The sequence below is a fragment of the Schistocerca gregaria genome, chromosome 2 (assembly GCF_023897955.1).
Source record: "Schistocerca gregaria isolate iqSchGreg1 chromosome 2, iqSchGreg1.2, whole genome shotgun sequence".
In the NCBI taxonomy this organism is placed as follows: Eukaryota; Metazoa; Arthropoda; class Insecta; order Orthoptera; family Acrididae; genus Schistocerca; species Schistocerca gregaria.
In genome coordinates, this window is record NC_064921.1 from 657,207,778 (window position 1) to 657,279,866 (window position 72,089).

The 72,089-nt window shown below is 43.1% G+C and overlaps 1 protein-coding gene across 1 annotated transcript; it reads right to left on the reverse strand.

The window, feature by feature from the left end:
• Positions 1-14,245: 14,245 nt before the first annotated feature.
• On the reverse strand, positions 14,246-50,550 carry LOC126334695 (C-type lectin domain family 10 member A-like). Its single transcript, XM_049997195.1, has 5 exons — positions 50,267-50,550; positions 44,215-44,389; positions 35,941-36,286; positions 27,490-27,753; positions 14,246-14,573 (listed from the first exon to the last, which is right to left on the reverse strand). The coding sequence occupies exons 2-5, from the start codon at positions 44,341-44,343 to the stop codon at positions 14,410-14,412; spliced, it is 903 nt and encodes a 300-aa protein (XP_049853152.1). The 5' UTR covers positions 44,344-44,389; positions 50,267-50,550; the 3' UTR covers positions 14,246-14,409.
• Between the last annotated feature and the right edge of the window lie 21,539 nt (positions 50,551-72,089).

Here is a 72,089-nt window from a genome sequence, read left to right on the forward strand (position 1 = left end):
TGTAGTAGTGTGACAGATTGTTTTTGTTTATGTGTAAAAGTAACACATTTCACTGCTCAGTCTCCTCCCAGATAGTCAGAAACACCACAGTAAATTTAGAAGAGAAATTTATGCCGTATATGACAACATTTAAGAAATTAACATGAAAGGAATCCAACAGAGATCTTTCAATATTCACAAGCCATCGCTGGAAGATCAGAGGGATTAATATATCATGCTAACAGCCTGAAAGTCGCCGCTAAGATAACTTGTTCCAATTCCAAGATTTCCAACGTCAATTTTAAAAAAAGTCTCAAAATTAATATTAGATGTTGGGCAATATATCAATAAATCAATTAATGTTCCAGAAACGGTTTGTTAGAGAAGACGGAGAGATTATACCATTTCAGCGTGACCTTGAAACGTAACTTCGTGCGTAGGGTATCTTGGATTTGACAAATGAATGAGCGAGGTACATCTTGACAACGGCCGGCCGAACAAGAGAGGTATCGGTAAACCAGGATGCAACGTCCCAACGTACTTTTGAGGAGTAACAACTTACCTTTCTATGCGTTGTCGGACGTTTAGTTGTAGCCCATCGAAATCGAAAAGGTTCCTTAATCTGTATCGCACTACACAAAAACAGAAAATACTGTTTGATAGTGGGATATCTGGCAAATCATGATTTTGCGTAGTTTTGAATTATATTGGGTAAAAAAGGTCGGTGGTCCGTTGTTTTTAACTAACTAGTTCAAATGGCTCTAAGCACTTCGGGACTTAACATCTGAGGTCATTAGTCCCATAGACTTAGAACTACTTAAACCTAACTAACCTAATGACATCACACACAACCATATCCGAGGGAGGATTCGAACCTGCGATCGCAGCAGCTGCCCGATTCCGCACAGAAGTTTCTAGAGCCGCTCGGCCACAGTGGCTGGCTGAACTAATTAGTTATTGGCATATTTGGTTCACTTCTGAAGGAAGAAGACTGGCTTGAAATAAGTAACGAACAAACCAATTTAAAATTCTGGGGCGATTCTCTACTGTTACACACCAAAACCACTGAAAATGGTTTTAATTTTGAACGTTATGGAAAATTTAGCTAATTTGGGAACGAAAATTAATCGTCCAATAATGAATTACATTGTATTGGATTATGTTACCTGATGTTAACTATTATTCGTTATACGTTCTACTTACGATGATTCAGAACAACAAACCCTTTATCGTTAAATTTATCCACCAGGACTTCATTTCTAATATTTGTCACATAACAAGAAGCACATCACTTCAATGTTTCAGGGCTCATTCTAATACCACTACAGTAAAAACTAATATCACAGGAGCGAAAACAATCTGGTCACGTGGCGTGTTGGTTAGCGTGTTTGGATAATAATGCCGATGTTCCAGGATTGATACCGCATCAAATTATTTTCTGGTGGAAAGGTCTAGGAGGAGGTCTACTCAGTGTTGTAAGACCAACAGAGAAGTTACTAGAATATAAAGGTAGCGAAGTTAACTCGTAAGTCATTTGGGTAGCGTCACGTCGAAAGGTTTGCACCTGGAACGTAACACGCGACGGTTATTTACAAGCAGCAAAAAGATTAAGAGGTTTTTTAGTTTAGGGAGCAAGATGCTTGACGGCCGGCCGCGATGGGCGAGCGGTTCTAGGCGCTACAGTTTGGAACCGCGCGACCGCTACGGTCGCAGGTTCGAATCCTGCCTCGGGCATGTAACATTACATGAAGTCAAAGCACAAAAAGCACTCCACACATTTATGTATCTTGATAAAAGAAACACACATCTGATAAAATGCAGACAGTTGATATCATCTGCCTACCATCCACGCATACAGGCGTCGGACGTGACTGTAGCAGTCACAGATAAAACGTGACCAGCATAACGAAACTCCGCATTCACAACAATGAAACGTTGTCTGACGTAGATGTCTGACAATATTTGTAACTGTCATCTTGCAACATATAGCCATAGTGTAGTGGATATAAAAATAATTAAACCACTTGGTGCTTTAATTGTGATGACACATTTCCTGGTAAGAAATCTAATATTTCTGCAGGTATGTTCTCTCTTGCGCTATTAAAAATTCGTTAATCCAGGCATCTTTACAAATAAAATCCTGTAGATGGAACAGTTTCTTTGACGGCCTGGAAGTCCAGGCCTGTGCGCCAAAATTGGCAAGTTTCTGCAAAGATGGTGTTCTTGGTGTCGTTAATAATATAGCAAATATTGCTGTCTATTGATGCATTTGTCTGTATCATCAATGAAACTATTGATTGTATGCGTTTTACTTGTTCTGTTGTGGGGCAAATAGATGATTCCTGCTCCACTCGGCTTCGAGTCCGTCCTTCCGTAATTTGATCACCACCTACTCACATAAATTTTGCTTGCCAACATCTGCTTGCACGCTCCACCCCCTTCTCTGTCAGCACTATCATACAGATACTTTCTTCGTTCTCTCTATCCGTAAAATTACTGATATTAACAGGAAGTTGTTGTGACTTTCCACGAAGGAGTTTTCCTCGCTTGGTTTTCGTGGTCTTTTTTTTTCTCACGCAGTTGTAGGTAATAACAGTGGCTACTTTGAACTGGAACATGACTGTACCTACACATCTAAAGCCGCGTTATCAGTTCGACTAGCCGAGTAATGAAATACCTCGACAATTATTACTAATGTTTACATTTTGTTTCAGTCCAGTTTCACTTACCTTACATTACATTTTATGCTGTTTGAGACGATCTGTTCATTTGAGGCACAGACATGTAACAAATGCAGCATCCAACGTGCACCACAGTGATCCTCAGACAATGCATAAATGGGAAAATTAGGCCTGAACAGTAAATATAGATGTAAGAAACGTTGGTGTGTGTAAGCTTCGGTAGAAAGTCTTGTTAAAACTTTAGGACAGACAGGCCATGTCGGATGTGTGAAACTATTCACTAATATATCGTCGCAGCCTGCGATGATCATGGTCAGAGATGACACACTGGCAATTACGTAGTAAACTGAAGGGCTCCGAATTTATAGGGATATTATGAACTGTGTAGGGGACACTACCGAACCTCGCATACGCAGCGCATAATGGCTCTCATAAATTCTAAGTTGCTTGAGTTTTTACTGAACTGCGAGTGTGTCAACTTTGAAGACGTCTCACCCAGACGGCGACGGAACTCTACCGTTTCATGCATCGATCACGGCTTCTCAGTCCACAGTTTTAACAGGAGGAAACACGGATGGCGTACACTTTCATTATATTACCAAGGAGGGCGTAGTGGCTGGCTGACGGGAAAAATGAGAAGTGGACATTGCTTTCAAGATCAGAGGACGAAGCGAATTCCGAGAACAGAGGAGGTAATGCATAAAAGCATTCTGTTAGAAGCTGAAGCAGAGAGTCGGAATATTTCAAGACGATCTTTCCATTGTATCAAAAATCAAAAACGTTAATTTCAGGCCCCAAATTTTTTCATTAGACATAAGAACAGTAACCTGATATATGACAAGGAAATCATTGTAGGAAGAGGGAAAGAATAGCTCTCAGAAATCTTGAGTCGTCCAGTCCCAGGTTAGACGTGACCTGGAGACCCTACGGAGGAAGGGGAAAGTGATGAAGAATGGGAAGTGACTGAGAAGCTGATGAAAATACGGTATAGTTGTATTTCTAAACACTTGCTGTTGATGTGGTAGACGTCCCTCGTGTGACTGGTAATTAGCTTTTTTGCAAATGTCAGTGAAGTATGGGTGTATCAAAAAGAATCATCTGATTTTAAAAAATCATAACTACTATGTTATTTGAGATACGTGTGTGAACGACATACTGCTGGAAAGAGCAAAATGTCGAGTTTTACACGGTTCCCGCTAGGTAGTAGCTGTGTGCGCGCACTTCAGTACAAGTACAGATGGTGTTGGGAGAACAGAAAGCGTTTTGTGTTCTATGTTTTGTGCAGTGCGGGTCAGTAATAACTATTCAGCATGACTTTCGTACTAGGTATGGTGTGGATCCTCCTCCAGCACAGAGCATTAGACGATAGTACGAACAATTCCGGGGAACAGGTTATTCGTGTAAAGGTACATCGCCGGGCCGTGCCCGGCCATAACTTGACAACAGTCCGCAGAGATCCGTTCGCCGTGCTGCTCGACAGGTCAACATGCCCCGCGATGTCTATTTGGCGTGTGTTGCGTCGACGTTTACACGTGAAACCATACAAAATTCAGCTACTGCAAGTTGTTCGTGAAGCTGAAAAACGACAACGTGTGGAGTTCTAGAAATTTCGACTTGGCGAGATGGAGGATGACAGTTTTCTTCGACGCTTAGTGTTTAGTGACAAGGCAACATTCCATTTAAATGGAGAGTTGAACCGTCATAATGTGAGAATATGTGGTACGGATCAATCACAGTAAGTTGCACAACATGAGAAGGACTGTCCAAAATGTAGTGTGTTTTGAACAGTGTCACGGGAATAAGTGTATGGTCCACTTTTCTTTGACGAGAACACTTTTATTGGAAGCACATATCTCGGTATGCTTGAGATGTATCTTTTTTCACCGTTGGAGACCGACTCAAAGGATTTCATTTACCAGCAGCATGGGCACCGCCACACTGGCATCTGGAGGTGCGGGAATTTTTAATTCAAAGGATTACTGAACGATGAATCGGTGGCACTGGACCAAGTGAGTCAGCCTTGCATTACCGGTCTCCAAGGTCGGCGGACCTGACTGTATGTGATTTTTTCTTGTGGGGTTTATAAAAGACTATGTTTGTGTGCGTCCGCTACCAGCAACAATGAACGAACTGAGACATCACATAACAGCAGCTGTGGAAACTGCAACTCAAAACATGCTCGCTGCATCGTGGGAACAATTTTAATACATCATTGACATATGCCGTGCATCTCAAGGGGGCGTACTGAACACCTGTGAAAAGCTATAAAAAAACCTTTTAGAGTTTCCCGTTCATCAAAAAACAAAATTCATTGCACATGATTGTTAGTTTGAGAAATGTACACGTGCCAAATCGGACGATTCTTTTTGATACACCCTATAATTTCAACTCGGCGAGAAAAACAGTTCCATGTAACTGGAGAGTTGTTCATTTTGTTGTGGAGCTGCAGCAGTATCGGCTTGGATGCTTAACTCGTCCCCGGTTCGAGTTGTTACTGGGGTGAGAGCACGATTTCCAGACAGGTTCACCGCGCCGTGTGTTGCTAACCTTTTGCCAGCGCCGCGCCACTGTCCTGTGCGGCACCACAGCTGCTGTGACTACGTCGTCCTCGTTGCGCGGGATTAGTGTCGGAGTCATTCGGCTGAGCGGCCCACATCTGCTGCCGGATTAGACGCTAAGCTCTCACCACGCGCTCCGACGACGGGCGGATGCAGACGCGCTGCAGAGCGTAAACAATACGTTACGTCTGTCCACCTGTGTTTGTTGTTGCTCTGATAGCTGTCGAAATAATAAAGACCTCAACAAACATGCTTAACGTGGTGTGGGAATGGATTCGGCCAGTTGCAAAAAGGAAGTGTATAGTCAGTGACTGCTGTTTCTCACCAACGTGGATCAGGGAGCAAGTTACCTTCAATTTTATTTGCGCTAAAAGACCATATCCGATAATTTACACGCTGTGTGGAAGGGCGTTTCAAAGAGGTGTCAGTTCAAATGCAGGTTTTCGAAGTAACACGTGTACATAACTTGAATCACGAATGATCGTTGCAACCAGCCCAAGTTGGAAGGAAAGTGGTTAGCAGGGAATACATAGGAAATAAAGAAGAGAATGGAGAAGAGAAAATGGTTCAACGAGGCGTGCCAGAAGGCTACAGAAAAGAAAAGGAGAATCAAGGGGAAGTGGCTGGCTGACAGAGAGAATGAGTAGTAAAGGGAACATTTTTTCAAGATCGGGAGACAAAGTGGATCCTGAGAACAGAGAATTTATCTAACTACTTATTAAAACAAAATGAAGTAGAGAGCGAACCAAGAATTCAAAGCACTTTTTTCATTGCGTCAAAAATTGGAAGCGTGAATTTCTGTGTCCAACCATTTTCATTAGAGATAAGAATGACAATTTGATAATAACGAAGGAGAAAGCTGTAGAAATATGAATGAAATGATAACCTTCAGACACAACGGACGAAAGGGAACATGAAGAAGAGTGGGAAGTGACTGAAGAGTATGTGAAGATTGCAATCAATAGTCTTCTAAACAACAAAGCCCCAAGGGGAGAATTAATGAGACAGGGAGGTGAGGGCTGGTGCTAGGAAATGTAGAAACTGATCCTGTTCATATGGAAGAATGGCATTTCCAGGAGAATAGAAATTGACCTTAATATGCCGGATTAACAAGAAAAGAAGTAAAATAGACTGTGGTAATTACGGAGTTACCACCTTGCAGAATGTAATTAACAAGGTACTGTTTATCATTAACCTCATAAAAATACAACCATTCATAGAGAACAACTTGCAGTAATACCAAGTTGGCTTTCTAACAAACCGAACGACAACAGATCACATTTTTATTTAAGATAATTGTGTGAAGAGCAGTGTTGGTCAAATTTCTACGTACTTACGACAGCATCCATAGCAATAGCCCATAAAATTCACTGCGTGACCTTAGAATCGATGAAAGGGTAGTGATAATGGTGCAGACTTGTATGGATGGGTTTAGGGCGGAAGGTAGTTTCAGAGAGGTCACTTCAGAAACATTAGAGATTGATGCAGGCCTCAGACAATGGCATATTTTCTGTTCAGTGTCGTCTTAGAGAATTTACTAAGGGAAAGTAAGCAACCGGATTGGGCTGCAGTACTGATGGCTGGTAGTTTGTATGGTCTCGCGTACGCAAATGATATAGTACGACTAAATGAATCATACAGTGAGTGGAAAGAAATTTTCCACAGAAATATATGCTCAGAAAGTTGGTCTAAATGTGAATCAAGACAAAACGGAATTCATGCAAGTAGGAAGAAGGCAAGAGCAGGAAGAATTTCGTTACGTTGAGGACATAAGGTTCAAGAGAGTTCGCCATTTCAAATGGTTGGGATCTTGGCTTACCATTTACAATGACATAGATATGGGCATAAAGGAAATAATAGTCTTGGGAATTAAATGCATGTATTCCTTCATGGAGACGCTAAGCTCAAAATCAGTATCAGCGAACACTGACATGAGAATCGAAAACACAGTGATCAGAAGTTGTGTACGGTCAAAATCCTGAAGCGTGACTAAAGGAGGAAAGGGAAGACTATCATTATTTTGAAAGAAGAGTAATGAGGGATACATGGGAACCGATCTTAGATAAAGGAGAAAAGAGATGCAGGAAGAACGACAATATCTTTTGCTTCATGTAACAACCAACAACTCTACAGGAACTGAAGAGCAAAAGAACCCAATGGGCGGCTATGTAGCCTCTACACCAGAAACAAGAAAGGTGAAGAAGGCACTTGAAGGAAAACCAAAGACAAGACACCCCATACGACGAGCAAGGCAGCGCTGAATGGATAATCTGGTAATAAAAGACGTGCCACTCCTTGGGACAGGCGACCCCTGGACGAACCGAGCACAAAACTGGGAGGAATTGAGGCAGTTTGTGGAAGCAGCGAGTGGTCTGCAGGACCTGTTATCGCTGAGTATATCACATGGTTTTTCCACGTAATCCATGGCCTCAATTCATCTTTGCACTGTAGTAATGGAACCTGCGAACACCGTAAACTCCTTATTCGCTCCACCAGTGTTAGCTCTGATTTGGTAAGTTCCCTTGGACATCTCAGGTGCATAGACTCTAGCTGATTATGGCTGGAGGATCAGCTATTAGCCGTCATCTCTTTGTTACTTTCTGATAGTCGTCTTAAACTTTATTAGCTGGCCATGGCTCACACCCGCTCTTCGAGGTGATCTCAGTTTGTCAGAGGGTCGATGATGATCCTTAGGAATAGCTCGTACTAGACAGATAAATCAGAACACACTCTTAGAGACACTCCTCTGGTCCTGACTTCACTTGTGTCTTTCTAGGTGTTCGGTCGTTCCTAACGCTGCTGTATGCAACGCCCGTTTATACCGATCGTTGGGATGCCACTTTCACCAACTGCTCAAATTAAATGATGACACTGACATCTGCAAAGGGAGAGAAAAGAAGCGGCGAAGACAAAATGATGAGTGGCAGGAAGTAGGTTTGAGTACGTAATTTAGGGAAACGAAACCCGCTGTGTCTCTTTAAGAATAATCATCTGAAGAACCATCATACGATTCGTCTTAACCGATGCAAGGAATCCAAGGCAAAACTTGGAGCGGGATTTCCGGACGAGTACTTGAACGTGACTCCTCCTGATCGCCAGCCTAGGGCCTTAATCACTTTATAACCACTGTTAGTAAATGCGGAAACATTCGATCAATAATTAGTGTTTTTATCACTATCTCTGCTGATCCAAAAATCTCCCATTTTACATCACAAGTAAACTGGGGTAACAACGAAAACCAAAATCATGATATCAACTTAGGGACGTTTTAACCTATTAATCATCACCGTTAAAATCAGCGTGCCATTTTGCTGCTCACAGGTTTATATCAAAATTTGGCAACGTGTATCATTTCTCTTACGCAATCCTGCATCAGGCATTAAATTTTTCGTACACAATCATCGATACATTCAGTAGACGAGTATAAGCACAATTTTCTTTTTAGCCTGTGGAAAGTTGATCATAAGCGTTACACCAATCTGCGTTCAGTCACGCTAAAGGCTCTCGGCAGAATACATTTCTTTAATTTCAGTCAATGATCACATAAAAATTGTCATCAGATTAGTGATTTCGCTTCATAGCGTCAATCTTCAAAAGATGGTGATTATGGACCGACAAAAATAAAAGAAAGGAACTCAATATGAGCGTAGTAAGCTTCGAATCATTGGAGCATATCACCGTAGATATGGTCTGTTGTACAGGCACACTGCCTGACAACAATGCATTATACAAAAACGGGTTCAGAATTGGCCGTCGTTTAGCTCTGAATCTGCATTATTTTCCCGTTCGTTGCGTTACGTTAATAGCATCGATACTGCTTTACCTCACTCTCCTGTGTGACTCATGGAGAACGTCTAAAAATTAACACATACAACGAATTATTTGTATATTTTTTAATTAAGGGTCCAAATTAATTGACTGTGAGTGATATAAGTCGTTGGTTTCAAATAGAAATATAGGAAGATGTAGAAAAAATTAAAGCATTCAGGATCCTTAATATGATGTGGACGTGAGCAGAAAAATAGAAAATTATATCGAAATAATAACTGTCACCACACACGATAATTTACATCATAATGGGTCTGTCTATCATGTTTTGAACGCAGTCACCGTTGATTATTTGTAACAAGCTCCAAATGTCGATTACTCGTTTTCGTTATGGATATCAAGCATTTTATTTGTGTGAGTACGATATCACGCAACTTGGTGGTAATACGAGTATACTGTTACGTGTATATATATTCCACACTGCTCGGTGGGGCATTAAATGCCTCTCACAAATAGGCGCTTAGATGATTTGAGTACCGTTGTTTGATAATGTTCAAGGGGATAAAATCAGCTAATTGAAAATAATAAAGCTGTTTGTTCCAAATATTAACTGAGCTTAATGCAATAAGATAACATAGTTAAAGGATATCATGTATGTTTCGTTCACTAAACACCTGCTTCCAAAAGGGAAAATATTTCCTGATTCTATGAAACTGCTCATCTATCATCATATGTCTTACGACAAGTGTATGATTCTGTATACAGTTGCCACTGAACTTTTCACAGGGTTCAAATACTGGCAGAAGTTTCTTGTTTGTTTCCGCCCCCCAGACTAACCATCATTGCACTAGATCTATAAGGATTAAGGCTGAGAGGAAGCTGAATAAAATCAGTGTCCACAAGATGAGGAACTTTAACTGGGCTGGTCCTGGGTTCAGGTAGAACAGCCAACAAACGACATACGAAAAAGATATTCATTTTATCCCAATAGGAAAGGGTTCCCTAATGACAAATCACTATAAACTCTTTGGTAGGATACTGTCATGAGAATGAAGAAGATTTTGTAGTCCGTTCAGACACAACCTGGATATATCATTTTGAAGACTGCTTCAGTTTTGAGTGCTTTATATATAAGCAAGAATGGTTTCGCAATATTTTAGCTTCATCATCAGGTGCAATTATATCAAGCCATTCACTGATCGAAAGAAGACAATGGGACGACCCAGCGTTCATAGTCAGAAAATTTGCCACTATGAACGCTGGATCAACATGACCTGATATTATTACACCGATTGAGGCAGCTAAAATGCTGCGAAACCGGTCGTGTTTGTAAGCAAAGTACTTAGAGCTGAAGCGCTCTTAACCACAAAATTAAATACCCTAAGAAAGTTTAGAGATATGGCGATAACGAATGCGTTGTTGTGTCCAGAAATCATTAACTTGACACTAACATGAACAGCTGTGATGTAAAGCTTTACGTACGTACAAAGAATTCTTTCGCATTTTCTGACGTTCATAAATCTACAGTTTGAAAAATTTAAAGGAAGTTACCAGTCTTTGCATTACTTTGAAATATTATGAAGATATGACCTGATATTCTTCAAGATTTTCAGATAGTACTTAAGCCATGTATACTATAAAAATTTGTGTTTGTGTGTGTGTGTGTGTGTGTGTGTGTGTATGTGTGTGTGTTCCACATCACCACCTAAACCAGCAGACTTATTTCAACTAACTTGATACACTTATCTCTCACTGTCAGACAAGAATTGCTGTCATGGTAAGAACCACCTACTTATCATAGTTCAGAAGATATGACGTCATAAACAATGAGATGCGTGAAGAGCTTCCGCATCATGCACGTCGTTAAATTTATTACTTCTGTGCTAATAAATGCATCCGCAATAAATGTCGCTGGCTGTATCCACTTATATTGTCAAATGCACCTAGAAAATTACATCACGGTACCATGATGGAAATGTGACGTCATAAACACTGAGATGCGTGAAAACCTTCCTCGTTGTTAATGCCGTTTCAATCTGTTGCTTGTTTGTGACACATTTCGCAGTCAGTATCCGTAAGCCGCTAAATGTACCTACACAAATACGTCATCATCATCATCATTTAAGACTGATTATGCCTTTCAGCGTTCAGTCTGGAGGATACCTCCCTTACAAAATTCCGCCAAGATACTCTATTCAGTGCTAACATTGGTGCCTCTTCTGATGTTAAACCTATTACTTCAAAATCATTCTTAACCGAATCCAGGTACCTTGTCCTTGGTCTGCCCCGACTCCTACTACCCTCTACTGCCGAACCCATGAGTCCCTTGGGTATCCTTGCTTCTCCCATGTGTGTAACATGACCCCACCATCTAAGCCTGTTCATCCTGACTGCTACTTCTATAGAGTTCATTCCCAGTTTTTCTTTGATTTCCTCATTGTGGACACCCTCCTGCCATTGTTCCCATCTACTAGTACCTGCAATCATCCTAGCTACTTTCATATCCATAACTTCAACCTTGTTGATAAGGTAACCTGAATCCACCCAGATTTCGCTCCCATACAACAAAGTTAGTCGAAAGATTGAACGGTGCACAGATAATTTAGTCTTGGTACTGACTTCCTTCTTGCAGAAGAGAGTAGATCGTAGATGAGCGCTCACTGCATTAGCTTTGCTACACCTCGCTTCCAGTTCTTTCACTATGTTGCCATCCTGTGAGAATATGCATCCTAAGTACTTGAAACTGTCCACCTGTTCCAACTTTGTTCCTCCTATTTGGCACTCAATCCGTTTATATTTCTTTCCCACTGATATTACTTTCGTTTTGGAGATGCTAATCTTCATACCATAGTCCTTACATTTCTGATCTAGCTCTGAAATATTACTTTACAAACTTTCAATCGAATCTGCCATCACAACTAAGTCATCCTCATATGCAAGACTACTTATTTTGTGTTCACATATCTTGATCTCACCCAGCCAGTCTATTGTTTTCAACATATGATCCATAAATAATATGAACAACAGTGTAGACAGGTTGCAGCCTTGTCTTACCCCTGAAACTACTCTAAATCATAAACTCAATTTACCGTCAACTCTAACTGCTGCCTGACTATCCATGTAAAGATCTTTAATTGCTTGCAAAAGTTTGCCTCCTATTCCGTAATCTTGTAGAACAGACAATAACTTCCTCCTAGGGACCCGGTCAAATGCCTTTTCTAGATTTATAAAGCATAGATACAGTTCCCCGTTCCACTCATAACGCTTCTCCATTATTTGCCAAATACGTGGTGAACATTAATAAAACCGACGAAAAGCTGTTGCCAATCCCAGACTGGAAATGGAGGGAAAAGGTTCCTATGAACAAGTGCGCGGAAGATCATCTTTGTCACGGCAGATGGTGCTGACGAATGACAGTTCCCCTGACCACATGCTGTGTGTTCCTTGAGTGTTAGAGACTGTGTGAGTGACACAGAATACCGTAAACAACAGAACGGTGCGGTATTCATGTAACAAGCGGAGATGATGTTTCTGTACGGCAAAGCACATGGAAACGATCGACAGGTTGAAATGGTTCAAATGGCTCTGAGCACTATGGGACTCAACATCTGAAGTCATCAGTGCCCTAAAACTTAGAACTACTTAAACCTAACTAACCTAACGACATCACACACATCCATGTCCGAGTCAGGATTCGAACCTGCGACCGTAGCAGTCGCGCAGCTCCAGATTGAAACGCCTAGAACCACTCGGCCACCGCGGCCGGCGATCGACAGGCAGCACAGCTATATCAAAACAGGTATCCTCGTAGACACCACTACACCACACAAAATTGCAAGCCCTTTTTGGGCGTTTGTGTGGTAATGGGAATTTCAGAGAGACGTACGTGCAGGGAGGCGGCGGACTGTGCGTTCAGCAAATTCGGAGTTGTGGATGCTGCTGTATGTTGAGACGAATCCTAGTACAAGCTCCAGACAAGTAGTCTCCCAACATAGTGTAAGCTAAAGTAAGATTTCCTGTATCCTGCATGACAACCGCTGCTATTCGCATCACCTGAAATTCCATGGAGGCCACTTTGAACATCTGTTGGGACGTGGACGCAATGCAGCTCTGTACTGTGGTCCGAGACGATTTGTTGTCATTGGACACATGTTCATACGACCTTTTTCCTCCAGTCCCAGTCAGGAATCCGTCCCTGCAGATTGTCGCTTTCATTAATGTTCACCCTGTGTATCGTTGAAAGACGCTTATGTCAAGAGATACGGCGTCATAAACAAAGAGATGTGCGAGAAATTGCCGCATCATGCATGAAGTTTTAATACGTTTATTCTTTACGACTAAGATACCCCTAAAATCGAGTCAGCTCAAGGAAATCGCTGACACCTGTCAGCGCTTTTGACAATTTTCGACTGCGAAGCGCAAATGGATGTAGGCGAAAACACTAGACGTCTCTAAAAGTATGAAGTGACATTGCCACAGAGATGTTTACAATATCACACTGTGCATATTCGAAGCAGCTGCTCTTATACATCAGTACATTATGCGTATATCTTTGATCGACCGATTCATAGTTTCAAAGGTGTTCTCAAGAATACATGAAAATTATATTACGCTATTAAGGCGGTTCATTCTTTTTCCATTACTAATAGAAAATTGGCAAAATGAATATCCGGGAAACGCAGGGTTTGTCGGTTAGTTACGGATGCATGATCTGGAAAAAGTGTTAGGTTTCTGACAATATTGTCTATTCATTAATATACAATCTGGGCAACGTGGGTCTCAATCAGCTCCTCTGAGGCACACCTTAAGTCAACTGTAGATAACTCTCCATCCAAGGCAACGTGCCGTGATCTCTCTATAAAGAACTCCTCGATCCAGTAGCAAAATTCGCTTGTGACCCATACGATCTCACTTTAGATACTGAGTACAGTTATAGGTTAAGTGCTTTTCGGAAGTCAAGGACTATAAATATTGTTTCCATGTAACTGGTGTGTTTCGTACAATCAGTGTTTTCGGATCTGTGCTGGTGTCTTGGAAGAGGTGAATCTGTTATGGTTGAACACACAATATGTTAAAAAATTACAGCTGTTGGTTATCAACTATATTGGACGATAGTTTTGCGGATGACTTCTTTCAGTTGCTTCTCAAGGCCGCAGATAATATTTGTGTCCCTCATCTTTGCAACGGTGCAGTGACGAAATGAATTACTCAAGACAGGAAGACATCATGACAGTGGAGATAATGATGGAACACCACAGGTATCTAGAAAAATATATTGACAGAATAAATATGGCAGATACGTTATTGCATTTCAAGCTATTGCAGGTAGCTGCGATTTTGTTCCAAAAAATTTTACACACGTCGCAGTCGTTTCAGCAGATTGCACAGGAAGCAGTTTCGAGTATGGGGGCAGCGGCGCTCAGCTAGTAGGAGTCGTGTTCGCAGACGTAGGGCAGCGGCGTGGAGCAGGGCACGTCGTTGAAGGCGCCGTCGCGGCTCACCGTCACGCAGTTCTCGCCCAGGTGGTGCGCGTTGTCCGGCTGGCCCGGCATCCAGCGCACGTAGCCCGTGTCCTCCAGCAGACCGCCTGCGGGCACACAAGCGTCACTCCTAAAAGCTCGACGCACTGGCCGCATAGTCACAATGAAGACATCTAGCGCAATGTATCCCACAGGGATCGATATTAGGTCCCAAAATCTAATCTGTTCTACTGTGCGTTCAACAGGTATCACTTATTCGACGTGATACCAGCTATCGATAAAGCCAATACTCATCTGTGTAAATAAAGTCGGTATAGAATATACGGAGCGATTCACATTGACTTTTAAAATCCCCAACCGCTGTAGATGACTCTGAGACAAGTTATTTCATATGAGACAATGGGCCACAAATGTCGGGAGATACCATAAAAGTTGATCATAACTATCTAATGCGACTTCACCAGATGGCACACGCAGCGGTCGGGCTTGTCGATCCTATCCTCTCCTGTAGGGGCAGTGCTGCATATCGCTTCGCTAGGGTACTCTATTATCGTTCTATCATTATCCGATGTGATACGGTAGTGGTCGCGGTAGCGGTAATGCAAGACTGCGATGAATCGTTTTACATTTACGAAAACAGAGTTCCTGAGCGGAGCGGTGTGTAGCGGTGGCCCCTGCCACTGAGAGTAGGATCGACGAGCCCAACCGTTGCACGTGCATCCGTTTACGTCATCCGGTGACGTCACATCATGTTTTGGGGTATTTCCCGACATTTGCGAAACCCCCGGGGTCTTATCTTAAATTACTTGTCCCAGCACCGTCTATGTACCTTCGGTTTTTTTTTAAAAGTTAATAAGAATCACCCTTTATGACGAAAGCTTAGTCCGACTAAAACCAGAATTGCCCAGATCAGTCATTCTAGGATCATTAGCCTGAAATTACGAGAATCCTGGCCATCTCTAATCCTAACTGGGACAAACATGAAAGCTTCCCCTCAGGAAGGAGTCCTGGGGCAGAGTTACAAAAATCTACCATAGGCTGCTGTATACTATCATACGTAAGGTAGTACCCACGTTACCTTTACGTTAGGTGTGTTGCATAAGTATCTGGCGTAATCTCATAACGATCGCTTTCTTTACTTATGCAATCAGTATATTTATAGAATGCCCTAAAAATTGGAAGCGGTGAACTGTCTTGAAACTGAGTGAGGATATATTAAGGGTCAGGTAACATATGGAACATTTTTGTTCTTCATTACCCTTCTGTGTGGTACTTGCAAATAAACAGTATTTAGAGCAAAACTGAAACTGTCAATGTTTAATTTCGATTTTATTCGACAATTTTTGGTCTGTAACATGAAATATAACGAGAAGCATACAAACTTATCGTATAGCACTGGAAATCGCGGTTTCCTAAGCAAAACGGAAAAAAATAGCAAAACAAAAATACCGGGTGATCAAAAGGTCAGTATAAATTTCAAAACTTAATATACCACGGAATAATGTACATAGAGAGGTAAAAATTGACACACATGCCTGGAATGACATGGTGTTTTATTAGAACCTAAAAAAACAACAAAGTATTGCTAGGCGCGTGAAAGATCTCTTGCGCGCGTCGTTTGGTGATGATCGTGTGCTCAGCCGCTACTTTCGTCATGCTTGCCTCCCAGGTCCCCAGACCTCAGTCCGTGCGATTATTGGCTTTGGGGTTACCTGAAGTCACAAGTGTATTGTGATCGACCGACATCTCTAGGGATGCTGAAAGACAACATCCGACGCCAGTGCCTCACCATAACTCCGGACATGCTTTACAGTGCTGTTCACAACATTATTCCTCGACTACAGCTATTGTTGGGGAATGATGGGGTACATATTGAGCATTTCCTGTAAGGAACGCCATCTTTGCTTTGTCTTACTTTGTTATGCTAATTATTGCTATTCTGATCAGCTGAAGCACCATCTGTCGGACATTTTTTGAACGTTTGCATTTTTTTTTGTTCTAATAAAAACCCATGTCATTCCAAGCATGTGTGTCAATTTGTACCTCTGTATCTACATTATTTCGTGATTTATTCAGTATTCAAAGTTATACTGACTTTTCGATCACCCAGTATGTCAACCAGCGCTTCAATACATCATCAAAGTTACATAACACATGTTACTCTTATTCGTAACCAAATTTCACATTTATCAATACTAAGCAAACTCTTGTCTTTGATCATGATAAAGAACCTTCTACCTAGTGCGAAATTATACACACACACACACACACACACACACATATATATATATATATATATATATATATATATATATATATATATATATATATATATATATATATATATATAGTTGCAGTTCTTGGGTGTCTGTCCATTGTGTATTTTATATCCATAGAGACTATAAATTGAGTTTTATAAGCAACGACGTTTGGTCGATCGCCCAACTTCTGTACTTTTATGTAACCAAAGCAGTTACTTTTGATGCCAGTACAATTTGCCTGCACAAATTTATATACAGGGTGAGTCACCTAACATTACCGCTGGATAAATTTCGTAAACCACATCAATTTCTGACGAATCGATTCCATAGACCGAACGTGAGGAGAGGGGCTAGTGTAATTGGTTAATACAAACTATAAAAAAATGCACGGAAGTATGTTTTTTAACACAAACCTACGTTTTTTTTAATGGAACCCCGTTAGTTTTGTTAGCACATCTGAACATATAAACAAATACGTAATCAGTGCCGTTTGTTGCATTGTAAAATGTTAATTACATCCAGAAATATTGTAACCTAAAGTTGACGCTTGAGTACCACTCCTCCACTGTTCGATCGTGATGGGCCATGGGTACAGAAGAGACTGGAACAGCACATTACATCCACATGCTAACACCATTTTATTGGTCTTTTTCACTGACGCACATGTACGTTACCATGACAGTGGATAAAAATCTGGACCTGGCCCCGGAGACTCCACTCATACAATGTGGCAAGGGTATGATGTCGCCAGTACCTGTGTTAAGCTTTTCGTAAAAAAAAAAAAAAAAAAAAAAAAAAAAAAAAAAAAAAAAAAAAAAAAAGCAACAAGGTGTTGTTTTCGTAAATGAAAAAAGACGGCAACAAGGTGTTGGCGTCGGGAAAAGGCTGTTTGGATGGCAGACACGAGGGACACGATATCATCAGTGGTAGAGCGACCCTGGCAGAAACCACCCTGGCATGGAGCCAGTAGACCACGTGACTCCAGGACCCGAACCAACCCAACTGCTGACACACCATACATTCTAGCAGCTTGGTGAGACTGATGGGCCGATAGCTATCCACATCAAGCGAGGTTTTTTCCAGGTTTGAGCACTGGTGTGATGCTGCTCTTCCACCATTGCAATGGAAAGACGCTATCACACCTGATCTGGTTGAAGATGACGAGGAGATGTCGCTTCTAGTCAGACGAGAGATGTTTAATCATCTGACTGTGGATTCGATCTGGCCCAGGAGGTGTGTGGGGGCAATGTGCAAGGGCACTGAGGAGCTCCCACTCTGTAAAAGGGGCGTTATAGGTTTCACTGTATCGTGTAGTGAACAAGAGAACTTTCCCTTCCTTCCATCCGCCATTTGACAGTGCGAAAGGCTGGGGTGGGGTGGGGGGTAACTCTCCGGTGCAGAGGATCGAGCATAGTGCTCGGCAATCGCTTTTGCGTCGGTAGACAACATTAGTAGATGGTAACGCCAGTGACACCTGTTAGGGTCTGGCACCCAAAAACACGTCCGATCTTCATCCAGACTTAGGAAGATGACGTATGGCATCCTATGGTCAAGACAAACCTCTCCAAACACTCCTGTTTTCGTGTTTTTATAAGCTGGCGAGCGCGGACACGGAGCCGTTTGAAGGGTATTAGGTGCTCTAAGGAAGGGTGCCGCTTATGCCGCTGTAGAGCTCGCCGACGCTCCTTAATTGCCTCAGCGACTTTCGGCGACCGCCAAGGTACTGACTTTCGCTGGGGGCATCCAAAATAACGAGGGATCGCGTTTTGCGCCGCAGAAACTTTCGTTGTAGTGACCTGCTCAACCATAACATCGTTTGCACCGTGTGGGGGAGATTCAACGGTGACAGCAGAGGTGAACGCTTCGCAGTCTGCCTTGTTGAAAGGCGACCTGGGTAGGCGTCTGTGTGCATGACGCTGGGGGAGCGACAGGAAGATGGGGAAGTGGTCCCTACCACACAAGTCGTCATGTACGTTCCCGTGGACAGGTGGGAGAAGTCCTGGGCTGCAGACCGACAAATCAACGGCCGAGTAAGTGCCGTGAGCCACACTGAAATGTATAGGGTGCCAAGTATTTAAGAGGCAGTGGTCGAACTGAGTAAAGTTTCGACATCCCTGCCTCTGCCAGTAAGCACAATGCCACCCCAGAAGGGGTTATGGGCGTTAAAATCTCCCAAAAGCAGGAAAGGTTTAGGGAGTTGAAGAATCAGTGCAGCCAATACGTTCAGGGGTACTGCACCATCTGGAGGAAGATATATATTGCAGATAGTTATTTCATGTGTCATCTGTACACTGACAGCCACAGATTCAAGAGGAGTCTGAAGGGACACTACATGCCAAGTTCAGGACATAGACACATACTCCACCTGACACTCTATTATATTCGCTAGGGTCCACATTGCCAGGAACCATGTTTCCTGGAGGTCAGTGCAGAAAGCAGGTCTAAAGATTACCAACTACCAAAGCTCAGTCAGGTGGTGAAAATAACCGCAGCAACTCCACTGCAGGATGACGTTATCGTGAGGTAGGGAAGGCCTCAAACGCTCAATGAAGCAGTTTACGCCTGCAGGTCATCTGCTGCCACCGACTGAGTACCGGTGCGATCGAAATCTGTTGTGTCTGAGGGCACAGAGAGATCTAGGTGTTCAGTGGTTGCCAGAACCTCGACTTCATCCTCAGATGCAGAGCTTTGTAGGGAGCATTGGTATGGGTGCCACCAAAAGGTCTGGATTCTTGGAGGTCTTCTTCCTTTGGGTTTTCTCTCACTGCTTCTTTAGTTTTATTGGCTGGGAGGGCTCCTGAGACAGCCTCAGAGACTGAGGAGGACAACGAAGCCCTATGACCTGCTAGGTGTCGTTGCTTCAGCCACTGGCAGGTGTCTACCACTGGTAGTAAACTGGGAACGGCTTCTCTGGCTGAGAAGTGGGGACTGATGTCCCTGATAGTTTGAGATGGGGGGGGGGGGGGGGCGAGTTGCTCCCAAGGTAGGTAGTGCAGGACCCACAGGGAGGGAAGTGCTCTCCACCATCAAGGGGCTGGTAGAGTCTGATGGCTCTGAGAGCCAACTGCACATGGCAGAATAGAAGGTGCTGGAACCATTGTCGTAGCGGCGGCGTAAGTGGTCATATGCTGTGAAGTCCTGCAGTCTGGAAAGCAAGGTGAATGAAGCTCTCTGCAGTTAACACAGGTGGGAGAGGGGGTACATGGAGTATTGGGATGTGAAGAACGTCTGCAATCGCGAAGTGTGACACTGGTAGTACTGGGGGAACATATATGCCCAAACTTCCAGCACTGCATCAGAAGAGGGATATCTGCTTTCACATCACAGTAGTAAACCGTCACCTTGACCTTTTTGGGTAATAGATCACCCTCGAAGGCCAAGATGAATGCACCAGTGGCAACCTGATTATCTCTCGGACCCTGATGGACATGACAGACACAATGGACTCCTCGTCACTCTATGCTGGCTCATCATCAGACAAAAAAGAATGTCCATGTGTAATATAATACCCTGGACCATATTTAAGCTCGTATGGGGTGTGATGGTAACAGAAAGATCCTCCAGCTTGTGACAAGCAAGTAATGCCCGTGACTGGGCAGAGGATGCAGTTTGGACAAACCCTCCACCTCCCACAACTTTTCCTCTAAATGCTCCACAAAGAACTGAGGCTTCATGAAAGATTCCCCATCAACTCTTGCACATATGAGGAACCAGGGTAAATAAACTTCACTGCCATCCTGGTGTTCCTCCCATGGTGTGGGCACGGAGGGGATTGATTTGGGATTGTATTTATTAGCATTGAAATTAGACCTTGACCAGTTAGAGACTGCTGGGGGTGGGGGGCACCAGCAAGAGATGTCGTACTACGCATCATGGCGTGTCATCCTCCATGATGCCAACCAGTCCGACCAGGAACCCTCCCCACAGGCGACACCCAGCCACAGCAAAGGCCACCTGGCAGGATGGCCACTGCCGGGAATCCGGATGCCCCAGGGTGACGGGCATCTATTCCTTTGGGTGAGGGGAGTTAACGGCACAGGCATCAGCAGAGCGATCCCTGTGTAGTCGGGGGGCTACAACCATCAGGGTGCATGGCGGCCACACCACAACAGACTGGCTACCGTGCTGGATATAAGGGCAAACAAGGAAACAAGTCCATTATCATCGTCAGTGCAGAAAAAGATACTGCTCAGTGGACGGAGGAAAACGCATCCAGGAGCTGGAGAAGGAGCGGACGTGCAGATCCACGTCGACGAAGGATGTGAGAGATCTCAGTGCATGATGGACGCGATGCACCATTTAAGGCGCCCTCCCCAATTGGCTCGCTGTTCGGGAAAATTTTTAAGAACAGAGGTCAAACTCCGCAGCGGACCATCACATAAAGGCCGAAAGTGTGAGACTCCTTTTAGTCAGTCGCCTCTTACAACGGGCAGCAATACCTCGGGCCTATTCTAAACCCCGAACCCGCAGGAGGGGGGGGGGGGGAGGGGGACAATTACAACGGAAAGATTCTTCTTATATTAGGAAACAAGATAGCAGCATACAACGACAAAGTATCGAGAGTTATTAACACATTAAAATAATGTATATTTTCAGGTAGTCCTCATTCCCATCTCATTTATTATACGTTGGATTCGCCCTTGTTTACGACAGTACTAGAACGCTTTTACGCAGTGCTCTCCATCTATGGTATCACACTTTTATTACTTTGGTAGTAAGAAAAATGTTACAAAATAAAAAAGGAGCTAACTAGAAACGTTTGGAGTATTCTCAGTCCTAAATACAAGAAAGGACACAAATAGTTGTGGAATTTGATCGAAAGAACTTATGAAGTAATTCCTCAGCAATACGTCAAAGCGATTTCTTCATTCGTTACTCTCGCTTGAAAGTGGAATGATATTGACGTTCAGGGAAAGTACACATTCTAATGACAGAATCATAACTGAATGACAAATCGTATCGCCATTACCCATGCTAATGGCTGCTCTTCTGTGGTGCTTGCAAGTGCTTACGCAACTACGTAATGGCCATTTTAAACATAGCAAGCTAATGCGGGCAGTCCCTACCTCGCTCTGTCCCTGTTCTCAGTCGTATTCCCAAGAACTAGACAGCAAGAGGCGCAATCAGCAGAGAGTGATCTCTCCTCGAACTCTGCCTGAGGTGGATTCTCCACTTATAGGTCGTCAACGATATAAACTTAAGTAATATAACCGATTTATTGTATTTTCCGTCATCTAGACTGGGTCGGTTTGTGAACTATCTCATAAACTCAGAAGTTAAATAGTAGTTAGCGTTGGGCTGTCTCAAGAAGGAAGCACCATCATTTCTGCTTTTAATTCGATTATTGTTTATCCTCCTTTAACGACTGGAGAAAGAATTTATCAGTTCTTATAAGAAGAGCTACCACTCAGGAGTTGGACTGAATCTCCAGTCCACAGCTCAACGCACACAGAAATGAGAGCTGCTATCAGCACTGCTGCAAAACGCAGAGAATTTTATGAGCATTTACCTTTTATATGGCCTACTTCTCCAACTACAGTTTTTGACAGCACTATATCTTTTAGTTCGAAAGCTACTGAAATGTATGCGAACAAATGAGCGCTACAACAGAAACGTTCTGGGCTGTTGAGTCATCTGTTGTAGGGACTACTTCCTGAGATGGGATGTAACCCCTGTGTTCTTTTCTTATCGAATGAAGCTCTTAGCAAGCATTTTGACAGTGTCCTACAGCAGATGACGTGCGGTATAGTTTAATTACATATCTGTACATTCTCTAGAGTTACCTAAAATAGAAAACTGCTAACAGAAACGGAAAAAATCGTTATGGCTCCAGGATTAATCAGAGAACTGACTGCAAATGGAAGAGATCGATACCTTCCGCAACAAGACAAACCTACCAGTGACAAACTAAAGTATAAAAGAGAGGCGGATACAAATCAATGAAGAGAAAAGTTACAGAAAAGAGCACCAACAGCTACAAGAGTAGACTTCTAACTGGAGTGCGCGTGGATAAGCAGGAATACATGACGAAAACGAAACGCGTATTACTAAAATATAATATCGAACTACTAACATCCGGTTCAAATGTTACGAATGAATATGAAAAATACGGTAAAAATATGAAAAACCTATTTTAACATACACTGAAACAAAAATTAATCCAGGGAAATCAGTCAACACCAACTTTTGGAGTCAGACCAAAATAAATGAAGACAGTATCCCCTGGAGAAGTCGTATCAACTTCACGGATGCTCCTGCATACTGTACTCTAAACGTTTGACGCTGCTGTTTATCTGAACGTTACGAACTAAATATTAGAAGCGTTATAAAAGGCTCCAGACAACCTGAACAATAAAAGATATAAACACACCAATAGCAGTACTAATGTTCTTTGGTATCATAAAATTCCGCACTTCAATCCCACATGAGTATAGAACAAAAAAATTTCAAAAGAGCAGTGAGCAGCAAGTCCTGAAATCTCAAATACCTCCATAGAGAAATTGATATAAATCATAAAAGTAATGACAGAGTTAAACTACTTTCAATTTAACAATTCATTTTATTTACAAAAAGGAGGCCCCTCAATGACAAGTCCAATTTCGTATATTAATTAATAACATTTGATCTAGGACTTTTTCCGAAATAAAGGAAGCCAGAAACATAGTATCTTACAGTCATAGATAACGAATGGAAACAAGAGTATCAGTTCTCTTTCGTAAACACAAAGTCACACAATACAAAGATATGTTACATACTTCCAGGAAAAAAAAGGTGCATGCATCGAATCAAACTAATTATTTTTTTGTTTTTTAATCTGATATCTAATAGGTGTACGTAATACAGACCATGCAGAACATCTTCAAACAAAGTAACTATCAAAAAAGGCTAAACGCATCCCATAACGCAGACTCAAAATTGCACTCTGTAATAAATCAACAATATCATCACACATAAAACTAGAAACGTCTTTATAAAACGTGGAATATAAATGTATTAAAACCAAATAGGACAATTCAAGAGTAACAGTGACAGCGGAAGAAGATAATTACATAGTTCCCTGATTTACGAATTAAAATGTATTAATTGAAAATCTAAATACATGGGACTGACTGCTAGACACTTCAATGTTAGATATCAACAACACTGATCACTCAGTGTACCCAGTCCCCATGTGCAGGACATTTAATACAAGAAAATTGTCACCTCATTAGGATAAGAAATAGCATGGAAGACATATCAAAATAACCGAAAACCAGAAGAATATTACAATACTATAAACAACAAAGAAAATACTCTCAGTGACCAGTGAAGAATTCACGGAAGAACAGTATTCCCACAGAATCTCTCTCTCTCCCGCAGAGCAAGAGAGAGAAAGAGAGAGAGAGAGAGAGAGAGAGAGAGAGAGAGATGAACATGGCCATAGTACAACCACTACCAAGTTATTCAACTGTCTTTCCTCTCCAACCAACAGCTGACTCCACTGCTCTCTATAGCTACCATGACACGTCAGTTAACCCAGCAGTAAGAGTGAAGTACAATACACAGCAAAAACGTAGCTTAGTGGGCGTGGGCAGTGAAATGGAAGATTGATGTACATGGTTGATAGAAAGATTGCCACAGAAGTGTGTGTCCAAAATTACTTACTGAGATGCAATGAATACACCTAAAATGTATCAAACATTAGAGTTCCCAAATTTCAGGAAATGTCGTTTTTAACTCCGCGAACTGAGCTGTTTAAGCGTACTAGGTATGGGAATAATTGCAATGGAAACACCTACATTAAGATGCCAAACAAGCTGATGATAGTAAAATTATAAAAATCGACACAGAAGGTGAGAACTTTTTCCTAAAATCATTGTGCCAAACCATATTGGCAAATCACCACCACTATATTGTAGATTGTATGACGCTGAAGCAATGAAAGAAGCGAAAGAAAATTAAGATCAGTAATACAGAGACTAGGATGAACTAAGCTAGTGCTTATGTTCACACACGATAAATATCCTGTTATAACCTTAACATAAAATTTGAACCAATCACCAATTCAGTAAATCATCAGTTCACAGAACAAAATAATATCGAACCTAAATTACTGCAAATAAGGAAGATATTTATTTTCTTAATGATTGATTAAAACGACCTGTTTCTTGCAAATTATGGTGTTACGGCTGGTTTCATTCTTAGAACATTTACCTGTGGCGAGTTATGCTAAAATCACAATGTATATGCTATGGTTGCCGTGTATAATCTTAAAGACCAAATCCAGAAACAGTGATCATTTTGGTCCTTAATATGGTATACGGCAACCAGGCCATTTATATCATGGTTTTAGCACAGCTCAGCAAACGGCAGGTGTTCTAAGAATGAAAACGGTAATAACAAAAACAAATGTTTAATATTACAGCTGAAGTGAATTTCATTAAAATTACTGTTAGTGGTGCTCAACATTATCTAGAAGGTACTAGTATTGTACAGTATTTCCGTCTGTGTTCATCTGTCAATGTTCTTATGATCAATGTTCTTATGATATCTCTAAATGTCCCACAAAAATAAGAAAAAGTGCCCTTTCAGTTTTATATCATAACACAATATTTCAAGAAGACGAATACCAGAACAGATAATACAGAAGAAATCAATTGGAAATGAGGTATGAGGCATACAAAAGTGATTTACGAAACTAATGGTTTTAATTTAGGTGAACACTGCGAAACAGAGACAATGTAAGCTAACATTTACGTAACATCAGAATTGGTGATGATACAGACGAGACGATTTGAAGTAATTGTTTGTCCTGAAAGACCATAACTGACAGTCGAAGCGAAGGTCTCATTAGGATGTGAATGACAGAACATTTTTATCTTGTTCAAAAATTATTTTTACCTCTACCAAACACTGCAAATAGAAACTGACGAGATATCTTCTAATGAAAAACGCAATCTGCTGATATTTGAAAAACTTTAATCAGTTACAATCGCATAATGATGTATTTTACTGGTATCTGATTATTATTTCTAAAGCTACTTATATGAAATATATTCGAGAATAATTATATGTCATTCTGTAATTTATGTTGAGATTTTGGATTGTGGATTATTAAATATTTCGATATTCAAAGTTTCTTCTTAATTTTCGGCGAATCATACTATAACAATCAGCGTGTTACGGATGCATCAGAATATGCCATAACAGACCGATACCGTTGAAGTATGTTTTTAATATCTGATCGTGACGGAATGGAATTCGTAAATTAATTTATAAAACCTTTTCTGACTGTCTTAATGAGAGTAATGCTTTTCTGACTGTATTAATGTCAGTGATGTGGGAAAGCAGCAGGGGCGTGTAGACGAAACATTTGAAACGTGATTTAAAAGATAAGCCGTCAGATGTAGAGGCCTAATGTGTGGGCAGGGACAGAAGCGTCTGTGAAATCCCCATATGAGCAGGGAACTTCTTTATGGGAAACGTCAAGAAGCAATTGGAGACGAAAGATGGAGAAATATACGTTGTGTAGAAAGATTCATTGATGTGTGAATGAAGCGTCAAAGGGTCAAAGGGCCCTCTAAGACCAACAGTTCGGCAACACACTCATTGATCACCTTTATTGAGCATTTTAAAAATGTACCTTTGCAGAGACAAACTTTAAAATACTCCTAAGCGCCTCCAGGCAGCCAGCTGGAATTGTAGGGGTGTCAAGGGGTTCCTGCCTATAGGCGCCTAGGGAATGTTATCTCTGTAAAGGTAATTTTTTAAAGTTCTCTACAAATTTGGACGGTTTTCCCAAGGATGCTGCCGACATGGGAGGTCTTCGAGGGATTCTCTGCCATTTCATTCCCACATGTGTCAATGTTACACCTCTCCATGATCAGGCGACACAAGGGTGCGAAACAGGAGGACCGAATAAGCATAAGCACCCTTAGGGGGCTTCATATCACGCTTACGTTCATCAAATTATTCTGAACTGACGCTGTACCCTGTACACAACACGAAAAGTTGCGGGTCGCGCTGCATGTTAACGGGGGGTGGGGGAGGGGGGGGGATGGAGTAGCTGAGCAACGTCCCTAAAGAGGGGCTGAAATGTCTGCAGAAGTCAGTAGTTTCGAAAGTTCTCAAGAACGTCCTGTTGCTGTTCGCACTGAGAACTTTCGTTTCTGACAGCGGAATATGCGGAAATCAACACCCCAAGGAATGGGGGTTGTTTCAGTGAGACTGTTCACGCCACTCCCTAAGACCTTTTCACGTATATTATGAAAGGCGGTGTGTCTGAATTTTTTCCCTCGGCCACTGATAAGAAAACCACTGATTCAATGCCGCGTGTCGCCGTCCTGACCTCCATCTGACAGGCGTCAAAACAAGGGTCAAATGTGGGTAAGAGGGGGTGTGGCGACTTTCCCATTGTGAGACGTCGGCAGTGGCCGTGGGCAGAATTGTGGTAAATGTTGGTGTCAACGTGACATCATTCACATAAATTTCTGAGCCTTGGCATTTTTTTTTTCTGCGTATATCGACATCTTGATGTTTGAAGCGTCGCGAAGCCATAGGATGACGTCGCATTTTGCACTGCTACAGAGGAAGACTGTCAGCACTTTTGAGCCGAATTTCAAACTTATACGTAGTAAGGGGAGACAATAACGCGGTTTAGGAAAAGTGATCCAGTAATTGCGTTGTAAAGTGTAGATTGTCGAGGTCGTTGGAAAAAGACAGGGGCGCAGTGAGGAAGGATGCCTATAGGAAAGGAAAGACCTAGGACAGCGACTACACTTACCGAGCACCGTCTCAAAGTGGTTCTCCTTTCGCATGTCGTGGACGCCGATGTAAGAGTAGTAGTTGAAATGCGAGTCGAGCAGCTCGGGGCAGCGCCGCATCAGACTGTTCACGACGTTCCACTCCTCATCCGAGTTGAGCACCAGCAGGTGGGCGCCCTCCTTCTCACACTTGCGCCGCGCTTCTTCCCACGGCAGCGCCGCCCGGTGGAAGCGATAGATGCCCACGCCGGGGAACACCTCGTAGTTGGCAGGGACCTGGAAACCTGCGGCACCATGGATAACAGATGGTGACGACAAGGTATTCTAGCAATACGTAAAAGCTACACCAGTAGTCATTTAGCAGCAGTGCGTTAAGTGGAGTATCCTAGCACAAGATGCAGTGTGTACCTGGTACAAGTAAAATAACAATTCCAGTGCCAAACAAAGCAGGTGCTGACAGGTGTGAATATTACCGAAAAATAATAACACTAATTGTTTACAGAAGAGAGGAAAAGCTCGTAGAAGTCGACCTTGGGGTACATCACTTGGTTTCCAGAGAAATGCAGGTACAAGGAAGCTAGTAATGACCCTACGATTTATCATAGAAAATAGGTAAAGGAAAGACAACTCTCCGTTTATAGCATTTTTAGACATACAGAACGCTTTTGGCAATGTAGACTGAAATACACTCTTTCAAATTCTAAAGGTGGCAGGAGTAAAGTAGATGGAGTGAAGGATTGAATGGCTGTTTATGATTTGTACTGAAACTAGACGGCAGTAATAAGAATCGTAGGATATGAAAGGGAAGCAGTGGTTGAGAAGGGAGTGAGACAGTTGTAGCATCTCCCTGATGTTGTCCAATCTGTACACCGAGCAAGCAGTAAGGGCAACGAAAGAAAAATTTGCTGAAAGAGTTAAAATTCAGCGAGAAGAAATAAAAACTTTGAGGTTTCTCGATGACATCGTAATTCTGACAGAGACAGCAAAGCTCTTGGAAGAACAGTTGAACAGAATGAACTGGTGGATAAGACGAACATCAACAAAAGCAAAACAAGGTCAATGGAATGTAATCGAATTAAATCAGGTGATGGTGAGGGAATTCGATTAGAAAGCGACACACTTGAAGTAGTAGATGAGTTTTGCTATATGGACAGCAAAATAACTGATGGTTGTCGAGGTAGTTAGGATATAAAATGTAGACTGTCAATAGCAAGAAAGGCGTTTCTGAAGAAGAGAATTTTTTTTGACATCCTATATAGATTTAAGTGTCAGGAAGTCCTTTATGGGAGTATTTGTATGGATTGTAGCCATGTATGGAAGTGAAACGTGGACGATAAACAGTTTAGACAAGAAGAGAATAGAAGCGTTTGAAATGTGATGTTGAAGAAGTATCCTGAAGATTGTAGGCAGATCAGGGAACTAATGATGTTGTACTGAACAGAATTGTGGAGAAAAGATATTTGTGGCACAACGTGACTAGAAGCAGGAATCGGTTGACAGGAAACATTCTGAGACATCAAGGGATCGCCTATTTAGCACAGGACGGAAATGTGGGGGGCCACGTGACCGGAAGCAGGAATCGGTTGACAGGATACATTCTGAGACATCAAGGGATCGCCTATTTAGCACAGGACGCAAATGTGGGGGGCTTGGGCAAAAATCTTAGAGGGAGACCAAGAGGTGGATTCAGTAAGCAGTTTCAGAAGGATGTAAGTCGCAGTAGTTATTCAGCGATGAAAATGTTTGCACAGCAGAGGACAGGATGGAGAGCTGCATCAAATCGGAAGACCACCACCACAACAACTACAACAACAGGTATAACAGGACGTGCTGAATTCTGTGACAAAACGATGTACAACCTGGTAATATTTAGCAGAGATACTCTCACGTATGAGCCATGAGATTTGATTCCGGTCATAGAAGAACAATGAACGGTTTGGGAGCATCTGTACACAGGGTGTCCCAGGGGAAATGCTTTACATTCAGAAGTATAACAACAACGAGCATTCAAAGCAAAATACTTCGTGTGATCACTTGCCCTATTCCAAATAGTTTTCGAAACGGAACGCATTTAATCTATATTGTTATTTATTTTCTGTATTCCTTAGTACATTGTCCCGTTTAGACATGGGAACATATTCAATAAATAGTAAAAAATACAACATGCGTTTTACAAAGTATCAATTGAGAAATTATGTTTTTTAACATATTCACCTTGAAGGATTAATGTATACGCCATATCACAGCTGTTGTACACTTTACAACATATGTTAGAATATCCCACTCAGCTACAATGCGTTTGAACAATTTTGGGAGAACATCTTGTGTTCCTTGTCTGAGTGCCATTGCACGTTGCGTAATCAGGGCAGTAGCGTTGACGACGTGACCAAGCTGTTAGTCTCCCGTACTTCTGTTTCGTTTGTAAAACTAAAACTTAGAGAGATATTTACTCGTTGATAAAACACTCCAAACATATCTCGCAAGAATAAAGCGACGAAGAAATGGGGCGGGTAAGACACATGGGTCCACCCCACTCGCCCAATGTACGCTAAATGTACGTTAAGTGTATTCCACATCGGAAAACATTCGGAATATGGCACATAGCCATATAAATATTTTGTTGCATACAATGAGATCCGTCATATCCCTCAATATTGACTGCTCGTCCTGGGATGTCCTGTATATTATACAAGGTGTTTCATGTACAATGACCATCCCAAATAACATTTTGTCCAGAAACAAAATAAAAAATGTATGAAACAAATGTGGTTAAACTACAAGAGGAACATTAAGCAGCATGACAGCCTTTCTTGTATCTTTGTTCGTCGCGAAGATATGAACAGCAGTGCGTCTTTTTTAAACGGCAACTTATATTTTCTGGGTGATTCACTTCCTCTCCTCAAGACTTGTTCAAAAACGTATCATAGTCTACCATTGACGCAAATATGTCTTCAGTGTTCCACAGAAGCTCATAGTTCAGATAGCGGGTTAACGTAACTCGTCCAGTTCACAGTAAACAAACGGGTATATAAAGATGTATTTAAGAAGGAATATGACATCTCTTGGTACATATGTAAGCACATACCAATTTTGATCAAATAGATACAAAGCCACATGCGTCTACGAACAGACAGATTTCCCATTTTGACTGATAGTGAGATTAAATTTTATGTTCAATGATCGTAAGACTAGAGAAATGATTCCATGTTCTGTAGAAGTGGCGTTTCTGCTAGTTAAGCAACTGAATTAGAGATAAAATCTTTGCTAAAGACAGAAAAGAACTTCACGTCACCAAATGCGCTAAAATCAGAAAGCCACAACGTACTCTCAATACAAAAATTAAAAGTACACAAAAGCAGTCTAGGAATTTTCAAGTATTTACTACAAAACATTGTAAACGTGAAAAACATCCAACGAATATAAAGAAGTGATTATATTCCCATATTACAAAAGTAAGGCACACGCCTGTTTTCCAACTACTTAATTCTTGCCATCACACGTATAAAGAAACACGGAATAAGAACTGATATCAATTACGAAAGCACTCTAAAGTTAAAGAACAACATGATATCAGGATAGGGAACTGTGTGCAGAACTTAACGACAAGGGTTTTTACAGAGTTCAAATCGGGCCTTAGGGATACGTTAGCAAGGGCAGGAATTCTGAGATACTTTATTAACGAACAGAATAAAATAATGCTACTTCAAAATTCGCAGATTTACTTTCGCGATAACAGTACAGTGCACATGGCACCACAAATTCAGAGGAGGAACAGAAAGTATTTCAGAGTGTCTCAGTACCGTTTCTCATAGGTGACTGAGAAAAGCTCTGTCGATATTCATAGATCCAAACGAAATCAGTGTCCACAATGATCGTAAGGGAAATCAGAAATCAGACAGGCCTAAGTCCAGAGCAACGTAGGTGCAACAATGAAACACAAAAATTTGTTGTAGCAATACTTGCAACACATGTGCGAATTCAAAATAATTAAATATAGAAGCAACTCAGACATTTAGTGTAGAGCATGACGAAGACGACCACGGAAAAGTTGATGTTTGGAGTCATAAGCCGGATCACACCTGTACCTTGCGAGTAGCACTTTTCGAGTAGCTGCTAGCAGTGAACTAAATTGGACGTCACACAGAGAGCTGGTGACACCAAAGATGCTCTCAATGCACTGAGATTGGTTGGCGTAGGGATAGTAGCCTCCAGAACTGAGATCTAATGACATTACAGCCCCGAAAGTACTGTATAATATTTGTTTTATGTAAGTAAAGATTGTAAATGAAAGCCACTAAGATTGCTGCTCACACCTACAGCAGTGTGCGAATAAACTGAGAGAAGACGATTAAACTTTACCTGTGCACATTTATTAGTATATGTATAATGCAGTTGCTAGCTTAATGAATACTAATAAATAATGTGTCCTTTAGCTTTAATAAGCTTCTGAACATATTATGGCATACTTTCGACCAGGTTAGGTGAAATTTTCGTACTACTCTGTCATAAGACCATACTTTTACCACATATACTACTATGCGTTCTATTGTTGAACAGACCATTTTGCCAAGACACCTCACAGTTATGTACCAATTCTGCATGCGATTTATCTCTGGTTTGTTACCAGATCACTGATGCACATTAATGTTGTTTACTTACGTGAACATCTTGACTTGATTGCTTTAGGAGTGTGATAAGGAGCCTGATTATGTTGAAATGTTCCTTCCGCCACCCTCTGCAACGGTATGTAGGAACGGCACAATCCTATGCCTAAGGATTTCGACGTATTTGGCTTAATTCATAATGCCATCAACTGGAACTAGTGCCTCAAGGCTACTTGCAAAGAACGAACCCTAAAACAATATTGTGGGATGGTAAAGTCTGTTCAAGGTGCTCAGATCTCACGAAATCATGAGCGCTTTTCCTGACAACCCTTACTCTGTATCCTTGAACACTAAAATGTTACTCTTCATTGGAAGTTAGACGTTTATAATCACTCGAAGTGCAAGATTTATATATTTAGGAGCATGCCAGCCGTTTTTGGATCTCTGCTGAAGATGGCTAATAGGAAATATGTAAAACCTACAGGAAGATGTGTCATTCATGTGGGTATAAGTGTCCACACACAGCCCTTAGAATTCATCGACTTACAAGAGTGTAATCATGACGTAATTCTCGGATGGGACTTTTTGAAAGCTTTTTAGTCAATTATATATTGTGATTGCTCGAAGACTATGCTAGACGAGATGGACAGGAAGATGCGCATCGGATTGTGTGGAGACAGTGTGCTGAATGAAGTGATCATTCCTGCAGTCAGCACTAGGAAGGTAACTGTCACGTGTCATGCCATTAATCAACCCATGGATCTTGTAGTGGAATGTAAGAGAAGCATACCACTGAAGAATAGCTGCGTCATCGCAGCCTCTGTTGCCTCGTTTAAGAACGGATTCGGTAAACTGTGGATAGTTAACTATCGCCGAGAATTACAGATCCTTCCAAGAAACATGTGCATGGCAAACGTTGAGCCGTTAATTACGGAACAGCTGAGCGTCATAGAAACCTCCCATGCCGAGTCTCTGGGCGAGATATACTCTTCTAGCTCGACTATCACCAGATCTCACTAAGGAACAACAGAAGAAGGTCGTCACCAGTGGTGCTCATCAGCAAGAAGGATGGCAGTTGGCGCTTTTGTGTTGAATAAGGTAACTAGAAAGGACGTTTGCCCTCTTCCCCGAATTGACGATGCACTAGACTGTCTAAAGGGGGCTAAGTTTTTTTCAACCATGGACATGTACTTGGGATACTGGCAAATGGATGTAGGTGAGGCTGATAGTGAGAAAGCTGCATTCATCACCTCTGAGGGCCTATATGAGTTTAAGGTAATGCCATTTGGTTTGTGTAATGCAACAGCAACTTTTAAATGGATGATCTTCTAAGTCACCTGAAGCGGACAATGTGCCTTTGTTATTTAGATGACATTACAATGTTCTCAGAGACATTTAATGAACATATAAAAAGACTGAAGGCTGTTCTTAAGTGTCTCCAACAAGGCGGACTGAAGCTTAGTCCATGAAAGTGCCGTTTTGGAGCAAAAGAAATAAAAATACTTTAGACACCTTGTGACAAACGAAGGTGAGTGGCCAGACCCAGAAAAGGTGAGAACTATAATGGAATTTCCTACTCCTAAAAGTATTAGAAATGTGAGAAGCTTCCTCAGATTATGTTCTTATTAACGTCGTTTTATCAAAGACTTTTGTATCAAAACCAGGCCACTCCAAGAGTTGTTAAAAGCCAATGCTAAATTTATCTGGAGTGGTGCTCAACAAGATTCTTTCGATGTGACGCAAAAAGCTCTTACAACGGACCCTGTACATCGTCTGTATGATGAGAGAGCACCTACAGAACTACACACAGATGCCAGTGGGTATGGGATCGGTGCTGTTCTGGTGCAAATTTCGGATGTAGCCTATGCTTCTAGGTCACTCACAAAAGCCGAGAGAAACTACTCAACTACAGGAAGAGAATGTTTTGCTGTAATCTGGGTCATGTGAAAATTTCGACAGTATCTCTATGGAAGGCCATTCACAGTTGTTACAGACCATCATTCACTTTGTTGGTTGACAGGTCTTAAGGATCCAACAGGACGACACGCCAGGTGGGCACTACGTCTTCAAGAGTATGACGTTACCTAGTGTACAAAAGTGGAAGAAAACACCAATATGCCTACTGTGTCTCAAGAAACCCTGTGCAAGACCATCAAGACTTTGATGAAGGTAGTGACTGTCTCGCTGCACTCCAGGATCTCTCAGTTGAGAGGGAGAAGGACGCCAAGATATCTCAAATTATGTTTTACTTAAATCGGTCAGAGGATGTGAAAGGACCATTTAAGGTGGTTAACGGATTACTTTGCAAGAAAAACTTGGATCCGCTTGGTAAGAGGTGGCACCAGTGATTTCTAAACACATGCGCTTAGATGTTCTACAGAAATTCCATGACACATCTGAGGTCAGACATTTAGGATTTATTAAGACATACGATAGAATCCGCAAGAGATTTTTCTGGAAAGGTTTATTTAGGAGTGTCCATCCCATCACTGTGTGTCGCGCTGTCGTGAATGCCAGAGGAGAAAAGCAGTTCCTCAGAAACCACTTGACAGACTCACAGCAATTCCACCAGCCGAAACGCCTTTCCAGCGTGTTGGAATTGACCTACTCGGACGATTTCCAACGTCTGCTAGTGTCAATAGATGGATTATTGTGTGCACTGATTATCGGACACCCTATGCCATTACAAAAGCCGTGAAAACAGCCGAAGCATTCGAAGTAGCCAAATTCATTGTAGAACACGGTGCCCCATGGTCGTTAATTATGGATCGAGGGAATATTTTTCACTCTAATCTTATGACAGAGATAAACTGTCGGTGCAACTTACTCAACACATGATGACTGCCTACCATCCACAGTCCTAAATAAACCTGGCCAGAAAAATCCCTTGCGGATTCTATCTTATGTCTTAATAAATCCTAAAAGTCTGGCCTCAGGTGTGTCATGGAATTTCTGTAGAACGTCTGAGCGCATGTGCTTAGGAATCAGGGGTGGCCACCTCTTTCCAAACGGATCAAAGTTTTTCTGAAAAGTAATTCATTAACTACCTTAAATGGTCCAATCACAACCTCTGACCGATTTAAAGCAAGCATAATTTGAGATATCTTGGCGTCCTCCTTCTGCTCAGCAGAGAGATCCTGGAGTGCAGGTGGAAGTCAGTCCTTGCCAGACCACACTGCTATCGCCTGGACGGGTTTACATCGATTCTAGGTCGGTGGTCATAATGTTCTGACTGATCAGTGTATGAGCTTATCTCAATTTATTTGCATACTGCTGTAGCTTACGTTTATGAAGTTATGATATTTATTAGCAGGGATTGGTATAAACCGAGTTGGAACATTATCTGACCAAGCGCAGTGCACAATTCTGGCCGGCCGGGGTGGCAGAGCGGTTCTAGGCGCTACAGTCTGGAAGGGCGCGACTGCTACGGTCGCAGGTTCCAATTCTGCCTCGGGCATGGATGATTGTGATGTCGTTAGGTTAGTTAGGTTTAAGTAGTTCTCAGTTCTAGGGGACTGATGACCTCAGAAGTTAAGTCTCATAGTGCTCAGAGCCATTTGAGCCATTTTTTTCACAATTCTGCAACCAAAATCTCTGCAAGCTAATCCATTGTTGTCACAAATGTGTCACATCGAAGGACAAAAAACAGAGCGAGACTAAGTTTCGTGGTATAACTTAATAATTTCGAATTAGTATCTAAAATTGTACGACTATCCATTGAGCATGCCACGATCTTCCTATTATTTCTGGATCCTGAATGTCTTACATGTTACTTTGTGAAACGTCAGGAGCCGACGAGTCTTGAGCAAGCTACAACAAAATACAGGATGCCGTAATACGAGCAGAATATGAAAACTGTAACCTTACCAGTGTCCTGCAGATTGGTGACTTCGATGTCGCCAGCCTGGTCGGCGCAGTACTTTGCCTCGTACTCTTTGCGTTCTTTTTCCACTCTCTCTCTTTCCTTCTCTTCTGCTGTCTTCTCTGCCTCGTCAAACCTTGGCCCCAGATGTGTGAATTCGTAGCTGCCGTAATCCTCGTAATTGAATGTGTACAGCATTTCCCCGGGATCTTCCGTGTTCACCGGAGATGTTGATGACTCAGTAGTCGGTGGTAGCCTCGGTGCCAATGTCGCTGCAGTAGTTGTAGCAGGCGTCGGCGCCAACCTCTTGCGAATTGGTACCGGCACCACTGGATCGTCTGTCAGTGTCAGCTGAAACCGAAGGAACTGTTAAACGTGTTAACTCGTTTCGTGAAGGCTGCTTCGTTAATCATGCAGTAAATTAACAAATTAGCCTCATGTCCACACTGAAGAGCCAAAGAAACATTGGTACACCTGCCTAACATCGTGTGCCCCCCCCCCCCCCCTTCTGTGAGCACGCAGGAGTGCCGCAACATGACGTGGCAGCTACTCGACCAATCTCTGACATAGTGATGGAGAGGCTGTCTATAAATCCGTAACAGTAAGTGGGCTGGAGATATCTTCTGAGCAGCACGTTGCAAGGCGTTCCAGATATGCTCAATAATGTTCATGTCTGGGGAGTTGGGTGGCCAGCGGAAGCGTTTAAACTCAGAAAAGTGATCCTAGAGCCACTCTCTAGGAGTTACGGACGTGTGCGGTGTCGCATTGTCCTGCTGGAATTGCCCAATTTCGTCGGAATGCACAATGTACATGAATGGGTGTAGTTGATCAAGCAGGATGCTTACGTACGTGTGACCTGTCAGAGTCGTATTTAGACGTATCAGGGGTCTCATATCACTCCAACTACACACGCCCCATACCACTACAGAGCGTCCACAAGGTAAAAAAATTCCCCTGCTGACATGGAGAGTGCATGGATTCATGAGGTTGTGTGCACAAGCATACACGTCCATCCGCTCTAAATAATTCGAAACGAGACTCGTACGACCAGGCAACATGTCACCAGTCATGAAAAGTCCAACTACGGTATTGAAGGGCCCAGACGAGGCGTAAAGCTTCGTGTCGTGCACTCATCAAAGATACACCAGTGGCCTTTCAGCTCCGAAAGCTCATATCGATGATGTTTTGTTGAATGGTTCGCACGCTGGCACTTGTTGATGGCGCAGTACCGAAATTTGCAGCATTTTGCGGAAAGGTTGAACTTTTGTCACGTTGAACGATTCTCTTCAGTCATCGTTGGTTCCGTTCTTGCAGGATCTTTTTCCGGCCGCATCGATGTCGGAGATTTGATGTTTTACGGGATTCCTGATATATACGGAACAGTCATGAAATGGTCGTACGGGAAAATACTCACTTCGTCGCTACGACGGAGATTATGTCTCCCATCGCTCGTGCGCCGATTATAACATCACATTCAAATTCATTTAAATCTTGATAACCTGCCATTGTAGCAGCAGTAAACGATCTAACAACTGCGCCAGAAACTGGTCATATAGGCGTTGCCGACAGCAGCGCTATATTCTGCCTGTTTACATATCTCTGTATTTGAATACACATACCTATACCAGTTTCTTTGGCGCTTCACTGTATAAAATACTATTAATGGGAAAAATATAGCGCGGTCCGTTATAACATTTCGATATGCACGGGAAAGTCGCTTGTTGGAAATACAAATAACCTACCACAGTATGATTCCTCTTGCACTTTTCCGTTTAGCCGTCGGTTTATTATTGACTGAATTCTCTGACGGTGCTTGGCAGTATATGACAATAATATTAAAAGGAAACACTGTCGTGATAAACTTCAGATATTCATCAGGACGGTGCTTCCTGTTAATATCGAACGTTTTTTATAGTAGCAACGACCACGTGTGATCGCAACAGCCAGCCGCGTGTGAAACATTCTGGTCCGTGTTGACAATATGCTGCGGATACATGCAAGGAGAATTTGCCGCGTTCTCTCTACGACATTTGTGAAGTAGCGCTGCCAAGAGGAAGTACAATGTTTCCAAACTTACGGTTCCCTTGGTTCTGGTGGTTTGGTAATGAAATTCACGTGCTTTTTACAGCCAATTATGTTTCCTTTACACCAAGGAGATGCCAGAATTTATTATTAATGTCGTGTTCATTACATACATGAATAAGTAAGTTATATAATTCTTCCAACTTTTCTGTTACGATCTAAAAAAAAGTACCATGCGCTCCGTTAATATTGAGTTGCGTAGGAAATGGCGAATATATTTTTAATTCGTTTCAGCATTATCTGGATTTTCGCAAAACACAAGATGGCAACGGCTTGGCTACTACTGCGCGGCCAATGATAACATAACAGTGTGTTCTAAGAAGTTAAGCCATGGAGGAGTGGACCAGTGTTGCAGCGTGTTTTTGTGTGGAGAATGAAGTCATCCTGAATATCTTAGTAAAGGAAGAACTGCGACAGCTGTTACATGATCCGTTATAAAGAATAATTTAATAGCTGTTGCGGTTCTTAATTTGACAAGATGTATTACTTCAGCTCTGGTTGCCCGGATTATAAAATGTTTTGTACACTCAATGTATTATATGAAGGAATAGCTACATTTTTCATCTACAGGAGCCGCTTCAGCTGAGTCATTAATCTGCATAACGCTATACGTATTTATAACAGAATTCAGATAAACAGAACGTTTGAGAGCCAGTGCATAGTACTTCGTCCAAAAGAAAATCTGTTTAGTTAGAAAGTGTTTAGTTGGTAAAAAATGTAAATTTCTATATACTGGTATTAAAATTGAAACGTTATTGTTTTGTGTAATCCTGTGAAAAAATAAGTCATGGTACTAGCAACAGACTGAATATTTGGTGCCAGCAGTCCACCCAAGCTTCGCACGAGCAGCGTAGGTATCTGTAACCGTACGACTTGTCTAACATAGTGGTAATTTTGTTTTCGGGTGGCTGCATAGAGATATGATTAAAACTCACATAAAAACGTTAGATAACTGAATGCCGTTCCTCTGAAATAAAAAAATTAAGCAGCACAGTATAGCGCAGAAGGAAAATGAAAGTAAAACGCACTGAGACACACAGAAATTACTCGTTCAATGAGAATAAGTACACTGAAGTCACCGCGATTTATAGTGGTCCCTTGGATATTAAAAAATGCAGAAGGTTCTTAACAGGGTGTGTGATCACCATTGACGGCAGTCCATCCTCTGCAACGTGCTCCCATGCAAATGATAGGGTTGGTAAGGAGCTGGCCGCACGGGATTAGCTGAGCGGTCTAAGGCGCTGCAGTCATGTCCTCCCTCGAGCATGGGTGTGTGTGTGTGTGTGTGTTTGTCCTTTAGGCAAAGCAGCGTGTAAGTTTAGAGACTGATGACCTTAGCCGTTACGTCCCATAAGATTTCACACAGATTTGAACATTTTTGGTAAAGAGCTCTTGTGGTGGGGCCTTCCACTCCTCAAACAACGCTGTCGACAGCTAGTGGATAGTCGTTTGTGCATGCGGAGGTGTTGTAATACGTCCACCCAACGTTTTCCACATTTGCTCAGTGGTATTTAAGTGGAGGAAATGGACAGGATAGTCCATTTGCTGCGTATCCACTCCTTCCAACAGCTCCGTTCTGGTCGAAGAATGGAACGTTCTGTCACAAAAACTACTTACCAACCTTGTTGCCAGTATGGCAACACGTTGGCGACCGTGCGTTGCCATCTGTGATTATCACAATTATTATGAACAATGTCCCGCCTTTTTTTAACGTTCAGGGGACCAACATAAATCGTGATGAGTTCACTGTAAGTATTATGTTTGAATAAGTCATTTCTGTTCGTCACACTGTGTATTTCATTCAGTTGCCTTGTGCACTAAGCACCAGTTCTTTCTGTGTGTGGTCCACGTTTCGTCGAGCTATGCCCCTTGCAGTGAGATCATGCGAAAGTTACTTACGTCCTTATGTTTGGCACACCAGTATACAGGGTGGCTCATTGATAGTGACCCGGCCAAATATCTCACGAAATAAGCGTCAAACGAAAAAACTACAAAGAACGAAACTCGTGTAGCTTGTAGGGGGAAACCTGATGGCGCTCTGGTTGGGCCGCTACATGGCGCTGCCATGGGTCAAACGGATATCAACTGAGTTTTTTAAAATAGGAACCCCCATTTTTATTACATATTCGTGTAGTACGTAAAGAAATATGAATGTTTTAGTTGGACCACTTTTTTAGCTTTGTGATAGATGGCGCTGTAATAGCCACAAACGTACAAGTGCGTGGTATCACGTAACATTTTTCCAGTGCGGACGGTATTTGCTTCGTGATACATTACCCGTGTAAAAATTGACCGTTTATCAATTGCGGAGAAGGTCGATATCGTGTTGATGTATGGCTATCGTGATCCAAATGCCCAACGGGCGTATGCTATGTACGCTGCTCCGTATCCTGGACGACATCATCCAAGTGTCCGGACTGTTCGCCGGATACTTACGTTATTTAAGGAAACAGGAAGTGTTCAGCCACATGTGAAACGTCAACCACGACCTGCAACAAATGATGATGCCCAAGTAGGTGCTTTAGCTGCTGTCGCGGCTAATCCGCACATCAGTAGCTGACAAATAGCGCGAGAACCGGGAATCTCAAAAACATCGGTGTTGAGAATGCTACAACAACATCGATTGCACCCGTACCATATTTCTATGCACCAGGAATTGCATGGCGACGACTTTGAACGTCGTGTGCAGTTGTGGCACTAGGCACAAGAGAAATTACTGGACGATGAAAGATTTTTTGCACTAGTTCTATTTAGCGACGAAGCGTCATTCAGCAACAGTGGTAACGTAAACCGGCATAATATGCAGTATTGGGCAACGGAAAATCCACGATGGCTGCGATAAGTGGAACATCAGCGACCTTGGCGGATTAATGTACGGTGCGTCATTAAGAGAGGAAGGATAATTGGCCCCTATTTTATCGATGGCAATCTAAATGGTGCAGTGTATGCTGATTTCCTCCGCACTGTTCTACCGATGTTACTACAAGATGTTTCACTGCATGACAGAATGGCGATGTACTTCCAACATGATGGATGTCCGGAACATAGCTCCCGTGCGGTTGAAGCGGTATTAAGTAGCATATTTCGTGACAGGTGTATTGGTCGTCGAAGCACCATACCATGGCCCGCACATTCACCGGATCTGACGTCCCCGGATTTTCTTCTGTAGGGTAAGTTTAAGGATATTTGCTATCGTGATCCATCGACAACGCCTGACAGCATGCGTCAGCGCATTGTCAGTACATGTGCGAACATTACGGAAGGCGAACTACTTGCTGTTGAGAGGAATGTCGTTACGCGTATTGCCAAATGCATTGAGGTTGACGGACATCAGTTTGAGCATTTATTGCAATAATGTGGTGTAACGGCATGCGTTCTCAGAAATGATAAGTTCACAAAGGTACATGTATCACATTGGACCAACCGAAATAAAATGTTCACACGTACCTACGTTCAGTATTTTAATTTAAAAAAAGTACCTGTTACCAACTGTTCGTCTAAAATTGTGAGTCATACATTCGTGGCTATCACAGCGCCATCTATCACAAAAAGAAAAAAAAATGGTCCAACGAAAACATTCGTATTTCTTTACGTACTACACGAATATGTAGTAAAAATAGGGTTTCTATTTTTTAAAAAAATGCAGTTGATATCCGTTTGACCTATGGCACCGCCATCTAGCGGGCCAACCATAGCGCCGTCTGGTTTCCCCCATTCGTTTGACGCTTATTTCGTGAAATATTTGGCCCGGTCACGAACAGTGGAGCACCCTGCACATAGACGAAATTAAGCGACATATTGTCGACCGGTCGCCATGTCATCATCCGCCATTTGGTTGCGGTATAGAGGGGCATGGGATCTCTTCCAGTTTTCGTTGACTTTACAGACGTTAGGGCCGCTACATCTCTTTCAGCTAGAATTGGCACCACGAGGCGGACCAGTCCTCCCACCAAGGAACAATCACAGGCAGTACCGGGAACTGAATCCGAGCCCTCCGCATGAGAATCAGACGAGTTGACCACTCGGCTTTGGAGGTGGAGGAGAGTCAGTTATAGACAAACACCGTCTTGGAAATCAGGATAAAGGCATGGATATTTGTAGGAAAAATAACGTTGTCGGATGGAATTGTCGTGTGAAATGTATATGCCACAGTATGAGATCCAGTGTACCGACGAAGACAGTCCTGTGATATCACATTTTATGTCAGTAATAGAGTATATAATAAGAAATCAACGATCCAGGTAATAGACAGTGGAACTCGGCATAAGGGTAGTGTGGTGGTAAAGTGTGCGTACTTGTCTTTACTGCAGCCAGGAAACAGAAGACTTTGGTGACATGGCTTGTTACGTATGTAAGACACGATTGTGACAATGATACGCGGAAAACAGTTAGCACGTGATGAGAAAGCAAAAATCGGTGCACGCATGTAAACTGGACTCTCTAATCGCCAAGAACTTGAACCGTTGAAGTGCAGTGATTGATAATTTCTTTAGACTGGACACACGGTATTTGCACAACGGAAAATGTCGTCAAAGCAGAAGATTATCTGAGGCATTGAAATGGTTAATTTTGGGCAAAACAAGAGCCATAAACCGTTATTCTTCTCAGTTTGCTGCTGATTCACAGTTGTTAGTAACTGCCAGACGTGTAAGAAAAAATTGTGAAAATACAAATATCTAGCACTCAAGAAACGACTGAATATAAATGGCTAGATTGGAATTTACTGAAAAACATATGTCATGATATGCAGAATCAGATAAAGTGATCCTCAGTAAAGAGAAAAAGTATAATTTCAATATGACTGACGTGGTTCGAGACCCAATAGCAATTAAGAAAGCAGAAATTTTGGTGTAGGAAATGTTATGATTTGGGCCGCCCCCTATGCAAAATGTAACCCTCGCATTGCCTGGCTGAACGATAAAATGAACTTTAACAAGTACACTGCGATGTTAGCGACAGAATTTATTAGAGGACACAGGGGACGAAAGTCTAATGCTTGAGAAGATACTGCATCTGTGTATGGTTCAAATCGCTCTGAGCACTATGGGACTTAACATCTGAGGTCAATAGTCCCCTAGAACTTATAACTAATTAAACCTAACTAACCTAAGGACGTCACACATATCAATGCTCGAGGCAGGATTCGAACCTGCGACCGCAGCGATGGCGCGGATCCAGACTTAAGCATCTAGAACCGTTCGGCCACTCAGGCTGACATCTGTGTATGTTTTTGCTAAAATGGAAAAGTGGTTTGAAGAGAAAGGTATCGATGTCTTTCCCTGACCTGCACGTAAGCCGAATTTAAGCCCCATGGAAAAACTTTGGGGAACACTTGCAAGATGTGTTTATCGAAATGGGAAGCAATTTGAGAGCGTATGTGAGCTGAAAAGAGCAAATACGAGAAGCGTGGGTGACAATGTCACTACAAGAACTGCAAACCCGAACAAAGTTAATGCCGTAGATAATTTTTGAGGTGCTTAGTTATAATAGGGGTTGAACAAAGTACTAAAAATGTCATAACACAATACGACAGTGAGTGCCTAAATACCGGTTCCCACCCTGGAAATGCAATCGCTTTATTTTGTTACTCGTGTTACGAAAGAAACTATGTAGTTCCATCACGACTGTTTTTCTCATATGTATCTACTGTTCTGATAATAAATACGACGTATGAATACATCAGATATCGTACTACTACTGTTGCAGAACCCTTGCCTCGTATGATTTCCAGTATTGTAAACTGCCATAAGACTAGCAGCCGCCATACAGGTTATAATAGTAACAAGCAAGAGCGTCTTGAGGCGGCGTTTCCGTTATTGTTTCTGCTGATTATTGTAGGATGTGAGATCCGCCAGTTCTGCAAAACACCGTTTTCTCTCAGTACTGAAAAATCCTACAACCTTACCTGCAAACACGGTCAACACAAGGAGCTGCAAATCCAAATGATGAATATCTGCTGATTATCTTTGGTTACCATTTCCAAGAACTTAAACAAACTCATTAAGTTCGTAATAGTGTAAAATTCACTCACTATTCTAATTCCTTTTTGTGATGGTAATGACACTTTGTCTAAACGAAGTAATATCCAAAGTGCTACTGTAGCAGGATACGAAGTACATAAAGCCTACTATTTCAGTGTCTAAAGAGTTGTCAAGAATGTTACGGTAGCTTAAAGAATGTTTCACGGCGTGCGTTACCTTCAAGGCCGCGGAAACATCACCGCCGCAAAACGAGGAGCTCTCAAGGCCGACACAGGAGCTCTCGGCTGGAGACAACGCGCTGCACGCCAACAGCAGCGCTGCCAGCAGCTGGCCGGCGAAACACATGGCTCAAGATCTCGACAGCACTTGGCTCACTGCCGTGGCACTGAAACTGGGAGTACGTTACGGTTACTAAAGGTTTCCCCGGTTTGTTAGAAAACAAACTAAACTAATCACTAAACTCAAGTCGTACTTAACACTCAAAGGCACGGAACATCTGCCGGTGTTTACTTCTAATCTGATCATTAAGGAAGTGATGATATAGGAGTTCCAATGTAAAAAAAAAAAAAAAAAAAAAAAAGAAAAAAAAGGAAAGAAAGACGGATCCGATGTAATTATCCGAATGGGACACAAGGAACATCCGCAAGGGAGAAATACACCAGAGGTTGAATATATTACAGTGCTCTGCGTTCGGTGGTAATACACAACGTCCTGTAGTGGCCCACCGCAGCGCTCGGGGACACAGAACGAACTAATAACACCTGAAGATGGACGTATAAGAACCCGAAACTGGTCGTATTTACATAATAGACCCATACAACTCTAGTGGTATTTTCAATCTCTGGTATCCTAATGGGAGAGAAATCGGTAGATGTGAAGTTCATGTATAGACAAACAAATGATTACCGTCTCAGAAAAAATAGATCATTTATTCAGGATAAAGAGCGATACAAATCGAGCAAGTCAATAACGAATGGTTCAAATGGCTTTGAGCACTATGGGGCTTAAAATCTGAGGTCATCAGTCCCTTAGAACTTAGACTACTTAAACCTAACTAACCTAAGAACATCACACACATCCATGCCCGAGGGAGGATTCGAACCTGCGACCGCAGCGGTCGCGAGGTTCCAGACTGAAGCGCTTAGAACCGCTCGGCCACACCGGCCGGCCAAGTCAATAAAGTGTTGGTCCACGTCTGTGTCTTGTTCAAGCAGTTATTCGGTTTGGTATTGTTTGATAGAGTTGTTCCGTGTCGTCCTGACGTGTATCGTGACAAATTATATCCAATTGGCGCATTAGATCGTTACCATTCTGAGCTTGTTGGAGAGTCCCGCCAAAAATACATCAAACATTCTCAGCTGGAGAGAGATGTCGTGACCCTGCTGGCCAGAGCAGGCTTGGCAAGCACGAAGACAATCATTTGAAACACTGGCCCTGTGCAGGCAGGCATTATCTTCCTGGAATATAGTTTGACAAGACGGGCAAGGAAACGGGACGTAAAAGCCTGTTGAAGTACCCCTGTGCTGGTGCCGCGGATGACCACCAAAGGGGTACTGCTATGAAAAGAGATGGAACCCCAGACCACCACTCCTAGCTGTCGGGCAGAATGGCGGACGATTGACAGTTTGGTATCCCACCAATGTCCGTGACGGCTCCAGACACGTCTTCGGCCTGAAATTTTATTGACTGGAGTAGAAATGTCTTCAGCAATGAGCCCCGGTTCGAAGTCAGCCACGATAACTAGCGAAGACGTGTTTGGAGATGCCCCGGACACCAGTTGAACACCAACTTGCCTATCATCCGCCACTCCGCCCGACAATCAGCGGTGATGGTCTGGTGCGCCATTCCATTTCACAGCAAGAACCCTTTGACTGTCTTTCTACTCACAGTTATGTTGCCCTTTGTGGCAAGACATCCCAGGCTTACATTTCAGCAAGATAATGTCGCCCATGCACGGCGAGTGTTTCTACTGATGTCTTCGTGCTTGCCAAACCCTATTTTGACAATCAGGGTCGCCACATCTCTCCGTCACTGACAAGTTTTGGAGCATTATGGGCACGACCCTGAAACCAGCTAGGGATTTTGATGATCTAACACGCCGATTGGACAGAATTTGGCACGGTGTCGCTCAACAAGACGTCTAATAACACTAACAAAAAATGGCGCTCTCAATAACTGCTTGCATAAGGATCAGAGGCTGACCAATGAGTTACTTTTGTTTTTATTGGAGCGTATATTCTGTAATACTTACACTATTACTTCATTTGGGTACACATAGTTATATATGACTTGTTCGTTTGCTGTAGAACGTGTAAGTTGAGTGCCCACTAACTGATGCAGTATTTTTACTTGAGAATGAACTGTAATAAGAAAGACCTAACATTGACAACAGTTACTGCATCTCATTCTGTCACACTCAGTGCGTATGAAGTTCGAAAACAATAATTGTGCATGCAGTGGTTCGCATAGAAAGGAAAGATTAGATTTTTGCTTAGTAATAATTCTGTTACTTGTCAGGTATTACGCATCATTTGGCAGCATACTCACCTGCGATTCATCAAGGAACATCATAAAAAATTATCATTCTAATGGTATTGAGACAGCAACCAGCCACAAATTTATTTAAAGTTCCTTGATTTAAAACGTACCATTACCGGTTTCGAATCATTACAACTCATCGTCAGATGGCTTTCATGCGTTAATTAAAACATATGGTGCGTTTTTTATTGATTAATCGTCCTTAAATATAAATAATACATAATTATAAGCATGCCCCACAGGTGGTTGCGTTACAGATACGCACTGGGATGTGACTTAACTGAAATGTCGGTCTGGAGTATTTGTTTTCATAGTTTTCGTCCAACAAATGATGTTCGTAGATTTCACCACATTCTTACCGTTGCACACATAAATTTTTGTCATTGAGCACTTTAGATTTGTCATAGAATACATTTCTAACACGCATCACATATTTTGATAGATACAAAGATTTTACAAGTACATGAGTGTCAAAGATGCTGTGATATATCGTAACATCGGTATATCATAGCATCTTTGACACTCATGTACTTGTAAATACTTTGTATCTATCAAAACATGTGATCCATGTTAGAAATGTATTATATGACAAATAAATAAAGTGCTCAATGATACAAATTTTTATGTGAAACGATAAGAATGTGGTGAAGGACAACTACCTAACCTAGGACATAACACAATTAGATTGATATACTGTATTCCTTTTGTATGGAGGATTCTGCTGAGGTAAAACATTGATATGGCATTAACACTGAATTAGAAGATCAGTATTGCACATAGAAGAGGGAAAACTGTTGTATCAGACGAAGGATAGATTACATATAATATTTGAGATACTAAGCGTGGTTGTTACGTATAGAATCTGTACTGTACGCACACTGGTGTTTTCCACAAACACATTACGTGGTATAGACCGTGTAAAAGACTACATTGATTGTTGTGATGTTTTGAGATAGTTATAAAACGTAAGACCTCTACTCTGTACTTGTGTTACTAAAAGTATAAAATTGCAGCTCTGACATGAATGTTTTCCGTAAGCAGATCCCGCCACTGTATTTTAACTGTCATCGTTTTCCGTAGATGAATATTCACTTTCTGGTCTGCAGTCTCTTCTCAAGACATAAAACGTCTTTTGCTGGCTCGAAGCATGCTGCTTGGGAATGGTCAGTCTGCAGCTGTATAATGTGGAAGAAAATTTGATAAAATTTTATTTTGTCCGTCTCAGCTGCATGAATATACAACTTACTGCTGCAGCGGTTACCGGTTTCTGCCTGACTCGCCCATTCTCAAACAACACACCTTGTTACTACACTAAGTGGTGCCAAAAGTCGCAAACTCTTTCATATAAGAAAGTAAAACTACGAGAAGCAAGTACGCTCTTTGATATGACTGCCTGTATGTCTACAGCTTCACATGAATGACCCAATCAAACTTGTTTGTGAGGCTCTTGCTCCTGAATAAATCATCGAGTTTTTCTGAAACTGTAATCATTAGTTTGTTTGCACATCTGCATCTATTGTTGCCATCTCGGCGGGCATGTCTCCATTTTTGACGTTTAATGTAGCGTCTGCATGTATGTTTATGATTTCTGCTAATTTCCGCATGTTTTGGTTTTAGAAATTATGACCTTCTTAATTTTCTTTCCTCGTCTGTTAGCAAAAATCTGTATGCCTTTTACTTCTGTTATTGAATTACATTACTTGCTATTTGCTTACAATCGATCTATTATATTATTATATTGCTTAGAATCAGTCTTTCGATCTGGATAGACTATCTGAATATATGGATGCAACCATTAAGTAAACTTCCTTGTTTTAAGTGGCTTGATTTTTCAGCCGTGTGTTTGACTAACGTGGAAGAATCTATCAGTTTATGGTGGATAAAAATATTGAAACTAATGACGAGCGTTTTGATTAATTTCCAAATTTAAAAGTATTCATAGCCACATATGATGAAAAGTCCGAACCAAGCCAGAAGAAATGGTGCAAGCACACTGCGTCGTCTAGCAGTGAGGAACAGTTTAGTGAATTAATTAAAAGTGTACTGCTTTGCTTAGGAGTGCCAGCCCTAGAGGTGTTGAGCGATTGTTCTCTTAATACAGACACAGTGGACAAAGGAGAGGAACAGACTGACGATTGAATCTGTAAAAGGGATTGCAAGGGTTATTTTTAATTTGAGACATTTGAATTGTACAACTTTTTCAATTATTTGTGTCAATAGAAGGTACTTTTAAAAATGGGTCGGTTCAATGAAAACCACATGTAAGACGTGGGCTCTAAAGTAGTGTATATACGTGTGGTGCGTGCAACAGTTTTACTTTTTGTTTATTTAAAATATGTAAAGTGTCCTCTTTTCATCCTAAAATTTAGAAAGTGTCCTTTCTTTTTGCATTCCAAAATATCGTAACTATCTGCATCACGACTACCGATTTCCATCCCATACGCATAGTTCGTTTTCTATGAGGCAATTTGTACGTTAAGGCAATAGTTTCGATTAGTAACAAGGTGTGTGGTTTGAGATGGACTAGTCCGCTCAAAACGACTGTAGCAATAAATTGTATATTCATGCAACTGTGACGAACAAAATAAGAATTTACAAATTTTCCTCAGTAAAACATAATATTGCCCGCTCTCCCCCCCCCCCCCCCCCCCCCCCCCCCCGCCTCCCCATACACACACACCAATATCGGCATAAACGTTCGCGTGTAATGTTTAGATGGAAATTCCGCATGCATTTTGTACCCCTTAGATATTAGTAATTGATTTGCATTTCGTCACGGTTGCAACACCGTAGTGGCATCGTTATTTGCCTATATTTGATGTAGTAGATAAATGGTAAAAACGTAATGGCTGTGGTTATTTCAGTAGTGACGCGTCGCTGCATATATTTGCATCGTTGAAAGGAGAACATAAAACAGAAGACACATGTATTCTTTCCGAGTACGATAAGTGAATAACTGAAAGCAATAATAATTGTCAATGATAAAATCCGCTATGGCTGTAAATATTATTTATTTCTAAGAAAAAGAAAGTAGTAACCGGTTTCAGGATATACGTCACACTTTCAGGTACATATTAAAATGTGAGTCCACAAGGATGGATAACTAAGATTAAAATGGGTTAAAATATGATAAAATAGTGCATCCCTGGTACCTGACATGCAAGAGAATATCCTAGTCTATATCTGCCAGAAAGCCTCTCACAGATAGCGGTCCGGGATTAGGGGCGTGCCACACAACTTTGGGTTGGGTGTCGTGCTGGTCTGATGGGTGTCATGAGGCACTTTGTTGGAGAGACCACCCATCTTCCATGCGGAGCCATGCGTAGTGCGTCCTCTGCAAGAGACTTCCTAGCAGTCCTAAAATTGAAGACGATATTCTCTCTCAAGTCATGTGCCAGGGATGCTCTATTTTAACTGATTTTAATTTATTTTAACCTTAGTTACGCATTCATACGGACTCATTTTATATGCACCTGAAGATACGACACACGTCCTGGAACTGGGTAGTGCTTTCCTTTTTCAGAAAAAAATAATGTTTACAGCTGTAGCGGATATTACAATTGAGAAAGAATAATAGTGGTGGTTGTCCCGTGAAAAGGAACGAGAAAGCAAAGAGAGTGCGTATGGTGTCGGGGCGACTGCAGAGCTGGTGGAGCACTGCCAACAGAAATACAGGCGGCAGCGTGTAGTGGACTGAACTCTAATGAAAGCAGAGCGGCGCGTAACTTACTGGAAGCTGTGGCTGCAGCGGCCGGTCGTCAGACAGTCGCCGCGGTCGCCGGCACGTGTGTCGGCTGCCGGCACTGGCGCTGCAGGTGCTATTGTTGCGGTGACGGCGAGGGATTAGAGGCGTTGTCATTCGCGGAGCCGCCGCCAGCTGCCTCTGCCGCCTGCAGCCGGATTACGCGCTAAGCTCTTCCCTCGCCGCGACCCCGCCGTGCATCCGGCCGCCGACTGCCGCGCAGTAGAGGCGCGCGCGGCGGACCCCCTCCCGGCCTCGCAAGGACGCAGTGACGCGCGAGCCGACAGGTTTCTGGCTGTCTACCTGGCATTAAAACGCCCCTCTCTTCCGCGAAACACCAGCGACGCTCGTCCGCGTTTCACGTCACTCGACGCTAATTCTTCCAGCTTCCCTTAGCATCTACGTCAGTGGAAAATGTTATCGTACTTGTTTTCCACTGGCTGCCTCTCAAGCATCACGACGTGGGATGAAGACGTTTCTCAGGCCTACGTTCTAAATATTGCACTACGTGTATGGAACAAAGCTGCAGAATTTGAGCCATCTGGAGTGGCCGAGCGGTTCTAGGTGCTACAGTCTTGATGTGTTAGAACTATGGCTATTTCCGCAATTGGTAGACGCTGAACCACAAAACTTTGTCAGAAAGATGGAGAGCCACCACACTAGCATAACTCACAATGAGAATTGTTAAATGACGTTGCACCCGATCGCCACAACGGCCCGAATGATGGGCTTGCTTCACATAACCCCCACGTTCACATATTAATTGACACCATGCGGTTTTTATCTTTAAGGGTTCATGAAGGACTATACATATGGCCGGCCGGTGTGGTCCAGCGGTTCTAGGCGCTTCAGTCCGGAACCCCGCGACCGCTACGGTCACAGGTTCGAGTCCTCCCTCGGACATGGATGTGTGTGATGTCCTCTGGTTAGTTAGGTTTAAGTAGTTCTAAGTTCTGGGGGACTGATGAGCTCAGATGTTAAGTCCCATAGTGCTCAGAGCCATTTTTTGCAGAATTTGAAATAAAAGGCGACCAGTTAGGAACAATCATACACATAATGAGTCGCGTTAAGACGTAACAAAGTGAATATTCAGGTTTTAAGAGTTTGCAGCATTTGTTGCTTTCTAATTACAATTGTAAATAATACATCAAATGAAAGAACAAATCAAACAGTTCCAATGTGAGCACCATTCGCTCACATGGAGTCTATATGCGAGTTCTTCTCAAATCTTTAACGGTGTGTCTGGCGTAAGTGTTGCAACAATGCTGTTGCTAAAGTCGGGTAAATTAGCTGGTAACGGAGGCACATACACATGGTTCAAAAATGGTTCGATTGGCTCTGAGCACTATGGGACTTAACATCTGAGATCATCAGTTCCCTAGAAAGTCTGGTAAATTTGCTGGTAATGGAGGCACATACATATGTTTAAAAATGGTTCAATTGGCTCTGAGCACTATGGGACTTAACATCTGAGATCATCTCTTCCCTAGAAATTCGGGTAAATTAGCTGGTAACGGAGGCACATACATATGGTTCAAAAATGGTTCGATTGGCTCTGAGTACCATGGGACTTAACATCTGAGATCATCAGTTCACTAGAACGTAGAGTTACGTAAACCTAACTAACCTAAGAACATCACACACATCCATGCCCGAGGCGACCATAGCGGTCGCTCGGTTCTGGACTGAAGCACCAAGGAGTGGCCGAGCGGTTCTAGGCGCTACAGTCTGGAACCGCGCCACTTCTACGGTCGCAGGTTCGAATCCTGCCTCGGGCATGGATGTGTCTGATGTCCTTAGGTTAGTTAGGTTTCTACATCTACATCTACATCACTACTCTGCAATTCACATTTAAGTGCTTGGCAGAGGGTTCATCGAACCACAATCATACTATCTCTCTACTATTCCACTCCCGAACAGCGAGCGGGAAAAACGAACACCTAAACCTTTCTGTTCGAGCTCTGATTTCTCTTAATTTTATTTTGATGATCATTCCTACCTATGTAGGTTGGGCTCAACAAAATATTTTCGCATTCGGAAGAGAAAGTTGGTGACTGAAATTTCGTAAAAAGGTCTCGCCGTGACGAAAAACGTCTATGCTTTAATGACTTCCATCCCAACTCGTGTATCATATCTGCCACGTTCTCTCCCCTATAACGTGATAAGACAAAACGAGCTGCCCTTTTTTGCACCCTTTCGATGTCCTCCGTCAATCCCACCTGGTAAGGATCCCACACTACGCAGCAATATTCTAACAGAGGACGAACGAGTGTAGTGTAAGCTGTCTCTTTAGTGGACTTGTTGCATCTTCTAAGTGTCCTGCCAATGAAACGCAACCTTTGGCTCGCCTTCCCGACAATATTATCTATGTGGTCCTTCCAACTGAAGTTGTTCGTAATTTTATCACCCAGGTACTTAGTTGAATTGACAGCCTTGAGAATTGTACTATTTATCGAGTAATCGAATTCCAACGGATTTCTTTTGGAACTCATGTGGATCATCTCACACTTTTCGTTATTTAGCGTCAACTGCCACCTGACACACCATACAGCAATCTTTTCTAAATCGCTTTGCAACTGATACTGGTCTTCGGATGACCTTACTAGACGGTAAATTATAGCATCATCTGCGAACAGTCTAAGAGAACTGCACAGATTGTCACCCAGGTCATTTATATAGATCAGGAACAGTAGAGGTCCCAGGACGCTTCCCTGGGGAACACCTGATATCACATCAGTTTTACTCGATGATTTGCCGTCTATTACTACGAACTGCGGCCTTCCTGACAGGAAATCACGAATCCAGTCGCACAACTGAGACGATACCCCATAGCTCCGCAGCTTGATTAGAAGTCGCTTATATGGAACGGTGTCAAAAGCTTTCCGGAAATCTAGAAATACGGAATCAACTTGAGATCCCCTGTCGATAGCGGCCATTACTTCGTGCGAATAAAGAGCTAGCTGCGTTGCACAAGAGCGATGTTTTCTGAAGCCATGCTGATTACGTGTCAATAGATCGTTCCCTTCGAGGTGATTCATAATGTTTGAATACAGTATATGCTCCAAAACCCTACTGCAAACCGACGTCAATGATTTAGGTCTGTAGTTAAATGGATTACTCCTACTACCCTTCTTGAACACTGGTGCGACCTGCGCAATTTTCCAATCTGTAGGTACAGATCTATCGGTGAGCGAGCGGTTGTATATGAGTGCTAAGTAGGGAGCTATAATATCAGCGTAATCTGAAAGGAACCTAATCGGTATACAATCTGGACCTGAAGACTTGCCCGTATCAAGCGATTTGAGTTGCTTCGCAACCCCTAAGGTATCTACTTCTAAGAAACTCATGCTAGCAGATGTTCGTGTTTCAAATTCTGGAATATTCCATTCGTCTTCCCTGGTGAAGGAATTTCGGAAAACTGCGTTCAATAACTCCGCTTTAGCGGCACAGTCGTCGATAACAGTACCATCGGCACTGCGCAGCGAAGGTATTGACTGCGTCTTGCCGCTTGTGTACTTTACATACGACCAGAATTTCTTCGGATTTTCTACCAAATTTCGAGACAATGTTTCGTTGTGGAACGTATTAAAGGCATCTCGCATCGAAGTACGTGCCAAATTTCGCGCGTCTGTAAATTTTAGCCATCTTCGGGATTTCGCGTTCTTCTGAACTTCGCATGCTTTTTCCGTTGCCTCTGCAACAGCGTTCGGACCTTTTTTGTGTACCACGGGGGATCCGTTCCATCTCTTACCAATTTATGAGGTATGAATATCTCAATTGCTGTTGCTACTATATCTTTGAATTTGAGCCACATCTCGTCTACATTCGCATAGTCAGTTCGGAAGGAATGGAAATTGTCTTTTAGGAAGGCTTCTAGTGGAACTTTATCCGCTTTTTTAAATAAAATTATTTTGCGTTTGTTTCTGATGGATTTGGAAGAAATGGTATTGAGCCTAGCTACAATGACCTTGTGATCACTAATCCCTGTATCAGTCATGATGCTCTTTATCAGCTCTGGATTGTTTGTGGCTGAGAGGTCAAGTGTGTTTTCGCAACCATTTACAATTCGCGTGGGTTCGTGGAGTAACTGCTCGAAATAATTTTCGGAGAAAGCATTTAGGACAATCGCGGAAGACGTTTTCTGCCTACCACCGGTTTTGAACAAGTATTTTTGCCAACATACCGAGGGTAGGTTGAAGTCCCCACCAACTATAACCGTATGAGTGGGGTATTTATTTGTTACGAGATTCAAACTTTCTCTGAACTGTTCCGCAACTGTATCATCGGAGTCTGGGGGTCGGTAGAAGGAGCCAATTATTAACTTAATTCGGCTGTTAAGTATAACCTCCACCCATACCAGTTGGCACGGAGTATCTACTTCGACTTCACTACAAGATAAACCACTACTGACAGACACAAACACTCCACCACCAATTCTGCCTAATCTATCTTTCCTGAACACCGTCTGAGACTTCGTAAAAATTTCTGCAGAACTTATTTCAGGTTTTTTAGCCAGCTTTCTGTACCTATAACGATATCAGCTTCTGTGCTTTCTATTAGCGCTTGAAGCTCAGGGACTTTTCCAGCGCAACTACAACAATTTACAACTATAATTCCGACTGTTCGTTGATCCAAGCACGTCCTGTAATTGCCAAGCACTCTTTGACATTGCAGCCCATCCCGCACTTTCCCGAGGCCTTGTAACCTAAAAAACCGCCCAGTCCACGCCACACAGCCTCCGCTACCCGTGTAGCCACCAGCGGAGTGTAGTGAACTCCTGACCTATTCAGCGGAACCCGAAACCCCACCACCCTATGGCGCAAGTCAAGGAATCTGCAGCCAATACGGTCGCAAAACCGTCTGAGCCTCTGATTCAGACCCTCCACCCGGCTCTGCACCAAAGGTCCGCAGTCGGTTCTGTCAACGATGCTGCAGATGGTGAGCTCTGCCTTCATCTCGTAAGCAAGACCGGCAGCCTTCACCAGCCTTAAGTAGTTCTAAGTTCTAGGGGACTGATGACCACAGCAATTAAGTCCCATTGTGCTCAGAGCTATTTGAACCATTTGAAGCACCTAGAACCGCTCGGCCACAACGGCCGGCAAAAACATTTCGTTTTCAAAGTTTGCGCGTAAACCCTAGCATATAGGCGTAGAGCTTGTAGCAAAATCAAGCGATAATGGCGTAGTTTTAAGTGTTTCCATAAAAATCTCCACATACGTGTAAGTAATTTCTTATGCATGAAATTTCTTATGTATGAAAGGCTCTCATTCGTTCAACACGTTTTTCAGTCACTCTCGTCCTTCCACACACTTCTCTTTCCTCAGAGGTGTACAAAGAAAACTGTTTGAGTTGCTCTTTCATTTGATGTATTATCTATAGTTGTAAGCTTAGTGTAATAAATGCTACAAAGCCTTAAAACGCATTTGTTTACTTAGGAACATCCGAATTGTTCAAGAAGTCGAAACAAGGCTACCGACAATGACAGCAGGCAGAGGGATACGTAATTTGACCTATGTTTAATCACCTTAACTCTCGCAACAACCACGACATTGCAGCAACTATGTTTTTTCATGGACTGATATAATTATTTTAACAGCGTAAGAAAGCTGTTGAAGAGACAAATACAGCAATACAATGAATGTTAATGATGTCGTTAAAACTTTCCAAAAACGCAGCTGAGGCTTGTGCTAAAATTAAAAGTCAAGGCAGTCCGAATCGACTGTTACGGTGTAAACTAGGCCTCTGCCATGCTCGGTCGTAATATGCAACTAGGATATGGGTCTAAGCTGTCAAGATAATATGTATTTCCTCTTGGACATACTTTATGCGGCATAGTTACGGAGTGAGTTACCTCTTTCGTAAATGGACCTATACGCTGCATTCCAGAGTATCACAAGGGGTTTAGATGAACTGTTTCGAGTGTACATATGTTTACGTTAACATCTTTTATGGAAACAAGTAAACCGTCTCAAGCATTAAGACAACGACGGAGTCTGGCTTTAGCACCGTACTTCGTGGTGTTTAAACCACGGTCACATTGCCTTTCAAATGTAACACGCTTTTAGAAAATTTTTTACGAGAAGGTTCAGCTCCAACATTAACAATTGTTGTATCAGTATACTCGCCTTTTCAAGAGCTTCCTACTGCCATTCACAAAATATATAATTCCATTTAAAGATGCATATTTGCTTTAATACTTCAGTTGTTACAGGAGGAAGAACGACAAACAAGAAAATTACAGTGTTAGATCTTACGTGACTCATCCTATATACGGCGTGAGGCACCTACGAGACGCCACCCCAAATTTACCCGTAATAAATAACTATATCAAGATGCGATTTTCCTCAAGTCGTCTCGGACATTATGGCAAATTCCTGACGTTCGTAAGTAATTTTGATCGTTTATGGTCGCCGGATTACGTTACCGACTTCGCTTTTTCCTAACGGAACATTTATTTTCTGTTGCGTTTGAAATAGCTTCCTAAGAGAACTTGAGTGACTAGCGTGTATGTAATCTGAGCGTAGTATCGAGACAACAGAGCCTCAAACCACTGTTCCGCCGATCGGAAAATAGACAAGATATCTTTCGTACTATAACAAATGTAAGTCAAATACGTAACACAGGTATAAGTGCACAAAATGATCTTAGACATTGCTACACGCTACAAAATGATTCTGAGAAATAATATTTCACAATGAGTTTCGTCTGGAGTTAACGGCAGCAAAGGCCCATGTTATAAAACATTACATGCCTTCAGAAGATGTAGATGCTTCCCAATAGAATTCTTGTTTTTATTTTAGACAATAACAGCAATGAAGTCAGCGCCATTAAAAATGTTCCCCTGGAAATTATTAACGGCGGAACATGATTCTTAATGCCTGGTTGCAAGATTGGTGACGTGGTCTGGTGGCAGGGCATTCCATTTCTCGACCAGCGCTGTTGACGACTGCTGGGTGGTCTATGGAGCATGTGGACGTGCTGCAACAAGTCTTCCAACAGAATCTCACACGTGCTCGACGTGATATAAGTCGGGGAACGAGCAGGCTTGTCGATTCGATGCATATTCTTTTGTTCCAGAAGTTCCTCCACCAGCGCTATTAGATGCGGTCGCCCGTTGTCAGCCACAAGAATGAAGTCAGAGCCGAAAGCACTCCTGAAAATGGGGACAATGCACGTCGATGCACCATATATTTACATCTCGCACTGTGCAAGGCTACGTCCAGCATTTCGGCAGACTAAGCTATCATTTTCAGATCCTCGGTATACAGCTTACGAAAACATGCTGTGCTACAAACCGTACGTTTGTTTACGTACCATCATAACGGACTCATAACGAAACGAGACCAGAACATTAAAAAAATATCTCTCTTTTTGCTCATTACATTACGGAGTCATTCAGGTGTGGAACAACAAGAAGTGCCGCATGTGTCATAGTTGACAGAAACAAAGCTCCTTAGAGTCCTACATACCTCCCAAACTGTCAACTGTCTAGATGCAGGTAGCAACGGCATGTTGTATCTTTAAGTTAACTGAGAGTAATAATCTTAATATTAAGTAAAAATGACACTTTATTGAACATGTACCTTAAATATCACTGTCTAAACAAGTTTGTAACTAGAATGAAAAATGCTCCTATCTTCGCACAAAAAAAGATGAATGTGCCTAGTTACGGACATAACAGAAAGGAACTAGTTTTTCGATATATATGGTAGCTTCAAACACATTTAAAACAAAACATCATGTTGTATTCGCTTCGCGATTTTGTAACTGTTACTTTTACTAGCCATGTCATGTAGTTACATTGAGTCAAGTAAAGTAACACGATACATGCTGTCATGACGTATAACATGACACATGCCCTCGTGTCATCCAACATACCACTTCACATGTCACGCCATATGACACAACCTGTCAATACAGATTACGAAGCATGCGTCCCCACTCTGGGTTTCTCATTATAAATGCACCACCACCCTCAGACACTTTTTGCTGTAGATGCATCCTACTCTAGAAGCACATAAATTAGTCTTTTTTTCTTATACCCCTCGCCATACGTATAAAATGAGGTAGGTCTAAGAGAGCTCACTGCGCCGGGGAATTAGGGTTTCGTCCGCAGCTCGTGGTCGTGCGGTGGCGTTCTCGCTTCCCGCGCCCGGGTTCCCGGGTTCGATTCCCGGCGGGGTCAGGGATTTTCTCGGCCTCGTGATGACTGAGTGTTGTGTGATGTCCTTAGATTAGTTAGGTTTAAGTAGTTCTAAGTTCGTGGCCGAGAGGTTCTAGGCGCTACAGTCTGGCACCGCGCCACCACTACGGTCTCAGGTTCGAATCCTGCCTCGGGCATGGATGTATGTGATGTCCTTAGGTTAGTTAGGTTTAAGTAGTTCTAAGTTCTAGGGGACTAATGACCATAGATGTTAAGTCCCATAGTGCTCAGAGCCATTTGAATTAGGGTTAACGCGTGAAAAAGCGCAAAAACGTCAAAATATTTTGATTTAAATTTTTTTGAAGCTGCACGTAAGTCGAAAAGTTATTCCCTTCTCTTACATCCCTAACTCTGCCCATGACATATTCACCTACAATAGAATATTTCTCTTTCTGGTTCCCAGCTTTTACTACACTCCTGGAAATGGAAAAAAGAACACATTGACACCGGTGTGTCAGACCCACCATACTTGCTCCGGACACTGCGACAGGGCTGTACAAGCAATGATCACACGCACGGCACAGCGGACACACCAGGAACCGCGGTGTTGGCCGTCGAATGGCGCTAGCTGCGCAGCATTTGTGCACCGCCGCCGTCAGTGTCAGCCAGTTTGCCGTGGCATACGGAGCTCCATCGCCGTCTTTAACACTGGTAGCATGCCGCGACAGCGTGGACGTGAACCGTATGTGCAGTTGACGGACTTTGAGCGAGGGCGTATAGTGGGCATGCGGGAGGCCGGGTGGACGTGCCGCCGAATTGCTTAACACGTGGGGCGTGAGGTCTCCACAGTACATCGATGTTGTCGCCAGTGGTCGGCGGAAGGTGCACGTGCCCGTCGACCTGGGACCGGACCGCAGCGACGCACGGATGCACGCCAAGACCGTAGGATCCTACGCAGTGCCGTAAGGGACCGCACCGCCACTTCCCAGCAAATTAGGGACACTGTTGCTCCTGGGGTATCGGCGAGGACCATTCGCAACCGTCTCCATGAAGCTGGGCTACGGTCCCGCACACCGTTAGGCCGTCTTCCGCTCACGCCCAAACATCGTGCAGCCCGCCTCCAGTGGTGTCGCGACAGGCGTGAATGGAGGGCCGAATGGAGACGTGTCGTCTTCAGCGATGAGAGTCGCTTCTGCCTTGGTGCCAATGATGGTCGTATGCGTGTTTGGCGCCGTGCAGGTGAGCGCCACAATCAGGACTGCATACGACCGAGGCACACAGGGCCAACACCCGGCATCATGGTGTGGGGAGCGATCTCCTACACTGGCTGTACACCTCTGGTGATCGTCGAGGGGACACTGAATAGTACACGGTACATCCAAACCGTCATCGAACCCATCATTCTACCATTCCTAGACCGGCAAGAGAACTTGCTGTTCCAACAGGACAATGTACGTCCGCATGTATCCCGTGCCACCCAACGTTTTCTAGATGGTGTAAGTCAACTACCCTGGCCAGCAAGATCTCCGGATCTTTCCCCCATTGAGCATGTTTGGGACTGGATGAGGCGTCGTCTCACGCGGTCTGCACGTCCAGCACGAACGCTGGTCCAACTGAGGCGCCAGGTGGAAATGGCATGGCAAGCCGTTCCACAGGACTACATCCAGCATCTCTACAATCGTCTCCATGGGAGAATAGCAGCCTGCATTGCTGCGAAAGTTGGATATACACTGTACTAGTGCCGACATTGTGCATGCTCTGTTGCCTGTGTCTATGTGCCTGTGGTTCTGTCAGTGTGATCATGTGATGTATCTGACCCCAGGAATGTGTCAATAAAGTTTCTCCTTCCTGGGACAATGAATTCACGGTGTTCTTATTTCAATTTTCAGGAGTGTATACCACAATTTTGACGTTAGACCGCCATAGCTTGGTAACCGACGTATATTGTTGTTGACTCGGGCGACAACTGAACCGGTACAGAATTTTTTCATTGTCTTTCGAACCATGTTGCTTAAACCGTGGCAACGGATAAGTCGTGTTGAAAGCAAAGGAGTGACCATCAATCGCATGTACTTGCCTACCTTCTTACAGCATTTGCACCGAGTTGCATAAGTCCGAAACAAATAATTGGCATATGCTAAAAAAATTAAAAAGCGTGGTCTTTACCCCTATAATCCGAATCAAGCTAGATTTTTGAAAGCCAGTTTTCAATTTTATCGTAAAAATGAATTTTTTTAAAAAATATTTGATTTATTTTAAATCGTTTCCATGCACGCAATTCACTTAAGAACGAATTTTACGTGGTATACTTACCTCGACTTTAAACCATGTAGCTCCACAACCGATAGAAATTATTGGTTAGAAACAGTTTTGACTTTGCCCATTTATATACCTTCTTGCAAAATTTGAACCGATTCTCACGAGTTTAATCTACAGAAGTGGCGTCCTTCAAATTCCTCCCAGGAAAACGTGTTTTTTGCTATTTAAATCCAAACAAAGAAAGATTTTTCGAACGGTCAAAATGAATCTTCAGTCTCGCTGCATTTCGAAGTTATTTAAGGGTAATCGCTTTCACACGTAAAATTCGAGAGGTGCACTTATAAATGTTGACATTAACTGAGGATTAATTTCAGCTCATATAAAATCTTTTCAAAGAGAATTAATCGATTCGAGCAATTTTTCATGGCGCCAGCTCCGGTTCATCGTTCAAACCTTGCAATATACTGCAAAACAGAGTACGACGGATGTTGGAACGATTATACAAATGGGCGCTTGTCCTGGCTAAGCTAAAAACTTTTATCCCCCTTGTTCCCATCTCAAACCGCAACCGAGAACCAAGACCCCGGTGTTTCCAGACGAATTTTTTACACCACATTCGTGCTGTAACGACATGCTTCAGCAACTTCATTAGATTGGGAAGCATAAGTATGGTGATGTAAAGATTACGCGCCATCAGCGTGCTATCATATGCATATGCATTTCTCATAGAATGTGCAGTCTAAATTGTTTCTTATTCGATCACCGATTATTCCTACTGACCGCTGCGACCTGTTTAATTCCGAAGTGCTGCATTTTAACACGGTCAACCATCACCCAACTTATCGCTCTCCTACAGCGATCCCTGCACCTAGTTTCATAACAACGGGAAAACTAATGTGAAGTGCGAGGAATTATCTACAGTGGGAGTCTGCTCAAAAAATACCGTTATTGAAAACTAAGCAAAATCGTTTTCTCTACCGCTGCAGCCTTTGTGATTTTCGCACATCAGATCAATGTTATCTAGAATTTCATCCTTATTCTGCCTACATTTCTTAAGAGTAATATCACGTACCCCTAATAAAAACTGAGTACATACTTTGAGTGCGCAGAGCCATATATACCGAGCGAGGAGGCGCAGTGCTTACCACACTGGACTCGCATTCGCGAAGACGACGGTTCAATCCCGCGTCCGGACATCCTGATTTAGGTTTTCCGTGATTTCCCTAAAACGCTCCAGGCAAATGCCGGGATGGTTCCTTTAAAAGGGCACGGCCGACTTCCTTTCCCGTCCTTCCCTAATCCAAAGAGACTGATGACCTCGCTGTCTGGTCTCCTCCCCCCAAAACAACAACAGAGCTATATATATCGTTCTCCAAAACCAAACGCAATGCGCTGCACAACTCTGAGTAGACCTGTTGTCGATAATGGTAATCAACCAAAAAAAAAAAAAAAAGAGTAATAACTTCGAATCTTGTTCCAAGAGAGAAGAATTACATGAGTATGGAAAACGTTATATTTTGATGGTTCTAATAAAATTAGCAACACATTTTTGAAATACTTCATTTAATCTTTAATTTGTGGTAAGTTCCTATGGGACCAAACAGTCATCGGTCCCTAGGCTTACACACTACGAAATCTAACTTAAAATAACTTACGTTAAGGACAACACAAACACCCGTGGCAGAGGAAGGAAGTGCGAACCGTGGCAAGGCGCTTCTGGTAGTTTTTTTTAATAAGAGTGGTATAATGGAATTTCAGCAACGGGCTTGCCGCAGTGGATACAGCGTTTCCCGTTAAATCACCGAACTTAAGCGCTGTCGGGCGTGGCCGGCACTTGGATGGGTAACCATCGGGACCGCCATGCGCTGTTGCCATTTTTCGGGGTGCACTCAGCCTCGTCATGCCAATTGAGGAGCTACTCGACCGAATTGTAGCGGCTTCGGTCAAAGAAAACCATCAAAACGACCGGGAGAGCGGTGTGCTGACCACACGCCCCTCCCATCCGCATCCTCAGCTGAGGATGACACGACGGTCGGATGGTCCCGATGGGCCGATGGCCTGGAGACGCAGTGCTTATCACGAAAATTCAGTTGACCTTAGTCAAATCATCATGTAATATAAGCTGCACATGGGAGAAAAAATTAGTTATGATAACGAAACAATAATAAAAAGAAGAAAGGAGGAAAACCGTAATCATAGCCGAAAAATCACCACCAAGCTCTCATGATGGGTATAAAAATTTTTTGTTTAGTGTTTTTTTATATTTGTCTAGTGTTTTAGGACCCAAGTGTCCTTCCTCAGTGGAGAGGGGGGGGGGGGGGGAGGGAGGAAGTTCAGGTAACCTTAATGCAGTACATGATCTCGGCCTATTTTAGATTCTCTGTAAGTGTAAAAGTTTTTATATAGAATCTAAAAGCAAGAAGACAACGAATCAGATTATATTATAAGTAGCAAACTAAGAAAAATTCCAATATGATTTCAAAGATACTTCGTCTACACTCATTTTACAGTACAACTGGAACGATACTGAGTCAAACCACTAAACAAAATTAACAGGCAAACTAAGAAAGAACAAACCGAAGCGAGTCATATAGGGAACATACATAACAAGGAAAACACCTAACATCAGACAAACGAAATTAACCAACACCTTGCCGACGGACAACAAGGTTCAACGCGTTGGCGAAGAGGTCTAGATCTCGAACACTCGCAAGCATCTCTAGCAGGCCGTGATCATGTACTGCATGAAGTTCATGTGATCGTTCCCCTCGCCTTCTACAACAAATGAACGAAACATCCCAACAACCACATAACGGTCTGGGCTTTCGAGCGTGGAAAAAAGGAAGAATCTGGCGGCAATATGATGTTCGTAGTGTATGAAGACTAAGAAGATCGAGTAAGGAAGGCCCACTGCCTCCTAATCCAAGACCAATTTGCCATATGACCTCCACAAGTAAAGCGATGTCTTATCGTATCTGTAGACGTACAAAGACTACATAAATTCAAGTCGCTAAGCCTAATACGGAAAAGTCGCTCGTTCGTTGGAATCAAGTTATTTACTGTCTCGTACGCTACGCTCATCGGTAATACCGGAAGACTGATATTGTACCAAACTGTCGCCCAGTTCGTTTTCTGCAATCCTTTTTCAATGAGGTTCGAGTAAGGGACTGTTTTCCAACACGTCTGTAGGAATTTCATGGTGAGGACGGGTCTCCATAAAATGTCAGCCCCTAAATAGCTCTCCGCAAGATAGTCACGAATGTGTTTCAACTTATAATGAAAGCGACCAACATCAATATGGGGTTCAAGACTAGCAGGACGGACACATAGAAATAAATGAGGCACGATGTGTGAGTTTCTTGAGTTATCATCAAAACATTACGTCGCAGATATAGCGTCTGCGTCTTCCTTCGTATGTCAGCCAGGCCCATCCACCCAGAGGAAAAAAAAAAAAAGTTCAAATGTGTGTGAAATCTTATGGGACTTATCTGCTAAGGTCAACAGTCCCTAAGCTTACACACTACTTAACCTAAATTATCCTAAGGACAAAAACACACACACCCACGCCCGAGGGAGAACTCGAACATCCGCCTGGATCAGCCGCACAGTCCATGACTGCAGCGCCTTAGACCGCTCGGCTAACACCCAGAGGAACGAGGCTTCGTGACTACCTCATACTGTAAGCGAAATATATGTCTTTTCCATAAGAAACAACCATACATTTGCTGTCGTTTGTTCGCCATCATCGAGGAAAGCGGTTAAAATTGGGCCATGTAAGAAGCTTCGCATAAAACGTATGCATCCACTATTCGGACGCTCTGGAGTAGTGTAATGTTCATATTCTAATAACGCTCCCTGAATTCTTCCCGTAACAGACTTCCACTTGAGAGTCACCATTTTGAGTGGACAACATCAATGATGATACCGTGAGATGTACGCCGATCCACCATGGAACAACTGCGTCATCAAAATCTCGCAAAATAAGAAGCTTACCCATAACTTAATTAAGTAATGCACCTGAACTCGGACGATAATCATCGATTAGAGCCTTCAGTGACGGTATCTCCGCAGAAATGCTGAGTAGAACCATCACATCACCCGTGTGTGCACGAACAGCTATAGTCCTTCCAGAAAGCGTCTAACGTTTTAGCTGGGATGCTAGCATCCGATGTAACTGCTCCAGAGACAACACAAACGAAGTCATTGACAGCAGGCTTCCTTGAGGCACTTCTCGACTGATATTTACCCGGGGCGTCGGTTGGCTATTAACAACCACCGAAGTCGAAACACCCGTAAACAAATTTGAGAACACTAGCCGTGTGTCAACAGTGAAACCAACTGCCTCCAGAACCCGAAGCAAAAATCGTTATTAACACGATAAAGTGCCTTTTCGGAGTGTAGGAAATCAAGGGCACGGGGGACGGACGTAACAGCAGCAACCAAAACCGCGTCACGACACTTCACGATAGGAATAAGAATGGTACTACCAGGCTTGCAGCTTTGATGTTTGGCAGCATCAGAGATCCACTATTAACTGCCATAGCCACAGTCTTATAATCTGAGTATAAGAAAGTAATTGGGCGAAAGCTATCAGGGGAAGCCGGTCCAGTGCATTTCGGGCTTAAAATGATTTTTCCCACTTTGAACGTGGACGGCACTACTCTACCCTGTAAAACTTCATTCAAAAGAGACGTAAAGGTAGCACCCAGCAGCGGCCAAAAACGCACGTAAAATGCCTTGGGAAGTCCATACAGACCCGGAGACTTTTTAGAAGGTGGTCCCACAATAAATTTGTAAACTCCCTCAGGCTGGAATGCAGCTAAGAGCGTTTCGTTTTGTTGAGGTGTAATTGTCGCATACGAGATGCTGACTAGTGGATCGTAAAGCATTGCACCGGACTCATCGATGTCTTGGATGTCCACATAGTATTCGTGTAAGACATTGTAGCGTCTCCTGGCCAGTCGTCATAAAAAGAGTGTGATAGAATTTTTTCCGTGTGTGTAAGACCAGTTAACATGTATCGATATAGTGCCACGCACACGGCGAATAAATAATTGAAACACGAATAAACACGACCAAGTGAAGCAATAAAGCAAGAATGTGTATCATTTCACGAATGTACTATGTGTGTATGTAGAAAATTCATAATTATTTGACGTTTAATGCATTTTTTAAATATGGATCCATAACAATTATTATCACTGAAAATCTTGTTAAATGAATTAGTGATTATGATCTGTGCCTCAGATAAAAAGGACAATTCAGTACATGTATAAATAGTAAAGAGCATTGTAATAATATCTTTGTTCTCTTTGGGGTTCGTTACGAGTAAAACTCGCGTGTTAAGCAAACGTATATGCTAGCCGTGAGTCTTTTGTTCATGAAGCTTGAGATTTGCCATTAGGTGAGTTGTTGTAAAAAGGTGTGTAAAATTAATGCATTTTTGTTTGAAAATATAGAGTTTGAGCAAATATTTTTTTAAATAATTTGTAAAGTTGCTAGCCATTCGTCCCGTAAGTAATTTAGACATTTTCAGCATTTAATTTAGCGGAAGCCGCTGTACCAACCTGCGAGGAAAAACGGCCGCAGACGCGGCACATAAAAAAATATTTATTTCAGGCATCGCAGTCACCTCACCGGTAAAGCGAGGTAACAATAATATTTAACATTTTCTTACAGCTTCCAGCAGTGCCGGCAGGCTATATCATATTATTCAGTGCATTGTACAGTTTGATTTGGAAGGTACTGTGCGACATGTTCTATGCGGCCGCAAAAAATATAACAAATAACTGTGTTATGACATTATCATTTTCAAATTTCATGGCAAGGTCTGCTCTGTGAAACCAAAGCAATATTTTATATTTTTTCCCTGAGATTAAGAGAAAGCGGGCAAGCCGCGCGCCTATTCTAATTAACAGTATTCAAAAATCCACTGCATAACGTGTGCTGTAACGATCATTTGAATTTCATTAATGACTTTTCTGAATACGAAGCAAGGCAGTGAGTTCAGATACAGTTCTCTTTCTTTCTTGATTACGTTACAGTAGCAAGTGAATGTTCCCTACATGTTTATCCAGAGCAGATGTGGAAAAGCAATAATTTGATCCACGGTGTGCCACATTTACGATAAAAGTGTTTATTCCCTCTCCCACTCCATGTCTGAACTTAACATATGTGTGCTAGTGTAATTCAGACAGCCAAAATGAAATATTTATTCAACACTGTTCGAAGTTACTTGCTTTTATGAAGAAAGAATTACTAGGTAAAGACAGTGTAATAACATTGAATCAAAACCATAGCTACTTGTTACAAATAATTTTGTGTACTGCCATCAGCTCTCAGTTTCAGTTTTATATCAGTCTGAATATTGCAAATCCAAACTTTAATTTCGTAAAGCAAAGTTACTAGTTACCATGTACCAACTTACTTGCTGCTACACATACATAATCATATCTAAATAAATAAAACCACCAGCCGAATAAAATTAACTCCAGTAGTAAAAAAATGAGAGGTGGAGTTAGGGAGACGGAATAACACGCACTGTATCAGCTTGCTCCGATACGATACGTCAATTCTTACGTCACCAATTATCGTGGCTTGGATCATTTTTCAACCCTTCCATTTCTATTGTTCTCAACGTCAACAATTTTGCCTTTACACGCCTAACATCCGCTATTCGCAGAGGGGCGTGGAATAGTAATATTCGTAAGTTCTCCGAAAGTCTCGCGCATTGGCAGTACAGAAAAGTATCAAAGTTTGCCTGAGCCTCTGTTTTACCAGCTGTGTCCACCAATCAAGGATGGAAGAGTACTTTCCAATGGACCGCAGATTACGCTCCCGCCGGCCGCTGTGGCCGTGCGGTTCTAGGCGCTGCAGTCTGGAACCGCGAGACCGCTACGGTCGCAGGTTCAAATCCTGCCTCGGGCATGGATGTGTGTGATGTCCTTAGGTTAGTTAGGTTTAAGTAGTTCTACGTTTTAGGGGACTAATGACCTTAGAAGTTGAGTCCCATAGTGCTCAGACCCATTACGCTCCCACACGACTCAAATGGTTTAAATGGGAGCACTAGGCGACTTAACTTCTAAGGTCATCGGTCCCGTATAACTTAGAACTACTTAAACCTAACCAACCAAAGGATATCACACACAAACATGCCCGAGGCAGGATTCGACCGTAGCGGTCGCAAGGTTCCAGACTGTGGCGCCTAGAACCGCTCGGCCACCATGGCCGGCCCACAGGACTCGCATCACATCATCGAGAGGGGGGGTCAGTTAGGTGAGCGACGTTTAACATCCACGGAGTGTGAAACAAGTTGACTGGTTGCCATTCTTGACTGAGTGTTGTAGTCACTGCACAGTGATCCGTACAGGAAGCTGGGATGAGTTCAGTATTAAGAATGTAATGTCGCAGGCAGTCTGATAAGTAAAATCTATCCAACTGGCCACTAGAAGTCGCAGGAAACTTAATAAATTGAACTAACGTCGGGTATTTACATCCCCAGACATCGTTTAGGCGTAAGGAGCGGACCAGTTCATGTAATTCCCAACATAAATTAAAATCTGGAGATTGAGGTGCAGGACGCAAAACACAGTTAAAATTACCACCAAACAGAATGTCCGGAGGGCCTTACGCAATAGAAAAACAATATTCTCTTTATAAAAACGCGAACGATCCACTGCGTGACCGGTGCCAGAAGGAGCATATAAAAGAACCGAGGTAAGATTAAAAAGTTGACAGCCTATGTCCCTGTCAGAATCCAACATCGCCACCTCAGCAATAGATATGCCTTCGCGAAGGAGTAAGTCGGTCCCCGTAGAATATTCGGGTGCTACATTAAAGATCACACGAAAACCAGGTAAGGAGAAATGCCTAAATAACACCTCCTGTAAGAAGACTATGTCTGCACATGAATCATAAATGAACTGTCGCAGCAAAGCCAATCGCAATTCTGATTGCACACGATTAATGTTTAAGGAAAGGAACCTGTAGGCTCGGGTCATTTATGACAGCTATACAGGGGTGTACGAACGTCCGAGCTGAATTAGACTGACAGCTCAGTGTTAAGGTCCATTGCGGAATACACACAGGAATCTGACATCAGGGGACCAGAATCCCCGACATCGCAATCTTTCTTTCTTACATTTCTTGCGTGCCACAGCACGGTCAGGTTGTATTCGCAGTTACTGTCGGCTTTGTGGCATGGCGGCCTCTGCAGACCGAGGAGTCGGAGGGGTCATAGGCACAGCTTCCTGCCCCTCAGCGCTAGGGTCATGTAATGCAGTTTCAGTCACTACGGCGGAAGCATTTTGTGGAACTGCCAACGCAACAGGCGATACTTGGTCACTAATTTTATTCTCCGCGTGAGTTGCTGAAGTGGGCAAATTCAGGAAACCGAACACGAAGGAGCAGGATGACATTGTATCGTCTCATACTGTAACGGAGGACAGAAACACGAAGGGGAGAACTAAGCTCCCTCTCCGCACTCAGACATCTTTGAAGGACCCACTCCGCGAGCAGGAAGGATGCTGAAGATAACTTCTTCACCAGTCATCGTACCACGGACGGGATGTATTGTAGCATGGAGAGGAGCACGGGATACAGTCGATGCGGAAAAGGTTGGCCGCAGATGGCACTGCCAAATCCTCACCATCACCATCCTGAGTGCGACGTCTCTTGTTTGTTACCGTCACAGGTTCTACCTTGATGGGAATAGGATTCTGAACCTATCGCAGAGGTAAAGGCGAAAATTCTTTGACATGATTACATGACTGGACATAAAAAGAAAATGGCTCTGAGCACTATGGGACTTAACATCTTAGGTCATCAGTCCCCCAAACTTAGAAGTACTTAAACCTAACTAACCTAAGGACATCACACACATCCATGCCCGAGGCAGGATTCGAACCTGCAACCGCAGCAGTCCCGCGGTTCCGGACGGCAGCGCCAGAACCGCATGGCCACCGCGGCCGGCTCTGACTGGACTGTTTTTTTCAAAATGGTACGAATCAGAAGTAGGTCCGACTACGGGATTTGAAGGAACAAGATCAGCGACCGTCAACAATGCGACGCTGCGCTAGTGATGGCTTTGATACAAAACCCCTCCGCGGGCAAATAAACCGAACGTGTCCACTTTCATTACATAGGAAGCAGGTTCTCTCTTCACAAGTATAATGACACGGACGTGGTAACAACACACTTGTAAATGTGATGGAATATTGCGTTTGACATGCATCTCCACGGAACGATTTCCACTATAACACTGCAATCTGAGCTGAGTAGACAATCGCTCAACACGTATGTTTTACACGTTACCATAAGGAGGCAATATGTCTTTAGAAGTTGTCATCAACTTCCGGTGGGAGCAATAAAAAGGGCGGAGATGATATTTATGACGATTTAAATTACAGCTTTCTGTACAGGTTCCGGAACTCTCGGAACCGAGGTGATGCAAAACTTTTTTTGATGTATGTACTTTCCCGTTGTCCGCCGCTCGCAGTCTCGCCGCAGCGTGCTCGCTTCCTAAGAAGGGGTCACGGTTTCGATTCCCGGCGTGGTAGGAATTTTCACCTGCCCCAAGGTGACTGTGTGTTGTTGTGTCGTCTTCATTATTATTATTATTCATCTTCATTACGGTCGGAGGAAGGCAACGGCAAACCACCTCCTTTAGGACCTTGCCTAGTACGGCGGTGCGGGTTTCCCGCGTCATTCCCATAAAAAAAATGGCTCTGAGCTCTATGGGACTTAACATCCATGGTCATCAGTCGCCTAGAACATGAAACTACTTAAACCTAACTAACCTAAGGACATCATACAACACCCATTCATCACGCGGCAGGGAAACTCCCTGATCCCGCCGGGAATCGAACCCGGTAACCCGGGCGCGGGAAGCGAGAACGCGACTGCACGACCACGAGCTGCGGACGTCGTTCCCATACGCTCTGCCTAGAAGCAGGGGACTTAATTTTCACTTTTCCCCTAAAATCCTGTTAAACCACTTAAATACACTCCTGGAAATTGAAATAAGAACACCGTGAATTCATTGTCCCAGGAAGGGGAAACTTTATTGACACATTCCTGGGGTCAGATACATCACATGATCACACTGACAGAAGCACAGGCACATAGACACAGGCAACAGAGCATGCACAATGTCGGCACTAGTACAGTATATATCCACCTTTCGCAGCAATGCAGGCTGCTATTCTCCCATGGAGACGATCGTAGAGATGCTGGATGTAGTCCTGTGGAACGGCTTGCCATGCCATTTCCACCTGGCGCCTCAGTTGGACCAGCGTTCGTGCTGGACGTGCAGACCGCGTGAGACGACGCCTCATCCAGTCCCAAACATGCTCAATGGGGGAAAGATCCGGAGATCTTGCTGGCCAGGGTAGTTGACGTACACCTTCTAGAGCACGTTGGGTGGCACGGGATACATGCGGACGTGCATTGTCCTGTTGGAACAGCAAGTTCCCTTGCCGGTCTAGGAATGGTAGAACGATGGGTTCGATGACGGTTTGGATGTACTGTGCACTATTCAGTGTCCCCTCGACGATCACCAGAGGTGTACAGCCAGTGTAGGAGATCGCTCCCCACACCATGATGCCGGGTGTTGGCCCTGTGTGCCTCGGTCGTATGCAGTCCTGATTGTGGCGCTCACCTGCACGGCGCCAAACACGCATACGACCATCATTGGCACCAAGGCAGAAGCGACTCTCATCGCTGAAGACGACACGTCTCCATTCGGCCCTCCATTCACGCCTGTCGCGACACCACTGGAGGCGGGCTGCACGATGTTGGGGCGTGAACGGAAGACGGCCTAACGGTGTGCGGGACCGTAGCCCAGCTTCATGGAGACGGTTGCGAATGGTCCTCGCCGATACCCCAGGAGCAACAGTGTCCCTAATTTGCTGGGAAGTGGCGGTGCAGTCCCTTACGGCACTCCGTAGGATCCTACGGTCTTGGCGTGCATCCGTGCGTCGCTGCGGTCCGGTCCCAGGTCGACGGGCACGTGCACCTTCCGCCGACCACTGGCGACAACATGGATATACTGTGGAGACCTCACGCCCCACGTGTTGAGCAATTCGGCGGTACGTCCACCCGGCCTCCCGCATGCCCACTATACGCCCTCTCTCAAAGTCCGTCAACTGCACATACGGGTCACGTCCACGCTGTCGCGGCATGCTACCAGTGTTAAAGACGGCGATGGAGCTCCGTATGCCACGGCAAACTGGCTGACACTGACGGCGGCGGTGCACAAATGTTGCGCAGCTAGCGCCATTCGACGGCCAACACCGCGGTTCCTGGTGTGTCCGCTGTGCCGTGCGTGTGATCATTGCTTGTACAGCCCTGTCGCAGTGTCCGGAGCAAGTATGGTGGGTCTGACACAACGGTGTCAATGTGTTCTTTTTT

Excerpts from the sequence above, each read along its gene's own strand:
- LOC126334695 (XM_049997195.1), bottom strand. The coding sequence starts at position 44,343 with ATGTGTTTCGCCGGCCAGCTGCTGGCAGCGCTGCTGTTGGCGTGCAGC. Across the intron at positions 36,287-44,214 it reads ATGTTTCCGCGGCCTTGAAG|CTGACACTGACAGACGATCC; the intron begins GTAACGCACGCC and ends CTTCGGTTTCAG. Across the intron at positions 14,574-27,489 it reads CCACTTTGAGACGGTGCTCG|GCGGTCTGCTGGAGGACACG; the intron begins GTAAGTGTAGTC and ends GTGTGCCCGCAG.